Consider the following 72,089-nt stretch of genomic DNA (forward strand, 5'->3'; position numbering starts at 1 on the left):
GAAGATGCTTACATTCTCTTCTTGATGATAGGGGCAGCTGATACCAAAGCTTTTTTTGAACTAGTCCCCTAATTTCTAAGTTTGGGACTCAATCATATGGAAGATGGAATATCGGAGCTTTTGAATGGATTCCTTAATCTTGCCTCCGAAGTTGCTTATTTTATGGATTCTAAATTATGAGCCACAGAAAATAATATTTTTCCAATTTTTTTATTGAGATGTAATTCACATACCATAAAGTTCACCCTTTTAAAATGTACAGTTTAGTGGTTTTTAGTATCTTTACAAAATTGTGCCACCATTATCACTATCTAATTTTGGAATATTTTTATCACCCTGTCAAAAATCCCCAGCCCCATTAGCAGTTTACTTTCAATTCTTTCTTCCCCAGGTCCTGGCAATCACTAATCTACTTTCTGCCCCTATAGATTTGCCTATCCTGGATTCTCCTGCCCTTCCAGGTGAACTAAGTCATACGGATTATTCTGTCTCTCCTATTCTGTCAAGAGTCCTTTCCACTCTTCTAGTGAGTACTATTTCTATATTCAAAGACTTTCTATATTGTATTTCTGTACTGAAAGACATGCTTTCTAGATTTTTTTTTTTTTTTTTTTTTTTTTTTTTTTTTTTTTTTTTTTTTTTTTGAGATGGAGTCTTGCTCTGTCATCCAGGCTGGAGTGCAGTGGCATGATCTCGGCTCACAGCAGCCTCTGCCTCCTGAGTTCCAGCGATTCTCCTGCCTTTGCCTCCCGGGTAGCCAGGATTACAGGGATGCACCACTGTGCCTGACTAAGTTTTGCATTTTTAGTAGAGACAGGGTTTCACCATGTTGGCCAGACTGTCTCAAACTCCTGACCTCAGGTGATCCACCTGTGTCCACCTCCCAAAGTGCTAGGATTACAGGTGTGCCCGGCCAATTTTTTTTCTTTTGAGACAGTCTTACTAATCAATCACCCAGGCTGGAGTGCAGTGGCGTGATCTTGGCTCACTGCAACCTCCGTCTCCTGGGTTCAAGTGATTCTCCCGCTTCGGTCTCCCGAGTAGCTGGAACTGCAGGTGTGTGCCACCCACCACGCCTGGCTTTTTTTTTTTTTTTTTTTTTTTGTATTTTTTGGTAGATATGGGGTTTTACCATGTTGGCCAGTCTGGTCTCAAACTCCTGACCTCGAGGCATTCTCCCACCTTGGCCTCCCAAAGTGCTGGGATTATAGGCATGAGCCACCATGCCTGGCAGCACTTTCCGTATTGGGACTTGGTGAAGTAGCACATTTGTTGGGCACCTACTGCATGCCAGGCATTGTGCTATGTACTGGAAATACGGTCTGTACCACAGGATCATTTAATACTCAACACAACCTTAGAAGTTTTATATGATTACAATCCTTATAGACAAGAAACTTAAGGTCCAGGATTTCCCAGCTGGTAAGTGGAAGAAAAATTATATGAACCCAAGGTTGGATGGCCTTTTCAATCCATACTTTTCCCACCATGGTCACCATCAGGAGCTTTACATGAATATTCCTCATGTATACCCAATTCAGGGCCTAACACTCACTGTGCGTTTGGTCCATGTTTAGTGTTGGTGTTGGTTCTCCTTACACATCCCTATTGCAGATAATTTAAGAGTTAGTAAACATGTTTTCAAAAGTAGAAAAAATGTTTAGCCTCACTAATTATTAGAGAAATGCAAAGTTAAAGAAAAAGGAGGCACTGTCTTATACGTGCTAATAAACATTTTTAAAACGACAATATTCAAGTGTTTGCAATATTCAAGTATTTGGTATAGCCTTACATTTCAGGTGGAAGTGTGAACTTTAACAGTCCTTTGAATGCAATACCAGTTAAAAAAACAAACAAACAAAGTTCAGTCTCCATGACCTGTTGCAGTAATTTAATGTAGGGAACGAAAAAAAAATTATATATATATATATATATATATACACATTAAAAAAAGAAAAAAGGTAGAGGTTTATTTACAAAGATGTTCACAACAATATTATTTCTAATGCCAAACCATGATTCAAATTCCTGAGAGTGGTTTAATAAAGGTAAGGTATGGCAGACGTCTTCAAATGTAACATTAGGGAGCCATCAAAAATGATAATCATAAAAACCTGGAAATTGTTTGAAAAAAATGAAAAGATTAAATGCAGACTTAAAAGCTTTGAATATAACTATTTAACAATTTACATGCACAAAAATGTTGTAAAAATGTAGGACAATATCTGGCTCACAGTAAACAGTAAGTATTGATTGAATGAATGAATGACCAAACAGAAACAGAATAACACCTGCATGGTATGTAATCTCATTGCTAGAAGTTACAAGATTCAAATAACATACTATGATTGAAGTAAGGTATGTTTAATAAGACTAAATGTTACATAGTGACTCAGGAAATGTCAATTGCTGTAAATGATTATTGCCGGTCTAGGAAAAATGTAATATTCTTGGTGATATATACAAGCAAATAATTTATAACAAATAAAACTTTAGAACGTTTAGAGAATGGTTTAATTATCAACAACGATGTAAATAACAATTATCATAGCTTTTAAAAATTTTATCTTATTTTGTTTTGTTTTATCATAGCCTTTTAAAGATGGTATAATAGCATCATTTTATGTACTTGTTTATAATTTAGTATCTAATTCCAAAAATAACATAGGTTAGCTAATAATAATAATGAGTAAAGTTTAAAAACCACTTATTTTGAAGAAAAGAGCCACATAGGAGAAAGAAACAAAGACAAAGGCCATGGTGGGTAAAAAAGAGACAGAGAGAGACAAAGAGAGAGAGAGAGAGAGACAAAGCCAACTGTGCAATCTCTAGAGCTGAGCTGGTTACTTTAACTGGCAGTGGCAGCCAAGTGTAGAGAAGCCCATGATGGGTTGTATAACAGCCCTTACAATTGCTTGGATGATGATAACTGCCTGCCTCTGTGCTGTAAACATTCTATATCTCTTTTGTATCCTCAGAGAAGAGTCGAGTAGCTACGGGGGCTGCCAAACTACCGGAGTTCATATTCTAGCTTCACTGCTTCCTATGCTATTATATTACCTTGGGCAAATTCCTCAACCTCATCTGTAAAATGGAAAAAATAATTGTATCCCCTTCACAGGGTTGTTTTAAAACCCAATGCTTGACACACAATAAGGTACTCAATGTTAGCTATTCTTATTATAATTCTGAGAGATATTATTATTCTTTTCTTACAGAGAAGTAAACTGAGGCTTACAGATATTAGAGGCAAGATTCAAACCCAATCACATTTCAAAGCCTAAATGCTTTCTCCCACATCTCATCAAGTATATTGTTGACAGAAGAGGATGTCCATTTTGATGAGCTATAAAAGAAAAATTCTTCACTCACTATTTTATACATCTAATGAACTGAGAAATTTTTTACAGACTACCTTCTAGCTGCATGCATTTCAAACTGTATTTCTTCTCCATTATACATATACTTTTGGGACCAATTTCCTGTAGGACATTTGTATTGTGGTATAACATCTGGTCTTGTACCTTTGTTTCATGATACTGGGTGAAATTAGCACAGTAATGGGAGGCATAATCCCAAAACCCATTCTTTATACTGGAATGGCTAGCAAAGCAGATAAATATATCCTATTAAATCTAAACTAATATATCCCCCGATTAACTTCTCCTTAATTGGATCTCAAAAATACATCTACTTCAAGGCTAGCTGACACAAGAATTGTGACAAAAGGAAGGTCAGAGTGGAAAGAGACCAGAATGTTAACTGATTGAGATGAAAATTTCTTAATTTTCCAAAATTCTCCAAAGCATATGATAATGTGTACATACTGCCAGGGCCACTCCCAGATACTTGGAATGGGCCTGTACAAGTGAGGGGATCTGGAGCTTAAGGCTCATTAGCTTCATGAAAAATGTGTCTTTGATTGTCACATTCCCAATGTAAAGGTTACTAATGACTTTTCACTTTGTATCTTCTTAATATATAGTCAATGCATAAATCCGATGGCTGTACACAGTGTAAAAGAACATACACACACATAAGAATTACATACAAGGCAAAAAATAAGACGTGTCTGCACTTCAACTAAAAAAGCATTTTCAAGATAATATAATTTTGAGTGGCATAATCTAAAAACATGTTGTTGTGTATATGAAAAGGCATGTACGTATAATCCATATTTCAAAGAAAGTACCTTATTTTCAATGTACTAGAAAGATTATAGCACATTAACTGGCTCTGGTAGGAGGGAAAGTTTATTGATCTTCACAGCTTCTGGTTCTTCTTCTATCCCACATCTTGAAGGTCTGCTCCAGAGCCTCTCCCCACTGTCACCACTGAGGAACGTGTCTCCACATCTCTTCAGGCCCTTCGTCACTGCCATTGCTTGGATGCTTGCCATCCACCTCAGACACTGGAAACAACCACGAAGGCATTCTGCCTTGCTTCACCATTGTACTTTTACCTCCCCAGGGCTATAGCAATCTACAGCTGTACCTTGGCTCCCTTGCTCCTGGCTTCTTTCAGAATAGAAATTAACTCAAGTTGTTAGAGGGGGAAGAACTGCAAATTGTAGCAGAAAAATAGGCTGTCAAATCAAAGGAGAAGGAAGGTGTTCTAATTTTGGCCACTGCAAATACATTAAACCACTTATTGAAGTTTTCTTGGTGCCTTAATATTACATGGCCTCATGGCCTTCACTCCAGGCACCTGAGATTAATCAGCTTTGAAGGACGGTAGACAGTCTCAAACAACAAAACAAGAAATAGGACACCCCAAATCTGGGGCCAGTCACTGTGAGACTAGAACATAACAGACAGCACATCTGAATTTTGTAAGGTCACAGAATAGCTGTTTCTATTCAGGAATTCTTTGGTATCCAAAGAAAGAAGGTTGTGAGAGCCAAGTGGAGGAGGAGGATAAAGTGGATAAAATTCTTTGCTTACATACATTAATTGGTAAGATAGATGAACTCTGGGAGTAAGCTATGTCTACAGTAGTTCTTTGAGGGGAACAGTTATCTCTCTAAAGTTATGGCCTCAGGAATAGAGGAGAGTAGGAAGTTTTGGCTTAGCTATTCGTAACCAAGTGGTAGTTAATTATGGCATTTCTTATACCTTGAATGGGTGTTTTAAAGACTGAATTTTATTTGTACTTAGTTATTCTTAAATGTAAAGTGCCTCTAGCCTTTACTGGAATATTACAGAAAAGGCCTTTATTTATCAACTGTAGGTATTTCATTTTTTAGAGGCCAACAACATGAATATTATTAAAATGAAAATCCTCTGGTTTTAGCCCTCAGATGGATTAGCAGAGGAGCTATTTTCAGTAACTTTTGGCATCTGGCAAGACACCCACACATACTGTCTTCTCTCCAACCCCAACCTAGAGAAAAGATTCAACTAGACTTGCTTATTTGGTTTGATATGTGGATATATAGCCATAGCAAGTCTGGGAGCCTGTGGCCTGCTTGGTTCCTAGGGAAGCAGACCATCAGTTTAGCTCAGTGCCCATCAAGCTTTAGGATGGTGAAACTGTCTTCTGCACTGAAGGACAGTACTTTGCTTTTTTGTACTTCATCATGCCACAGCATGTAAACCACACCCCTACTCATCACGATCAGCTTCTACCCACCCTGTGAAACCAGAACATCTCCTACTCTATGTCAAGCAAACATTTGTTTACAGCAGTTTCAGCAGCATTGATGGAATTAAACATAACACTACTAGTCTCTACCAGCCATATCCAGAGAGGAGCATGGTGGCACTTGTTATGCCCTACAGTGGGAGCTATCCTTCACTGCCAGCTCCCATAGACCTCGGGGTCCAGAAGGAATGTCTAAGATAATGATGGCTGGTGTAGAGCACAATGTACTTCTGTACTTTGGGCTGATTTATTTCTCCTTTCTCTCTCTCTCTTTCTTTTTCTTTCTCTTTTCTTTTCTTTTCTTTCTCTCTTTCTTTCTTTTCTTTTCTTTCTTCCTTTCTTCTTCTTTTTTTGAGATGGGGGTCTCAGTCACCTGGACTAGAGTGCAATCGCATGGATCTCAGCTCATTGCAACCTCTACTTGTGAGGCTCAAGCAATCCTCCCAAGTCAGCCTCCTGAGTACCTGGGACCACAGGCACACACCACCATGCCCAGCTAATTTTTGTATATTTGTGGAGACAAGGTTTTGTCATCTTGCCCAGCTGGTCTTGAACTCCTGGACTCGAGCCATCTTGAGTCTTGGCCTCCCAAAGTGCTGGGATTACAGGCTTGAGCCATCGCAGCTGGCCTTGATTTCTTTAATGATTTGTTCACCTTACAGATGGCTGTTTTTATCTGTTTAAAATCTTCTTGTAGAAGATTAAGTTTGATCCCCAGACCATGAACTAATCTAGCAGAATTTGCTTTTTCTAAATTGGTCTATTTGGCCATGGAGGCAGCAGAAGGAAGGCAGTAGAAAGAAAAGGTGAAGAAATTGGTCTTCCTCCATGTGAAGGGGTCTTGGTCATGGAGCCTGGTATCGGTACCATGGCTTGGACCACCAATTATTATCCTTGGCAGACTCAGGACATCATTTGTTGGTTTCCAGAAAGATCAGATTTGTGAGTTCAGGGAATGAAAATGGTGAATTGGAAAGATCACGATCCATGTAGAAATTGAGATGGTGATGGAAACTTTGAACCAAAAAAATAAAATAGATTTGTTGTGCTCTTTATAATTTATCTTGAAACTTTCTACCAAGTTCTAGTTGTTCCTATTCAAGGGATCTTATTCTTGTGCAGGCTTTAGTTGCTAAGCTATTCTCAGAGTCTCCTAAACACTGGTGTCAGCACCAGTGGGGTGAGACAGCTTCAACTGCTAAAGAGCCATAAAAAGAAAGAATGCAGCTCTTCCTGTATGTCAAACCAAAAAGCAGTGGTGTCCAGAAAATGCAGTGTGTGTGTGTTAGCGGGGGGATCATTTCCAATGAGAGACAAAGATTATTCAAGGATCCAAATTTATTCCCATGTTATTGTCATTTTAGAAGGCATAGCAGAAAGTTGCGTCTAATTTCTATTTTTATTTACTAATACATCTCTTCCTGAAAACACACTGTTTGGTCTGAGTTCTCTGACTTCAGGGTATAGAGACGGCAAATGCAGATTAAATTCATCTGTCAACAGTGCCTGGAGGTGTTCTTGACTTTGGCAGAGCCTTCTTCTCTACCTCCATGCTTGTCCCCATCTTAAACCTAACAAGTTGAGAAGGACACTTAGGCTGATTTGAAAGTTTGCAGTCTTGGATCCTCCTCAGTTTGAGAGGAGGAAGGAAAACTTATATACTAATTGCCTGTATTTTAAATTTTATTTTAATTATCCACTTTTAAAGTCTGGGTGAAAATGTCACTAATCAAAGTAATGGGTTTTTCTGATCACAGTACAATCTTTTGTCCTAGTTTTCCCATTTCTAGGATATTTCTGCTGTACGAATGAAAACCTTTGATTTTCAAATAGGAAACAAGATTCTCCCAGCAGGGCAAGTGCAAGACTGGCTGCTCTGATAAAACAGGAGCCATACTTGAGAGTATGGAGAAAGGAGGACATTTTCTCCAGTAATGTGTGGTCAGAACCATGGGGGAAGGCACACAGGTCCTGTCTGGGACTGGAAAGAACAAAGGCCTTTGAAACAAACTGAGTCTTGGTTTCATTTCTTAAAAGCTGTATAACTTTGGATAAGTTGATTTACTAAACTTTAACATGCATTACAATCCTCAGAGAGCTATCTTCATACACATTTGAGGAATCTACCAAACTTTCTCATTCAGTGCCTTGGGTTGGGCTTAGGAATTTGCATGTCTTCAAAAAATTAGCCAGCCATGGTGGCACACGCTTGTAGTCCCAGCTACTTGGGGGGCTGAGGTGGGAGATCACTTGAGCCCAGGAAGTTGAGGCTGCAGTGAGCTATGATAGTGCCATTGCACTCCAGCCTGGGTGATAGAGTCAGACCCTATCTCAAAAAAGAAAAAAAAAAAAGAGAGAGAGAATTTGCACTTTTAACAAGTTCCCAGAGGCCAGACTTTGAGAACTTAGATTAACCCATCCCAGTCTTTTCACCTATGAACTGATGCTAATGTTACCTACATCACAGGATTGCTGGGACAATAAAACCCAACTTGCATTGAGCACATACCAGCCAGGCTTTATACTAAGCATGTTACAAGCTTCCTATCACTCAATTCTCACAAAACTCTCATGAGGAAGGATTTGCTTTGGAGAGTTTGCTAAGTCAAACAGCTAAGAAACAGTAGAAGCAAAATTTGAACTCAGACAGTCTTGGGACCACAGCCCATGCTCTTAACCATTCCCCTAGGCCATCTTTGAAATTAAATGAGATGATGTGTAAGGTATCTATTATGGTGTCTGGCACATGGGTGCTTAATATTTGAGTGACTTCTGGTAATTTTGAGTTCTTTCTTGAAATGACACAGGGGAAGGGGAAAAAGGGAACTATGTATAAGGTGCTATGCCTGAGTGCCTGAGTTCCAGTGGCTTCTACTTTTTTTTTTTTTTTTTTTGAGACAGAGTCTTGCTCTGTCGCCCAGGCTGAAGTGCGGTGGTGCAATCCCGGCTCACTGCAAGCTCCGCCTTCCAGGTTCATGCCATTCTCCTGCCTCAGCCTCCCTAGTAGCTGGGACTACAGGCACCCACCACCATGCCCGGCTAATTTTTTTATTTTTAGTAGAGATGGGGTTTCACCGTGTTAGCCAGGATGGTCTTGATCTCCTGACCCCATGATCTGCCCACCTTGGCCTCCCAAAGTGCTGGGACTACAGGTGTGAGCCACCATGCCCGGCTTCCAGTGGCTTCTTCTGTTACATGCTGCCAGGCTGCTGCTGGTGGCTTGGCTCCTTGAGCCTCTTTGCTTCCTTTGCTTGTATGTCAGAGAAAAGGGATAGTCCCAGGAGATGCACTTTTCAGGGGTTTCACCACACTGTGGTGTCCCGTGTGATTCATCATGCTTTTGTTTGTTTGTTCGTTTTGAGACAGGGTCTCGCTCTGTCATCTAGGCTAGAGTGCATAGAGTGCAGTGGCACAATTATGGCTCACTGCAGCGTCAACCTCTCCAGCTCAGGTGATCCTCCCACATCAGCCTCCTGAATATCTGGGACTACAGTCATGTGCCACCACGCCCAGCTAATTTTTCTTTTTTTCTTTTTATTTTGTATTTTGTGTAGACATAGGGTTTCACCATGTTGCACAGGCTGGTCTCAAACTCCTGGCCTCAAGAGATCCTCCCACCTCGACCTCCCAAGTGCTAGGATTACGGGCTTGAGCCACCACACCCTGCCTTTATCATGGTTAAAGCCCTTAAATTTCACTCTCTCAGGTTCAGACAAACTCTCAACTCCAAAGCAAGTAAAGTTGTCACACACACAGATTGGCTCAGGTGTGACCGGAGGGAGTGTTATCCAGGGCCAAGCTTTGGCATTCTCAGTAAAACTTGAAACCACTGAAATTCAAACATATTACCTTGAGCCAACTTTGACTCTGGCTGATGTAATAATAACACTTTTAAAATATCACAAGACAGGACACTCAGAACATGAGAAGCTACTGCTTACTTGTTGCATCGTTTTGCCTTTAATGAAGGTCTGTGGGATGACTCTGGGGGGACTGGAAATTGCTTCCAGGAGAGCTGACTCAACTTATCACTAGCTTTTCTAAAAAAGAAGTCAGAGCCTTAGTGTTTAAAGGCTTGTAAGTCTCAGCAAGCCCCAAACCAAACCTCTAGTTTAAAAAAAAAAAAAAATCCCCCTGGTTCAATGCTTTAATAAACATCATTGTTAGCAGAAAAAATGTTGCTATTATGGAAGATATTGTAACTGATAACTTCTCTATTTGGCCATATTTGGAAAATAATGTCTTGAAACTCAAACAAGATCTTCAACTTTGCCTTTCTGATATTTTTTCATTTGCACCTTGAGATATATTAGCCATACAGCTCAAACGAATTCAGTAAAATTTATATTGCAAAAATCTGACACTTTGAAAATTTAGAGTGATTTTTTTTCAAAGTGGGAAATACAGCAAATCCAATTATTTATGGTTGCAACTGGAACTATTCCATTTACTCTGGGCTTAACAATTATTCCCTTGAGAAGGCAATAGGGATTGCCAAAGGATAAGGGGAATGTGATAAGTGGGGATATGATTTTACTTTTGTAACTATGATCATTAAAACCATATACATTCTTATATCTACATCATATATTTTTCCACAAGTTATTACATATTGAAAACTAAGACTTAGGAGAAATGCAGAGTAGAAAACATAATTGACAGAACTGAACATCTTTCATCAAGAAGAATAGTGCATTTTTCTGGCCCTGCAACAAATGGTCTGAGCAAGTTGTTGAACCCCTATTGTAGATTGCATTTTTTTTTCCATTCATGTTCCTTATTTCCAGAATGAGATGTTATGATAATTACTGGGACAAGCTTAGCAAATGAATCTAGAGCTCTGTGGTAGAGGGTGGCACTGGAAGTCAAAGTATGATTCTGTTTTGGAATTTTGACATTCTAAGATCTATCTAACTTCTCTGACTAAAGCTTCCTATACAGACACAAATACCAGATCCTAGTGCCTGTAAAAATTCCATTGCTGGTTACTGCTCTGTAGTCATTAGCTGGAGACCTTTGATGTTTTCTATCTACAAAGTTTCTAATCTTTCTGAGAAATAAATAAAGCATTCATTCTTTTGCCCTTTACATTTAGTGCTTTAATTTTCTAATTCCACCTTCCCCTTCCCCCATCTTTCCCACTTTGCAGATCTCACAGGTGTCTGGTCAGACCCGTCAGGTGGGTCTCTGTTTGCCTGTCATTTGGGAAGCTGACGGTCTTACCTGGGCATGGCTGATTGCACAGAGCAGAACAGGGGTTAGTTTGAATTGCAGGTGTGAGCAATCAGTGTAGATCAGCACTAATCCATCAGCTATTAGAACAGCCAAGCTGCAGCAGACCCAGCAGAGACAGCCAAATGCTGAGTGTGGGTGTGTGTCTGTGTGGGTAGTCAGTGGTTTCCAGTGCTGAGGGATTTTGCATTTGCAGAATGTGGTGTCCATGATACTTCTTCATTGAGGCCTCACGCTGTTCATGCTGTATGAGAAACCATGGTGATGGGAGACAATTAAGAAACTGATCACATCTTCAGGTGTCTTATAACCCAGAAGAAACACAATGATATGTAACACAAGGGGTACGAGCTCAGGCTATAGAATTCTGGGTTCAAATAACCATTCTGTTATTTATCATCTGTTTGATCTTGGGTAAGTTTCTTGTTTTCACTAACTCTCATTTTCTCATCTACAAAATAGAGATAGTACCTATTAATGAATTGTCTCTGGCAAATAGTATGCACTAAGTACATGCTGGTTGTTGTTAATTCTACTATTATTATTAGAAAGAAGTACGTGTTAAGGGATATGAAGTAAGAAGAGGAAGATACTCCTCTCAGTCTGGGAGGCCAAGGAAGATTTCGGGCGGCAGGTGGGATGTGAAGAACTTGAGCCTTGAAGATTCACACACGATCAGAAGGAAGTGGCATAAACAAAGACTGTTCTGGGGCCAGCAAAGAGTTTATTTTGGTTGATTTGACAGTTTGGAGATAAAGGTCTATGGGGCCCAGTTTGTCAAGGACTATGCTCTGTAAGGTTTTTGTCCTTTCAAAACAAATTCTGTGATATGAGAGGCCCAGCATCCATTTATCAAAAGATTCCCTTGCAAATGTTGTCACTGTGAGCCACCTGTCAAGCAAAAAGCCAGGGCACATAAGAAGGCACACTTTGTTCTTTTGTCGGTGAGGTTGAGTGGCTCAATATGCATTCCTCGAAAAGTATATTAGAAGAACTTTCTATGTCTGGGAGCATTTACTTTTGATTAATTTTAATACTGCAAACCTCCAAAATAGGAGGAGGTTGCCCTTGGGATGCTCTAGTGCCTTTAAGCTTCATATCAAAATACGGAACATAGCCTGTGATTTCCACGAAGCTGAAGGCAGCTTAAGGCTGAGATACTCAGAAAGGTGACCTGTTGGCGGAATTGATCACATTGTCAGGTAGATGGAGCAATATATGAAGTAAAAATCATTTGTCATTTATTAGTGGGGAGACTTTGGAGCAAGTCACCTCTTCTTCCTATTACCCAGTGGCTACATCTGTAAAATTAGGGTGTCACACTGATCATCAGTAAAAATCAAATTTTTCTAAGTCTTTTTCTTAGGTAGTAAAAGCCCTTTAAGTCAATCAACCCAATGCAGAATCCCAATATATAAATGAAATAAAAGCAGGGTGGAGAATCCTGCTGAGGCCTCAGAGTACTCTGCCTCTTGCCCTACCCTGAGAGTGGAGCACCACAGAGATGGACACCTGAGCCTCTGTGGGTCTGGTGTCCAAGCTGATGAACTTCAGGATCGCTGAGATTCCTCATATTTCAGACATGCTACAATCCTGTGACAGTGTAAATTACCATGACACAGAGGGCTTGGAGGTTCCAATTTTTCCATTAACTTGATTGAAAAGTTTTAGAAAATAAACTCATCTCCCATGGGCCTCTCTGTATAATATTTATTTATACAATGGTTTTTCCCAGACATATTTCACTTTAATATACTAGAGCTCAAACACCAAGTGCCCTTTGAAGAAGGGCATTGAAATACAACAGATTGCATGTGTGTTGGAGATATTCAGCTAGGAAGCTATCTTTATTAGAAATGATACTGAAGTGTTTGCAGTAAAAGTCTTGTCTGGCATTGGAACAGAGGTGAGGAAACTTAAAGGAATAGGTTCTCTGAGCTGTACAAGAGCCTTCCTCTGGAGCTGGGTGACATTTGTCTATTGATGATCCTCCAAGTGAGAGTAGCTGTGGTCATACTGAAGGGCAAAGGCTCCATTCTTTAGGAATTTGAGGAAATAGGAAAGCAGCTGAAAGATGCTGATATCCTAACCCTTCAAAAGTATCCCTGTCCATTCCTGCTGCCGTCAGAGCAGTTAATACTAAGTTGGAGAAGATAATGCCTTAAAATAAGGGCTTTGCAAGCCTCCTAGTGTTGTTATCCTCCAGCAGCCAACCTTAACTGGAGAAGAAAGTCAAGGCCTTGACTATCACTAATGCTACCAAAACCTTGGACCACACTCTAAGCAGGACGATTATGCACAAACCACAGAATTAATGCATCATAGACTTAGAAATCATATCCTATACCCAGTCACCAACTACTATCTTAGAATATCTGTGGCCAGGTGGCATGCTCCATCTCAGAGAAGCAGGTGTACAGGCCAGAGGATTCCCATGAGCTTCTTGAGCCACTCAAACTTCACCTTAGTGGCTGGGAAGCCCTGGAGCCAGCAAGGGGACGTGGTCGTCTCCTCTGTGACTCATTTACAGTCATGTATTCAATAACTAGGTTTTATCCTGGAAGATTTTATCTTCAGAAAGTCTCAGATTCATCAATAATTCCGTGAGAGTTACACTTGAAATTCTATGCTTATTTCAAATTCTATGCTAATATTGTATTACTATGCTAATATTTCTATGCGTCTAAATCTAAATGCACATTATTATACACTTTTTGAAAGTAAAACAAAGAAACAAGCCCTGACAAACAGAGAGGTCAATGGCAAGTTGAATTTTGTATGGTGACTTTACCAGAAAAGATAGCTAATTATTCCTGCTGTGTAGTTCTAATTCAAACTCTAATACTTTGAAAAGTCCCTTAACCTCTCCAATCCTCAATTTCCTCTTCTGTAACATAGATTTAATAAAACTTACTTTGCAGAGTGGTTGTGAGAAGCAGAATGTATATATTTTTTACCCTCCTAGCATGGTAGTGGCTTATTATAACTAATAACTAGTAACTTTATTATTGTCACTTTTGGTTTCTATTTGCTAATCAATTGATTCTGTTGATTAATTGTGTCTGAACCATGAAGGCATTAAACACAAACTACTTATTTAAACTTTTCTGAAACACTTACCCTGCCAACGACTGGAGATTAGACAAGCTATGTCCATGCCTAGAGCACGTGAGCAATGGTCCATGGTCAACTGTCTAATGATATGTTGACGTTCTGTCAGTGGGAAGTATGAATTCATTATAAACCTTAAAGGAATACTAAATAAGTTACTATAATAGTTTAAGGTACTACTAGTACCTGGTTTAGTCTTTTTGGAGGCAATTCTTACATAGCTCAGTTCAGACCAATTTCTAAAACACACAGGATTAATATTAAATAAACACATTGACTAAGTAATGTTAGGGAAGACACTCCAGACTTGCTAGCTTAGTGCTAATGTGGACAAAGCTTAAATGGCTAATTCTACCTAGAAAGAAAGGTTTGAAGAGCTATCTCCTCTCTATTCTTTTGACTAAGGCTATGCTGTTTTTCTTAGCTTGTGTGAAAAAAAAAATACTCAGAAAAAGATTGCTAGGTATTTCTTTCCTTTGGTGTATTTTTTTTTCAGCCAAAGTATAAGACCTTGCTTAGATGACTAGCAATTAAGGAATTTTTGTGGTTTATTTCCTGATCTAACTGCTTACTTCTGAAGAAAGCAATTCTGACAAGCCTCAGTTAACCCGGATCTTACCAAAACCATAGAGCCAAAAACATTTTTGAAAGATTCAGATAGAAAAGCCAGGCTGGAATTTTAACCATAAAATGCTTCTTAAGGTTCTGTTTCCTAGGTCATGTGGACTTTTTTTCCCCCTTGGATACTGATTTTGTAGAAAATAATATATTTTTCTGTGCATTAACTTTATGTTTTAATAACATTGGAGACCTGCAGCTGAACTAGAAGTAAGGCAAATAGTCAAATCAATGATGATTATTCTTACAATAACACTTTGAATTAATAAAGCCTTTACTTAGAAAGATTTCAACACTATTTTTTTATAAATGTTACCTCTTTTCTCTGTAAGCATTAGTTGAATATGGATTTGAATGTTAAATCTCTTTCAAGAATTGTTATAAGGAAGAAAAGAACTTTTAAAATCCATTTTCTCGGAGAAACTCAAAGATGTCACATTCAGTGTCAAGATGCAGATTTGCATCCTCCTGATTACCGGTAAATGCTGAGTAGTGCTAGCATCAGGGGGGCATGAATCAGCAGCTCAAGTGTGCCCCCAAGGATTAGATATTTTCACATCGCTGTTTGCCATCTGTGGTGTTGACTTCATCTAATGAGGCTTTACTTATTGTTGCAAAATGACTGCCGGCAACAGCTAGGGCTGTTTGCTGCCTGGTTGGCCCAGTAGGTGAGCATGGCCATTTTTGCTCCAGTATTCTTTGCAGCTGTCCTGAGGTTCACTCTGATGGTACTGGCTTAGTTGTGGCTTTGGGAGGCGACGGACTATGTCTGTTGGCCAGGAGAATACAGCCGGGCTCCATATCTGGAGCCCTGAGCATATGGTCCAACAGGCGAGGATACATTCCTCTGGAGTTGCTGACAGGCGGACAAAACCTAGACTGAAACATAGAAATGTCCATGATATTGGTCACCAATTCACAAAGCTATGCTTTGGGAAAATACTGTTGATGGTAAAAGTCCAGTGAGAGTGGAGCGGGTGAGTAGAGACAAGAGGGTGGAGATACTAAGGACTTTTGAGCAGGAATATGACAAAGCAAAACGGCAATTTAGGCATTTAGGAATGGTAATGATAATGACAGTAATATCTTGTGTGACTAGTGCTTAATATTCTCCAAAGCACTTTCACTTACTTGAGAGCTCTGGATCCTTTTTTAAGGTAGAAGGGGCAGGGCATATACCTATTTTGCAGATGAAATAGGGGTCCAGAGAAATTATTTACAGCTAATAAAAGAGCAAGGATGATGATTCAAGCCTCTTAACTTTTTGTATAGTTCTCTTTTAACTATATTATCATGTATAATACAAATTATTATATTAACTACACCAAAGAAGATTACTGATACAGTAATTATTCACAGAATATTTAGTGAATGATTATGATGTACCAGGAATTATGTTAGTTGTTGGGGCTGAAGGACTCTACTAAGAGGTAATACCACATAAGCCAAATTATTGATCATCACCTAAAAAAAAGCACAGAGTGATACAGGATTAATGTAGTCTTGAAAGAGGTGGAGGTCCAGTTAGGAAAGGCTCCTGGAGTAAGAGCATCTCAACTAAAACCTTCAAGACAAGTAGGGGTAAGGCAGATTCACAATAGAAGACTAAGAGTGTAGCAAGAGCAAAGCTTTCCAACAGGAAACAGCATGTACAAGGATCCTGGGGTGAAAGCATGGGATGTAGAAAAACTGCATAAAGTTCAATATGGCTGGAGCACCAAGTGCCACTGGTTGAGTCATAGAGACAAAAGAAGTTGGAAAGATGGGCTGTGGCCACACCATAAAGTGCCTTGAATGCTTTAGTTTCTTACCCTGAGGGAATGAGGGGACATGGAAAATGTTTTACAAAAGTCACTCAGCTTAGAGAATGGAAAATGGGTGAGAATAGGGGGAAGAAATGGGACAAGAAGCCTGTTATGACTGTTTCAGTCGACAAGGAGTGAGGTGTAGTGTCAAAGGAAGGGAAATAAGTATGTATGTGGGTTTATGAGGTGTTAAGGTTGCAAACATACAAAAAATTATTTTACTTCAAAGAAATAAGTAATGTCTATTCAGAACACTTAGTTTTATCTTTTCGTTCAAGGTTCACTTAAAAATTTTTTTTCATTGAATTTTCTTTATTCAGCAAACATTTATTGAAGCAACTACAGCAAGCCAGACATTCTAATACTCCAAGTGCTGGCATTCTTGACATCTAAGTTGTTTAGAATACATTTGCTTCTTTCAGGCATATCGCAAATTGGTCAGTTTCAGCCCTATTACACTTTATTTTGGAATTGTTCTGAATTAATATTATTTAGAGTGTAAGAGAGTTGTGAGATAACTTTTTTTTTGCACATATTCGTAAACTAAAAAACCATTATTTTTCTGATGATATCTTGGAGAAAGTCAAAGACGTGTCTTGAACAAATCACTTTACCACTTGATATAACTGTATAAAAATCACTACAAAAATTACTCGCAATGCATTTTGTGGGGCTTGCTGAAATTTCAAAATTAGGACAATTCTATATCCAACAGATGCAAATGAGAAAAGGTATTTAGCTCCTGCAGGGAATAAAAGGATGTAGGCAAACATGCAGTATTTGTTTACTAATTAATTCAGCTAAATTTTGATGAAGTCTGATGTTTGAAAACAGTCTATTTATTTATGGAATTAAAAGTCCATACGCTCCTCCATTATCAGCAGGCTGGGCACATTCTTCACCCAGGTATCAGCTCCTCTAGTAATCTCTAAGCTGTTGTGGCGCTTTACAACTCTGGCTGATAAAGGCAATTCTAATTTAGTGCACACGTTAATTATCAGTAATATTAAATGAATATATTGGAGCTATTTACATGTGTCATTCATAGTTGCTGCATGCTAAGGAAAATGATTATAATTGTTCTTATTAGTTATCGTATTTCATGCTTCTGCAATGAAATTCTTTTTGGGGGGGGTTGTTTTGGGGAATATCTTAGTGAGGAAAAAGGGCTTATAATATAAAATGTTCACAAGGCACTGAATAGCACTTTTTAATTCATTAGTCATATTTTATTGAAAAATTCCTTTGTGTTATTTGTTTCTGAGCACATGTAAACCAGGTTAAAAAGTAGCAGCCAGTCAATCTTCCTTAGTAATAACTGGCAAAAGAAATTAGAATAGAGAATAAAAAACAGAATACCTCTGAGATTTGAGAAAGTTTAGATTTCTCTTTATTTTTGTACATAGTTCTGTTAGGAGTTGAATATGAAAACACGAAGCATACCCTTTGTTGCCTGAATGTTACCCAACTGGAATCCAACTCAGAGTAACCCCACAGGATAATTTGTTTCCATAGCATCTTTTCCTAAGCTGAAAGCATTTCACTCTACCCCATATTGAATAAAAACTTATATTTCTAATATGTGGATTACCTGTCTGCTGTAGACACCTGATTAATTTTCAAAGTTGATTCGGTATTCTAAACTTTGCTATGACAATAAGAACTGCCAGGTGTTCACTTGAATTGATGTATATAGAATGATGCCTCAGTTATTTAGTGCAGTTGGGGGAATCAAATATTTAAAAAAATGGTTTATTTCCAAGTAGCTGAAGTTCAAATCTTTAAATCGTCTTCCTCCTGAGCACTGTGTATCATCCAAAGCTCAAGTCAACATTGCCTTTTTTGAAAATCCTTCCCTAGTCTCTCTACCAGCCCCAGTTAGAGTTTATGCTCCCTTCCTTTGTACTGCCGCACCATTTTATATTGTAAGCTCCTGTTCTACTCATCTGTCCTCATCAGCCTCCTTCCTTCTCCCTCGACCTACTAAATCACTGAAAGTTGGAACTCTGTCATACATTAATATTTCCAGTGCCTTATGCCACGTCTCATATGCAGTAGATAGATTTTCACCACGTACTAGAAGCTATTTGAAAATAGAACATACATTTTCCTTTAAATAAAGTTTATTTAAAAATAATAATCAAAGTTTGATCACTCGTGTTTATCATTATGGTCCAGAGGTCCACACACCCTCCAAATGTACATCTATTCATCTCACTGCTATTTGTCTCATGGTTGAGCTCCCTAGGGTTTGTGTTCCCTTTAACAAGTTTCTAGAATGAGGTGAGTTCTTGGTGTCAGATCTCTGGAGCTGTTGCAAAATGCTTTGGGATCCTTTGAGCTGACTCTGGACATCAGGGTGTCTGCCCCTCCATTCTTTAATTGACGTTTGACTTTCTTCCATTTCCAATGACCCTCCTCACCTCTTTTCCCTTTAGTTTTGGCAATTGTTGGCTATTAAACCAAGTGCCTTGGTTTTCAGAGCAAACACTATCCTTTTTTTCCCAGGACATAAGCCAACTCATCCCAACACATCTTATGACATCTTTTTAGCTACTGTCGTTACTGAACTCTAGATTTAATCACATTCTGAATGCCTAAACTGAATATTTAATGTGTCCAGAAAGCTGCTTTCTAAAAGGTTGAGGTATTAAAATAATTGATTCCCATTTCAAATGACTCAAAATTTGTTTTGTGTCTAAAAAAAAAACCCTCTAGAAATGTAATTTTAACTTAGCAAGGAAAAACCAGAATATGTACAGGTATTAACATTTATTTCAAGTAATTCTATAAATTTTTTTACTTTAAATTACTTTAGGGTAAGAGTCTTCATCCATTTCCTTTTAATTTTTCCTAGACTCTTACTAGTCTTTTAGTATCACATGACTCTTACTTTAGAACATGCTTCTTTCTTTCTTTCTTTTTTTTCTGAGACGGAGTCTCGCTCTATTGCCCAGGCTGGAGTGCAGTGGTGCAATCTCAGCTCACTGCAAGCTCTACCCCTCAAGTTCACGCCATTCTCCGGCCTCAGCCTCCTGAGTAGCTGGGCGTGGTGCCCGCCACCATGCCCAGCTCATTTTTTGTATTTTTAGTAGAGATGGAGTTTTACCGTGTTAGTCAGGATAGTCTCGATCTCCTGACCTCGTGATCCACCCGCCTCAGCCTCCCAAAGGACATGCTTCTTTCTGAGAGCTAACCTAAATACTTTCTACAGTTATTTTTGTCTCTTTTTTGCTGCACCATTTTCACTGAAGGCACAGATTTTTCACTTACTGACATAGCCCATCCTTTGAAAGAATTGGTGACTACTCTAGAATTTATGTTTTTCCCTTAATTGTTGCTCCTTTCCAAGATGCACATTAGAGCAGCATTTCTCAAAATGTGATCCATTGGCCATCTGCATCAGAAGAAGGCTTACTTGGTATTTACTGTAAAAGTTCTCCAAAACTCCACTCTATGTATTCATTTATTCAGTATTTGGCTTTGTAAAAAATAAAAGTAATACCAATACTAAGGTGAGATTAAGTAAATTTCGATTATGGTTCACTCTGAACTCCTGATTATCCCCCTTGTCTGTTCAAAGCCAGCCTGTTTAATTATTTGTTATAGTGTTAAAAAGGCCCTATAGAGGTCAAGAATCTTTCTCAGTTATGTTTGAGAAATTCTCCTGTGTTTCCAATCCCAGGTTGTATTCTCCTTTCTATCCATCCTCACTCCAGCTGAGTGCATCCAGTCTCATGGCTTTCAATGACATGAATGAGCTGATGGCTTCCAAATTTATAACTCTGGTCCAACCTCTCCCCTGCACTCAGACCCATATATTCAATTACCTATTTGTCACCTCCATTTGAGTGTCTAATGAGCATCTCACACTCCATGGCCAGCAAATCTTAAGATAACTGAAATGTAATTCTTGACTTCCATCCCAACATCTAAAACCCATACTACTTCAAATCTTCCCCATTCCAATGAGGATCATTACGTTTATTTATCTTCTCTGGCCAAAAATCTAAGAGTCATTTCAGATTCCTCTCTTTCTCTCATTTCTTACATCCAGTTCATTGGCAAGTCCTGCTGGTACCACATCCAACATGTATCCTAAATCTGACCAGTCTTCACTCCCTTCGCTACTACCATGCAGCTTCAAGCCACTATCCAGTTGGCTTGAATAGTTCTTGTAATAGCCTTGTCACTGTTCTCATGGCTGTCACTCCTATCCTCTACCCAGCAGCAGAATCAGCTTTTTATAACATTAGTCAGATTGCATTACTCCATTACCCAAAACCCTCTGAGCCCCCAGCCATACTCGGAATAAACCTAAGGTCCCTACCATGATCTACGAAAGGCTTACATGATGCAGCCTGCCTGCTTCCCCTACCTTCTCTCCTACCGCTCTGTCCTTGTTCACTAAGCTCCTGGCATGTTTCTACCTCAACGTCTTTGCATGTGTTGTTTCTTCTGTCTGGAATCCCCTTTCCCCATGTATCATCCTGAATTTTTCTATCACTTCTTTTAAATCTGTGCTCCAATCACCTTATTTGAGAGGACTTTCTCATTTAAACTGCCATCACTCTCCATTTCCTTATTCTGCTTGACTTTTCTCCAAAACATGTACACTCTCTGGCATTATATTACATACTTATTTTGTATATTTACTGTCTATATTATTCCTGTCTGTGTTACTCTACTGGGAGCAGCACTTCTCATGCATTACTGTTTCTTCAGGGCCTGGAACAGTATAAGCGCATAATATCTTTTGAATGTGTGAATTTAATCCATGTCCCTTCTTCATACAATACTTTAGTTAAATTATGGCTTAGAGTTTGAAAGAAAACATTTTGAAATTTTTCTATGGCCTAAAGTGACAATGACATCACTCAACTTTGGGTGGTCATTAAATTAGTCTGTTATTTATTTATTTCTGAGACAGAGTCTTGCTCTGTCACCCAGGCTGGATTGCAATGACATCACTCAGCTTTGGGTGATCATTAAATTAGTCTGTTAATTTTTTTTTTTCCAAGACAGAATCTTGCTCTGCCACCCAGGCTGGAGTGCAGTGGCACGATCTCAGCTCACTGCAACCTCGACCTCTTGGGTTCAAGCAATTCTCCTGCCTCAGCCTCCTGAGTGGCTGAGATTACAGGTGCAAGCCACCATACCCTGCTTTTTTTTTTTTTTTTTTTTTGGTATTTTTAGTAGAGATGGGGTTTCACCATGTTGGCCAGGCTGGTCTCAAACTCCTGACCTCATGACCCACCCACCTTGGTCTCCCAAAGTGCTGGGATTACAGGCATGAGCCACCGAGCCTGGCCTAGTCTGTTAATTTTTACTTTTTTGTTGTTTGAAATTGTGTCCTTAAATCTGATCACACTTATTTTATTACTGAGACCTCTCTTTGTCTTGGCTGAGCATTCCTAGAGCCCCGTAGCTGGGCCCTCTATATCCCCAAATCTAAATTATAGCACTACCATAATTGCTTTTACCATTTGATATCACTGTGCATCTGCGAGTATAAGTAATCACAGAATTTCTTCTGAGACATTTCTTGATTTTGTGTTCTTATTTATAAGTTAGATACACTTTGGACATGTTTAGTTATGTTTTTACTCTCCAAGTGGCAATGAAAATATGTTAAATTGGATATCAGAAATATTAAAAGCTTCTTTTTCTTAGCTTGGCATCATCAACTGTGCTCATGTAGGTAGTTGAAGATATTATGCCCAGAATTTAGTGTATGCATTAAATATGATAGAGTTCACTAAGAAACGTAAAAATAGAACAAAATGCAACACTTTGCTCACAGATTGGAGGTGAGGTGATTGGTATGTTAATTAAAAGTGACCTCAACACTCTTAATATTAACCTCCTGATTTTCTCCAGTGTTTCAGGTGGAAAAAAATTATTCTTCAATATTCGTAAGAATGAGATCGGATAAAGGACACAAATGAAGTCCAGACCAAGTACAAAAACATGAGCTCCTTCTCCTGGCTGCTCAACTAATGCAGACTTAGCCTGAGGATGAGATAACTATCTCAACAGCCATTCCATTGCTCAGACTTCAAATTATAGTAATTATGACAATTTGTGCCAATAGCCACGAGGTGGGATTTTTGATGTGGTTAAAAATAACATCTGTAAAACCCAATAAAAATTACATTTTGCTAATTTTCTGATAAGATACTGTTTTAACTATACTGTGTCTTCTGCCGCTGCCAGTTTTCAATTAGAGCATTCCTTAAAAAAATTTTTTTAACCCATTTTGTCTCCTGGATCCAATTCCATCCTCAGCAATGCATTTGTTTTAATGCTGTTAATTAATTGTTTTGTGTGAATTTTGCCTTTCATACTGATAGTAATCTTCGAGACTTTATTAATGTGCTGATTGCTAAATCTTGATACAAAAGGACCAATAGCACGACTCAGCTTGTTCTTTCTGGCTTAGAAAACAGAGTTCCCATAGCGGCCTGCTCAGCCAAGTCAGTGCAGAAAAGGACAATGATGAAGCGAATAATGCGGCTACTAAAACGGGTTGGGACTGCAGTTCTGTTGGGCTTGGAAATTGCTAGCTCGCTCTAGGGGCATAGCCATTGGTGATATTTCACAAAGAGATCCCCTCAAATGCATTGTAACAGTGCCTCGTGTCTTCCTATGTTATGTTTCCTTACACTCCTTTCCTCTTGATTAATTTTTGATGAAAAAATATATATTTTCCCATTTCTTTATTTCACAGGTGATAAAGTTGAGGTTTGGCAAGCTCAAGTGGCCTACCCAAGTTAGCTCAGAAGGTGGATGAGTACCAAAGGCAGGGCTAGCATAAGGGCCTTTTGATTCTCCTCTCATTGGTCTTCCAATTTAACCATGTGGACTCCAAGCCAGTATATTAGTGTGTGGGTAGCACCAACTGCTGCTTCCTCAGAAATCATTTTCTCATCTTTGCCCTTTGTTTACTTCATCTTCTCTCTAAACAATCAAATAAAGCTCCTTCTTGATCTAGCAGCCTCCTCCAGCCACCACTTCATCCCTTTCCTTTCCTTTTCTTTGCATCTATACTTTATAAAGAATGGACTACTCTTTTTGACTCTTATGTTTTCACATTCACTCAACAACATGGCACCACTAAACTGAGACTAGTTGGTGACAATATTACTCAAGCCAATCTTCTCTCTTCATTTCACACTGCTGATAATGACATACCTGAGACTGGGAAGAAAAAAAGGTTTAATTGGACTTACAGTTCCACATGGCTAGGGAGGCCTCAGAATCATGACAGGAGGCGAAAGGCACCTTTTACATGGTGGCGGCAAGAGAAAATGAGGAAGATGCGAAAGTGGAAACCCCTGATGAAACCATCAGATCTCTTGAGACTTATTCACTACCCCAAGAACAGTATGGAGGAAATCACCCCCTTGATTCAATTTATCTCCCACCAGGTCCCTCCCACAACACGTGAGAATTGTGGGGGTACAATTCAAGATAAGATTTGGATGGGGACACAGAGCCAAACCGTATTCTTTCTTTCTTTCTTTCTTTCTTTCTTTCTTTCTTTCTTTCTCTTTCTTTCTTTCTTTTCTTTCTTCTTTCCTTCCTTCCTTCCTTCCTTCCTTCCTTCCTTCTTCCTCCCTTCCTTCCTTCTTCCTCTCCTTCTTCTCTTCCTTCTTTCTTCTTCTTTCTTTCTTTCTTTCTTTCTTTCTTTCTTTCTTTCTTTCTTGTCTTTCTTTCTTTCTTTTTTTTTTTTTTTTTTTTTTTTGAGACGTAGTCTCTCGCTCTGTCGCCCAGGCTGGAGTGCAGTGGCGCGATCTCGGCTCAGTGCAAGCTCCGCCTCCCGGGTTCACGCCATTCTCCTGCCTCAGCCTCCGGAGTAGCTGGGACTACAGGCGCCCGCCACCGTGCCCGGCTAATTTTTTGTATTTTTAGTATTTTTAGTAGAGACAGGGTTTCACCGTGGTCTCGATATCCTGACCTCGTGATCCACCTGCCTCGGCCTCCCAAAGTGCTGGGATTACAGGCGTGAGCCACCATGCCCCGCCCTTTCTTTCTTCTTTTTGAGACAGAGTCTCGCTCTGTCACCCAGGCTGGAGTGCAGTGGCGCGATCTCGGCTCACTGCAGCTTTGCCTGCCAGGTTCCAGCAATTTCTCCTGCCTCTGCCTTCCAGGTAGCTGGGATTACAGGCACATGCCACTACCCCTGGCTAATTTTTGTATTTTTAGTAGAGGTGGGGTTTCACTATGTTGACCAGGCTAGCCTCGAACTCCTGACCTCAGGCGATCTGCTCACCTCGGCCTCCCAAAGTGCTAGGATTACAGGCGTGAGCCACTGTGCCCAGCCATTATTTCTATCTTCACTGCTCCATTTCTGGCCCTATCTCTCCTCTGGCCATGTGCGTATTGGGCAATATGGGAAATAGGTGTTTCTTCATTTATACATTTACTAATTACTGACGACATTGTAGTCAGCAAAACACACACGATTCCTTCTCTCACTGAGCTTATAGGATCTTTTGGCCTGTTCTGTTTAAGGTGAATGATTAAAGCCCTTCTCACTTCTAATGTCCTCTGTCTCTCCACCTCAAGTATATGTACATAATCCTCTCACCAAAAAAAAAAAAAATTTACTGTAAATAATATAAGTCAATAATTATATCCTTTTACATATATTCACTTCTGAAGCATAACAGCTAAAACAATAGCTTAGTTATTATTAAAATATTAGGTTGGTGCAAAAGTAATTGTGGTTTTTGTCGTACTTTAATGGCAACTACTTTTGCACCAACCTAATAGAAGTCATATTCTCTAGCAGTATTTTTTGCTCCCCAAGTTTGGTGGTTTTTATTGAGAGAGCATTTGTGTGTGTGTGTGTGTGTATGTATATGCACACGTGTCATGGTAAGAGTTTATATGTAATGTTTCATGTGCTAATTCTCTGGTTAGTATTTCTCTGTGAAGACATTTTCTTACTTTGCCATTATTGATGAGTTTCAAACATGCAAGTGTTTGCTTTAGAAAGGAGATTCGCCTTTTCATTCATTTTTTCCACTTGCAACTTAGTCTGTTGCCAATTATGCAAAACATTGATAATACTACATTGCAATATCATCCATTTCCTCAGCAATCTTTTCCAATTAACTCATCAATTCCTTTAGTTATTTAAAATTTTTTTATTGGAAACAGACTAGACATTTATAGTTTATTTTACTTTAAGTAAAAAAAAAATTCCCTTTACAGCGACTCAGTGTATCGTTTTATTTCACTTACGATTTTGCTCCCTCTTCTTAGAGCTTGAAAATTCAGGTATGTCAAGAAATTAGTCATTATTGAATATTTAAATAGCTTGTTAGGAAACCGAGGCTCTATCTGTGCCTAGAACATAAATAAAGATGGCACGAACAGTTCTGGTAATGTTAGGAACCACCACAGAGTTCTAAAGGGTCAATTTCCTATCAGTCATAAATATAGCTGGAAAGAAATAGCCATCTTCAGATTTTATCTTGCTGACCTGCTACACACAGATTTGGTGTCAGGTAGAAAAGTGAATAAAGCCCATGTTTTTCATCATTCAAATCATGCATGGCTCACCTGAAACCTTGCAGGAGCTGAACTGAGTGGGTAGAAGGGGACAATAAAGGACAAGTGGGAAGGGAGTGCTTAGCTACTTAGGATATAAGGACAGAGGGCAGCCAGGCCACGGAGCTGTGAGGGCAAGGGCCACGTCTGTTTTGCTTACTATCATGATCCCATCACCTGCTGAATACTCATCAGTGAGAGTGGTTTCAGGTAAATGTTTTTGCTCTAATTACTATGACTTGCAAAATAAATGGGAAGTGAAAAGGTAAAGGAAAATGTAGTCTATTTATTCAAGGAGTTTGGTTGTTAAGGAAGAAAAGAGATAGGGTGATGGGTAGAGGAACTGTGGAATCAGAAGTTTTTGCTTTTGGTTTTTGGCAGGGGGTCATTTGAGGCAACTTAAATATATTTATAAGAGTAGCAAAGAGGGAGAGGAGAGATTGAAGACAAGAAGATATTGATAGATTGAGAGCCAAGAGGAACAATGTAGGATACACTCACACACACTCTCTGCCACACACACCTTAACAGACATATGGCTTTTTGCCATACAGTATAAGGGTACCAGAGTTTTAAATCTTTTGATCTTTAGAGGAAAGTCTTTCTCTTGCTTTTTTTTTTTTTTGACAGAGTCTTACTCTGTCACCCAGGCTGGAGTGCAGTGGCCCGATCTCAGCTCACTGCAACCTTTGCCTCCTGGGTTCAAGTGATTCTCCTGCCTCAGCCTCCTGAGTATCTGGGACTATAGGCGCATGCCACCATGCCTGGCTAGTTTCTGTATTTTTAGTAGAGATGGGGTTTCACCATGTTGGCCAGGCCGGTCTCGAACTCCTGACCTCAAATGATCTGTCCGCCTCGGCCTCCCAAAGTGCTGGTGTTACAGGCATGAGCCACCATGCCCAGACTCCCTTGCTTTTATTTCTGAAAACTTTCTAGTATAAAATGCCTAGTTCTGGAAAAATGTAAGTAGAAGAACAGAGAATTTCATCAAAGTATGGAAACACTAGTCATACACACGTTTTATATATATATATATATATATGGTATATATGAATTATATATGTTATATAAAATATGATATGTATATTTAAGGAAAGATTAGGGAAGCTAGGAAGGGTCATAAATGAAATAAGATTGACCATGAGCACTATTTGTTTATACATTAAAAATTGTACATAATAAAACATTTTTATAAAGAACTAAACAGTTGCCAAACTCAAATGCTCATTATTTACTCACTCACTGAGTTTGGAAATGACTGTAAGACTTGGGTAGTCTACAATGATAGTTAATTGAGTACGTTAATATCTTTAGTGAAAACTGCATTAGATAATTTTTTTAAATTCTCAGTCTGTTTAATTTTTTGATCTGATAGGTAACAAATGAGTTAACTAATTGCCTTATTGACAGTTATTTTAACTATTACTAACATTGAGCATTTCTCATATGCTTATTGGCTATTTATTATTCTTCTTCTGTGATTGAATTTTAAAATATTCTTTGCCAATTATATTTATTTCCTGTAACAAATTACCACAAACTTGATGACTTAAAACAACAGAAATTTATTCTCTCACAGTTCTGGAAGCCAGAAGTGGAAATCAGTATCACTGAACAGAAATCAAGGTGTCAGTAGGGCCACACTTCCTCTGGAGGTTCCAGGGATGAATCTGTTCCGTGCCTCCTCCATCTCCTTGTGGCTACCAGCATCCGTTGGATTGTAGCCATATGACTCCAGTCTCAAGGCTAGCATCTTCAAACATCTCTCTGCTCCATCTTCACATCAACTTCTTCTCTGTGTATACAAAATCCATTTGCCCTTTTGATATGATCTGAATGTATCCCCCCAAAGTCATGTGTTAGAAACTTAATCCCCAATTTAACAAACGTTGGAAGGTGGAGCCTAAAGGGAGGTGTTTAGGTCATGAGTGTTCCATCCTCATGAATGGATTGATGCTAGTTATAAAAGAGCTTGAGGCTGTAAGTTTGATTTGTTATTCTTTCTTGCCTTCTTGCCCTTCCACTCTCTGCCACGGGCTGGTGCAACAAAAAGGCCCTCACCTGCTGCCAGATCCTCGATCTTGGACTTCTCAGCCTCTAGAACCATAAAAAATAAATTTCTGTATATTATAAATTACCCAGTCTTAAATATTCAGTTGTAGCAACATGGAATGAACTATGACACCCCTTCTTATAATAATACTTGTGAGTATTATTAGGGCCTATCCAGACAATAATCTTCTCATTTCACTCTATTCCCCCAAAATCTACCCAGGAGATCCAGAGTTAAGGACAGCTAGGCCACAGAGCTGTGAGGCTGTCTGTTTTACTTATCATAATCCCATTATATGATTAACTAAAACACACCTTCATAGCCTCTTTGTCCTTTTTTTTTCCTTCTGTCAAATAAAGTAACATTCACAGATTCTAGGGTTTAAGATGTGGATATCTTTTGGTAGGCCATTTTTTAGTCTACCACCCTCATCTTTATACTGCCCTTAAAAAAAATAAATGTTTTATATTGGAATAATTTTAGATTCAGAGAAATGTTTCAAAACTAGCACAGTATTCTCATTTATCTTTCACCTGGTTTCCCTAGGATGATTTTAAAGATGTTTTATTTCTCTAAAACTGTGTTTCAGGATTTTTAGGTGCTAATAAATTTGGGTATAGTGTTTATTTTTAGAATAAAATGTTTTGAAAAAAATTTATGTTGTCCTTTTTAATTAAAATGAGATCCCCATTATCCATCTCCTACTTTTCCAAAACAAAGAGGCAAAAGAGGACCATGATTCTGGCTAAAAAACAAATTAATACTTATAGCAAAGTCACACAATTCCACTTGGACCAACAACTGGAAAACAGCCATGACTGTCAAATGTTAAGAGAGAGTTTTAGTAATATTAATGTGACAATGCCCAAAGTTTCTTTTATACCTTGTCAATAAATTTCCATATAGATTTTGTTTAATTTGCTCAAGAACAGCTTGGCATATTTTAAGATTTTTTTATTAGAAGGAAAAATTGAAAGTAGTAGATTTCAATTTTGCGTGTCACTGTGTATTGAGAAAAAGGGTATAGCCTAATTGTCCCATTCACTAGTCCCATACTATGTCATTAAATAAAACATTGAATATATTGAATTAATTATATACAGTCATGCATCAAATAATGATAGAAATACATTCTGAGAAACGCATCATTAGGCTATTTCGTCATTGTGCAAACATCACAAAGTGTTCTTACGCAAAGATGTACTTATGCATAGCCTGCTGCATATCTAGGCTATGTATGTGGTATATAGCCTATTAGGCTACAAACCTGTACAGCATGTTAGTGTACTGAATATTATAGGCAATTGTAAAACAATGGTAAGTATGTGTGTATCTAAACACAGAAAAGATGCAGTAAAAATATGATATAAAATAAAAAATGGTACACCTGTATAGGGCACTTACCATGAATGGAGCTTGCGGGACAGGAAATTGCTCTGGATGAGTGAGTGAGTGAGTAGTAAGTAAATGTGAAGGCCTAGGACATTACTATACACTATTGTATACTTTATAAAACTACACTTAGGCTACACTAAAGTTGTTTTAAAAGGTCAATAATAAATTTACTTTAGCTTACTGTAACATTTTTACTTTATAAACTTTTTAATTTAAAAAACTTTTCTACTCTTTTAATAATGCTTAGCTTAAAACACATTGTATAACTGTATAAAAATGTTCTTTATATCCTTATCCTATAAGCTTTTAAAATTTAAAATATTTTTATATTTTTATATTTTTTAACTTAATTTTTAAAATTAAAAGCTAAGTCACAAACACACACATTAGCCTAGGCCTACATGGGGTCGGGATCATGGGTATCACTATCTTCCACCTCCACATCTTGTCCCACTGGAAGGTTTTCAGAGGCAATAATATGTATGAAGCTGTTATCTTCCATGATAATAATGTCTTCTTCTGGAATACCTTTTGAATGATTAACTGCAACTGTTTTAAAGTTAACTTTTTAAAATAAGGAGTACACGCTAAAATAATGATTAAAAGTATAGTATAGTAAAGATATAAGCCAGTAGCTTAGTCATTTATTATCATTGTGAAGTGTATATTGAACATTATTTTATGTGCTTTACATTTGTATAACTGGCAGCATAGTAGGTTGTTTACAGCAATATCACTACAAACACATGGATTACGCATTGCACTATGATGTTAAGGCAGCTATAATGTCACTAGGTGATAGGAATTCTCAGCTCTATTATAATCTCGTGGGACCACCGTTTGTTGTCAGTTGTTGATGGTAACACTATGTGGCTCATGACTGTATAATTTATTGAATATTATGGAGTGTGATTTGATCTAAACTCAAAACAATGTCAGTATATCTAGGGGGTTCAGGTAAGCCACTCTAAATTTCACACAATTTCAGGCATTTGGTGGGAGGGGCAAATGATCAGTGGCTACATTTTCACATCCATTTGTATTTGCTTTCTGAGACTTGATGTTTGTCATCAAATACAGATTCGGCAATAGAGATCTGTGGACTGATTTGTTGGGATTAAGGAAACAGAAGGTAAAATTCTATTTAAAGACTCGATTTGGTGATGACACATTTTTAACTTCTTTATGACCAGCCAGGTTAATATCATGAAGAATCAAGCTTACTCTCTTAGCATAGGCAGCAGAACAATCATCTGTTTTCCACTAGGCCATCTGGAGAAAACTGCTGGTTGAATGACACTGTATATGATGTATGAGAGACTAATGAGAAAAGCAAACCTTTTATTAAAGTTTGAGATCTCAGAACTCCTCAAGCCACCACAGTCTTCAAATATTGTTTTCTCAATGGCTTTGGGCCAATTACTTAGCCTCTTTACCTCAGCTTCTCAATTGGAAAAATGGGAACTGTTATAGTGTGATTAATTTATCTCCTAAGGGGGTTGTTTATATTAATTAACTGCTGTTAAGAGCTTTGAAGATGAAAAGTGCTAACTGCTTATGTCATGATTACCCATGGAATAGTGGAATATGATTACCCATGGAATAGTGGAATATGATAACTGCTTCACTAGATAAATTACTAAACCTGATACACACAAACTGTGAAATCAGTGGGAGGGGTTAAGAACCAGGGCAATGAGACAGCTGAGGAACTAACCTCATCAAGGAATATATTAGTTATGCTTTAGCCTTGATTTACACTGTTTAAACTACCTTCTGAAATATATGTTTAAAATTTCATAACGCAGGCATCACATTTTGCTTTGCCAATGCCTATAATGACATTTCTTTCCTGGATATATTTCCTCTATAAACCTAAAGAAATCTGCCTCGACTCATATTCTGAAAAAATTTTATTATTTCAAGTTACTCCTTTTGAGTGTGCTCTCACCCACCCACAGACGACACACAGATTGTTACTGTTGACAGGGTAGAACATTCTGCTTCTTATTTGCATTGTTCGAGAAAACCAAACACATTAGTGGTGCATAAACGGCTATTTCTTTGAGCCAATGGATTTTTTTTTATTATACTTTAAGTTCTGGGATACATGTGCAGAATGTGCAGGTTTGTTACATAGGTATACATGTGCCATGGTGGTTTGCTGCACCCATCAACCTGTCATCTACATTAGGTATTTCTCCTAATGCTATCTCTCCCCTTGCCCCCAACAGGGCCTAGTGTGTAATGTTCCCCTTCCTGTGTCCATATGTTCTCATTGTTCAACTCCCACTTATGAGTGAGAACATCCTGTGTTTGGTTTTCTGTTCCTGTGTTAGTTTGCTGAGGATGATGGTTTCCAGCTTCATCCATGTCCCTGCGAAGAACATGAACTTATTCTTTTTTGTGGCTGCATAGTATTCCATGGTGTATATGTGCCACATTTTCTTTTTTCTTTCTTTTTTAATTAGGAAATAAATTTTGTATTTATTATTTTTTTATTATTATACTTTAAGTTTTAGGGTACATGTGCACAATGTGCAAGTTTGTTACATATGTATCCATGTGCCATGTTGGTGTGCTGCACCCATTAACTCGTCATTTAGCATTAGGTATATCTCCTAATGCTGTCCCTCCCTCCTCCCCCCACCCCACAACAGTCGCCGGAGTGTGATGTTCCCCTTCCTGTGTCCATGTGTTCTCATTGTTCAATTCCCACCTACGAGTGAGAACATGCAGTGTTTGGTTTTTTGTCCTTGTGATAGTTTGCTGAGAATGATGGTTTCCAGTTTCATCCATGTCCCTACAAAGGACATGGACTCATCATTTTTTATGGCTGCATAGTATTCCATGGTGTGTATGTACCACAGTTTCTTAATCCAGTCTATCATTGTTGGACATTTGGGTTGGTTCCAAGTCTTTGCTATTGTGAATAGTGCCGCAATAAACATATGTGTGCATGTGTCTTTATAGCAGCACGATTTATAGTCCTTTGGGTATATACCCAGTAATGGGATGGCTGGGTCAAATGGTATTTCTAGTTCTAGATCCCTGAGGAATCGTCACACTGACTTCCACAATGGTTGAACTAATTTACACTTCCACCAACAGTGTAAAAGTGTTCCTATTTCTCCCCATCCTCTCCAGCACCTGTTGTTTCCTGACTTTTTAATGATCACCATTCTAACTGGTGTGAGATGGTATCTAATTGTGGTTTTGATTTGCATTTCTCTGATGGCCAGTGATGATGAGCTTTTTTTCATATGTTTGTTGGCCACATAAATGTCTTCTATTGAGAAGTGTCTGTTCACATCCTTTGGACATTTTTTGATGGGGTGATTTGTTTTTTTCTTGTAAATTTGTTTAAGTTCCTTATCGATTCTGAATATTAGCAATTTGTCAGATGGATAGATTGCAAACATTTTCTCCCATTCTGTAGGTTGCCTGTTCACTCTGATGACAATTTCTTTTATACTGTGCAGAAGCTCTTTAGTTTAATTAGATTCCATTTGTCAATATTGGATTTTGTTGCCATTGCTTTTGGTGTTTTAGTCACGAAGTCTTTGCCCATGCCTGTGTCCTGAATGGTATTGCCTATGTTTTCTTCTAGGGTTTTTATGGTTTTAGGTCTTACGTTTAAATCTTTAATCCATCTTCAGTTAATTTTTGTATACAGTGTAAGGAAGGGATCCAGTTTCAGTTTTCTGCATATGACTAGCCAGTTTTCCCCATACCATTTATTAAATAGGGAATTCTTTCCCCATTGCTTGTTTTTGTCAGGTTTGTCAAAGATCAGATGGCTGTAGATGTGTGGTATTATTTCTGAGGCCTCTGTTCTGTTCCATTGGTCTATATATCTGTTTTGGTACCAGTACCATGCTGTTTTGGTTACCGTAGCCTTGTAACATAGTTTGAAGTCAGGTAGTGTGATGTCTCCAGCTTTGTTCTTTTTGCTTAGGATTGTCTTGGCTATACGGGCTCTTTTTTCTTTCCATATGAAATTCAAAGTAGTTTTTTTCTAGTTCTGTGAAGAAAGTCAATCATAGCTTGATGGGAACAGCATTGAATCTATATATGACTTCGGGCAGCATGGCCATTTTCATGATATTGGTTCTTCCTATCCATGAGCGTGGAATGTTTTTCCATTTGTTTGTGTCCTCTCTTATTTCCTTGAGCAGTGGTTTGTACTTCTTCTTGAAGAGGTCCTTCACATTTCTTGTAATTTGTATTCCTAGGTATTTTATTCTCTTCGTAGCAATTGTGAATGGGAGTTTGCTCATGATTTAGCTCTCTGTTTGTCTGTTATTGAGGTATAGGAATGTTTGTGATTTTTGCACATTGATTTTGTATCCTGAGACTTTGCTGAAGTTGCTTATCAGCTTCAGGAGTTTTTGGGCTGAGATGATGGGGCTTTCTAAATATACAATCATGTCATCTGCAAGCAGAGATAATTTTACTTCCTCTCTTCCTATTTGAATACTTTTTATTTCTTTCTCTTGCCTGATTGCCCTGGCCAGAACTTCCAATACTATGTTGAATAGGAGTGGTGAGAGAGGGCATCCTTGTCTTCTGCCGGTTTTCAAAGGGTATGTTTCCAGCTTTTACCCATTCAGTATGATGGTGGGCCAATGAATATTTAAGGATGTTAATTTACTTCCTCTAATAGTCTTTAAGAAATTCAAAAAATAAACATGTGGAACAAAGAAATAAAATGTCAAACCTTAAGCTTCAGCTGTCACTGATGAGGACTGTGTTTTGGCATTGACCGTATAATTACCTACCTAGTTATGAGGTCATACTTCTGCATAGTTCATTAGAATTTATCTTTAATTTTATAGCAAACCATAACTGCAAAGCCAACGTGTTTTGGTCAACATTTATTGCATGGGCATTTTTTTTCAAGGGCATATATTAAAGAAAACTAAAGGGACAGAGTCTCTCCAAAGTTCTTTGGATTAAGAGTCTTAATGATACTTTAAAATATTTCATTCAGAGTATCATTTTGGGAACTTTCTCTAGCATTCTAATGATTCACAAATAATAGTAATACCATTTCATTTTGAGACAATTAATAGACTTTAAAATTTTTTCTCAATTTTTCTTTCCTTACTTATGCATATGCCACTTTGTTTTTAAAAAGGATTTAAGGCAGCCTCCTTTATTAGAACATGCCTTCTCTATATTGCAATGTAGTCCTCAAAGCTGAGGAACATATCTGGAGTGGGATATGGGAAAGCACAAATTTAAATTAATTCTCACAGGAATGTTTAATATTCATACTTAAGAGATACCACAGTATAGTGAAAAGCATATCAAATTTTTAGTCAAAAATCTGATTTTCATTCTCTGGCACTTACTTGATGGTGCAATTTTGACAAATCTTTTGACTTCAGTATTCCCACCTACAAGCTGGAAATAATTTTTTCATCATAGACTTACTATAAGGATTAAATGATTAATGTTTATGAAAGAGTGTCTGGCATCTGGTAGGCACTACGCACATTTTATTTATCTTTTTTGGACAGTAAAAATCCCTACAAAAGGGACATTTTATATTTTTATCTAAAAATTGTGCTTGCATCAGTTCTATTTCTGTAAATAGTTCATTCATGAATAATTCCTACAACTATAATATGGTTGTAGCTTTCTCATGTCATAATATTTATATTAAAAGCTAATTTTTTTTTTTTTTTTTTGAGACAGGGTCACCCAGGCTGGAGTGCAGTGGTGCAGTCATGGCTCACTGCAGCCTTGACCTCCTGGGCTCAAGCAATCTTCCAACCTTCTGAGTAGCTGGGACCACAGGTGCACACCACCATGCCTGGCTAATTTTTGTATTTTTTTTGTAGAGACAGAGTCTCACTATGTTGCCCAGGCTGGTCTCGGATTTCTGGGCTGAAGTAATCCTCCTGCCTTGGTATCCCAAAGTACTGAGATTACAGTCATGAGCCAATGCACCCAACCGCTAATTTTCTTTTAAAGAATTGAATTTTAAGGGGAAAAAAAGGCTTGCCCTTGATTATTTTTCAACTGAGAAATCAGTGGTGTGTAGGAGGTATCCTATGCCTTCATTTTAAACACAATCTTTCAGAGTGATGAATGAGGGTATATTTTACGACTTGAGTTGGTTTAACAATTTAAACTTTTACAACCTTTAATTTATGTATCCCCGAATTCTCTATTTTCAGGCTTCAGCTACTACTTCAATGAATAAGGCATCAGTCCCTTAGACAAATGACAAGGAAATCCTCACATAATCTTAAAAAGAGAGAGAAAGGAATGGGGAAGTGCCTAAGCCTAACAGGAATAGTCTTTTTCAGAATCCAAGCCCAAATAAATATTTGAATGAGAATGATATCTTCATATGTGTAGTGGAAAATAGGTCCTTTTCAGGCTTCAGATTTTGGCAGGCTGGCGTGTTGACTTTATCACCTCGGAATCACTGGGGTTTCGGACGCCTTGCCGCAGGCTTCATCATGCGCATGCGCACACCCACTACCTGTTGGGCGCCAAGACCAGGCCGCAGGCCCAGGCCTGTGAGCCGCTTCCAGGAACATAACCTGGCTGTCTTCCGTCTTGGACCCCAGCCTTCAACTTCCCCTCCCTGTTGTTTAATCAGTCTTCATCAAATGTCATTTTAGGCATATCTGCTTAATATCCCTGGAAGTCAGAAGTCTCTGCACAACAGATAGAACCAACGACATCTCTATCCGAAGACAAGTTCTGTCTGCTTTCCTCATTTCAGTTTGATGATAAACTCCATACGTTTGGATTAATTGGGAGGAAAGGCAAGAGGCCAAATAAAAATGTTTGCAAGTTTGGGTTGTAGACCTAAAAAGGTTTTAAAAGGTCTAAAAAGAAGTGTAGACCACAGCAGTCTGGTAAATATAGATCTTTAACGAGTTCAGTTTGTTCACACAGTGCAGTGGGCAGTTTAAAATGCCATTGGGGAGGTACTTTAACAGTCGTAAAGGTGGATATTGCCCAGGTTGCCCTCTTTATTGGCTGACGTCTAAGAGAGGGATGGACTCGAGAGGCCATTTCTAGGGACCGAAGACTCTGCTTGGTACCCAGTGCTCAGGTTCTCACCACCAGTGGTCCCCAACGCCATGACCTGATGAGGCAGATACCCAAATGTTAGCTTGAAGAATGGCATCACACTCTTATAGGAAGTAAGAATGCCAGAAATAATGTATTATCCAAATGAGAGCCATCTGTTGTTTGTAAGTATTTTTAAGTATTTGCAAAGTTTTCAAAAAATAAATAGCTTTGCTTGCTTTTTGAAAGTCACTCCATGAATAAAATGGTTATGTCACATACCTTTTCTTAGTTCACTTCAGGCTTTATCTTTGAGAGATTAAGAATTTTAATTATTATGAGTATTATATTAAAGTAACAAATCATTGTTTATCATTAGCACTTTGATCCCCTTGCCATAAGCTTTGTTCTTTCATCCAGACTTTTGTTTGTTTGTTTCAATAGGTTACTGGGGAGCAGGTGGTGTTTGGTTACACGAATAAGTTCTTTAGTGGTGATTTCTGAGATTTTGGTGCACCCATCACTTGAACAGTGTACACTGCACCCATTGTGTTTTCTTTTATTCCTCCTGCCCACACTCTCCACCACCCAGTCCCCAAAGTCCATTGTATCATTCTTATGCCTTTGCATCCTATAGCTTAGCTCCCACTTATGAATGAGAATATATGATGTTTGATTTACCATTTCTGAGTTACTTCATTTAGAATAATGGTCTCCAGTTCCATCCAGGTTACTGCGAATGCCGTTATTTCGTTCCTTTTAATGGCTGAGTAGTGTTCCATGGTGTGTGTGTGTGTGTGTGTGTGTGTGTGTGTATACATATATATATATTATTTTATTTATCCCCTCGTTGATTGATGGGCATTTGGGCTGGTTCCATATTTTTGCAATTGCAAATTGTGCTGCTGTAAACATGCATGTGCAAGTATCTTTTTCGTATAATGACTTCTTTTCCTCTCAGTAAATACCCAGTAGTGGGATTGCTGGATCAAATGGTGATTCTACTTTTAGTTCCTTAAAGAATATCCACACTGTTTTCCATAGTGCTCGTACTGGTTTACATTCCCTCTGACAGTGTAAAAGTGTTCCCTTTTCACAACATCCACACCGACTTCTATTATTTTTTGACTTTTTGATTATGGCCATTCTTGCAGGAGTAAGGTGGTATCACATTGTGGTTTTGACTTACATTTCCCTGATAATTAGTGATGTTGAACATTTTTTCAAATGTTTATTGGCCATTTGTATATCTTCTTTTGAGAATTGTCCTTAGCCCAGTTTTTGATGGGATTGTGTTTCTTGCTGATTTATTTGAGTTCCTTGTAGATTCTGGATATTAGTCCTTTGTTGGATGTATAGATTCCGAACATTTTCTCCCACTCTGTGGGTTGTCTGTTTACTCTGCTGATTGATTCTTTTGCGGTGCAGAAGCGTTTTTAGTTTAATTAAGTTCCATCTATTTATCTTAGTTCTTGTTGCATTTGCTTTTGGGTTTTTGGTCATGAAGTCTTTGCCTAAGCCAATGTCTAGAAGAGTTTTCCTGATGTTATTTTGTAGAATTTTTATGGTTTTAGGTCTTAGATTTAAGTCCTTGATCCAACTTGAGTTGATTTTTGTATAAGGTGAGAGATGAGGATCCAGTTTCATTCTTCTACATATGGCTTGCCAATTATCCCAGCACCATTTGTTGAATAGGGTGCCCTTTCCCCACTTTATGTTTTTGTTTGCTGTGTCAAAGATCAGTTGTCTTTCAGCCAGACTTTGAAAGAATTGGCAAGGCCCAGGCTTTCAACAGTCATCAAGAAAAGAAATATGATGTTGATACTAGTACTCAGCTTACTCCTCGGAGCAAAGACTGGAATAAATAACCAATTTTAAAATAAGGAAAGTGGTTTGGGCTGGGCTCAGTGGCTCATGCGTGTAATCCCAGCACTTTGGGAGACCGAGGCAGGCAGATCATTTGAGGTCAGGAGTTTGAGACCATCCTGACCTACATGGTGAAACCGCATCTCTACTAAAAATATTTAAAAATTAGCTGGGCATGGTGGTGCATGCTTGTAATCTCAGTTGCTTGGGAGGCTGAGGCAGGAGAATTGCTTGAACCCAGGAGGCAAAGGTTGGAGTGAGCCAAGGTCACACCACTGTACCCCAGCCTGGGAGATAAAGTAAGACTCTGTCTCAAAAAAAAAAAAAAAAAAGAAATAAAGAAAAAGGAAAAAGAAAAGTGGTGTGATTCTTGCGAAGCATTCACCCAAATTTGTAAAGCTAAGGGTCTAATGAAACTGCCAATGACTTTTTGGACAATTTATGAGCTTTTTACAGAGATTGATAGGATTAAACGAGATAATGTTTGTAGAGTGCTGGGCATAGAGTCTGGCACACAAGGAAGCACTAAATTTTAAAAAGCAATTATAATGCTGATAATACTGCTTGTTATAACAAGTTTCCAGAATTTATTGAAATCAAAGAGTGGGAGAAGTGGAAGATCATGTCAACCATTGCTCATGTAGCTCTTCTACAGTGCTCCAGTATGTGATATATGATGTATTTGGGAACTTCTTGGGTTCCTATGGAAACATCTCCCTTTTTAATAGTCAGATTTACTCTGGAGAGACATTCTACAACACTTCTCAAACTGCATTGGCTTGCACCCCTCTGGCATTAACTATATGCCAGTAAGAATAGTCTGGGTTTTATTGACAGAAGGATAAAATTCTGGGGTCTTATCATTTGAGTCCCCAGTCAACTCTGGCCTTAGCTAGCAACTTTCCTCCAGACTTAGGAATACATCCTGGGTTTCCCAGGATATCATCATCAGTTTGTAACTCATTTCATTGCCCTGACTCTATTCTTGACCAACCTGCTATGTAAGAACCATGGCTTCTAGTGGTTGTTCAAGACTTGGCAGGTGAACTGAACTCTAAAATGATGTTTTACAATAGGGCAGATCTTACTCTGGCTGGATCTGAATGCAGCAGCTTCACCTGGGAGGTAGATTGCATGTGGAGGAGGGGAGGCAGGAGTATGCCAGCTCAGTCTGAAACTGGCTTAAGTCCCAAATCACCAATAACTTTTCCAAAATTGAACCCCATTTCAATGACCAACGTCAAGCTGACCTTCAGGACTTGGCATCACAGTCAAAGGGCCAGACCCCCACCAGGAATGGGAATGTCTTCAGGTGCACTTGGCCTGCAAACTCAGTGAGTAGCTGTCCACTTTTGTGGCCTGATATGGTTTGGCTCTATGTCCCCACCCAAATCTCACCTGGAATTGTAATAATCCCCACGTGTCAAGGGCAGGACCAGGTGGAGATAACTGAATCATGAGAACAGTTTCCCCCATGCTGTTGTCGTGATAGTGAGTGAGTTCTCATGAGATCTGATGGTTTTATAAGGGGCTTTCGGCTTTGTTTGACACTCATTGTCTCTCCTGCCATCCTGTGAAGAGGTGCCTTCCACTGTGCTTATAAGTTTCCTAAGGCCCCCCATCCCCAGCCATGTGGAACTGTGAGTCAATTAAACCTCTTTTCTTTATAAATTATCCAGTCTTGGGTATTTCTTCATAGCAGTGTGAGAACAGATTAATACATAACCATTCTGATTTCAAGAAAGCAAATCCTAAAATTTTAGAATTAACGTACAAAGGTCTTACTTTGCCATGAGGATACCAGATGCCACCTAACAGCCTCTTTTCAGAGAACAGAAGCAGAAAGTTATTCTGCATTACTTGTCACTTTCTGTTTTTCTGTCTTTGTGCCCTTGTGGATGATTGGGTTGTAAGTGACATTGTGTGGGGTGGGGGAATAGGGATTTCATAAGCCTACACCAGGTCAAGTGGGGCAATGAAGCTGACCTAGGGGAGACTGAAATCACAGCCTTCCCTACATAGAATTTAGTCTCTTGGTTATGACTGAGGCCGGTTTGAGGGCAACTTTGGAGGGATGGCTCTCCCTCCCCTTTTCTTGAACCTTAATCCTTTTCCTTCCTGCCTCACTTCCCACACTTCTACCATGCTCTTTATATTTCGTTTGTGGCTTTTTAAAAGCCCCCAAAGATATGCATCAGGCTGTTAGTACTGGTTAATCTCAGTGAGGATATTTTCACTTTAAAAGCTCTTTTTACATTTTTGGATAATACTACTTGTTGCTTTAAGCATTTATTACATTTGGAATTAAAAGAAAAAGTTAATCTCCTCTGAGAAACAAGAAAAAACTAAAATAAAAAAGAACAAAAAACAAGTTAATAAATCTATATATTTTTTCCTTTACCGCTCCCCTCCTCCAAGGCTTCTGGCTCAAAACTGATTCTTCCTTCTATCCCTGATCAAAATTTTTATTTCCAAAATGCTGCCTTTTCAGCTAGATAGTGATCAAGCTATTTGGTTAAAGTAATTCCACTAATGTGTGTGTGAGAAGTGTTGTTGGGTGATGTTGACGTTGACGATTATCCAAAGAGTGTCCGGAGGGCATTTGCAGAGCACGTGGGCCTGGGTTGTAATCCCCCTACTGTTGGCTTCATTTAGAACCTTGAGCATGTCACTTCAAATGCCTGTATCTCTGGCTTAATTCTTCATCTAACATGCAAAACTAAGAAAATAATACTACTATGCTTGCTTAACCTAACAAAAATACATATTTTTTTCTTAGTCTGTGATTATCCATTGCATTTTCTCCTAGATCCGGTGGAGATGGTGGTGGTGAGATGCAGGGAGATGGAGAGAAAAATGAAAGCACCACCTTTCTTTACAAAGCCGAAAGCTACATCCCCATTGACCTAGATGTCATCGAGTTTTTTTTCCCCAAAGGTATATGCACCCTCAAGAGTAACTTGCAGTTGATAACCACCAAAACTAAAATACAAACTGCTTTGCTTTGTACACTTTTTAGACTGACATGACCAAAACATGACTTCTTGATTGTCATTTCATTTTTCATAGAGCACCATGATGGAGAATCGGCTTTCCCAAGGACACACATACCTTTGTCACACCAAGCACCACCTTGTCCTCGGACTGTTCTTGTACTGGCTTTGTTTACAAACCAGAATTTTTTTAAATGAGAAAAATCAAATGTTCACTTAAGAAGTGAAATTTGAATAAAATTACAGTTTCAGGCAAAGCCTATATTATTTTTAAAATCGGTGAATAAAGCAAGGGAAATTAAATTATGATCTTTACCTGAAACAGTTCTTCCTCTTTTTTTTTTTTAGTAGTATTCCTATAGTAGGAAAATAATTCATCTGGCTTGATTGTGTTCATTACCACATAGCTGGCATGGTTGTCTCACGCAAGCACCGAGAAGATACAAAGCTAAATCAACAGACCATGATTTGTTGGCTCTACCAAGTATAAACTAGCCACTGGAAAATCAAGTTGAAAACACAGGACAAATCTATGAAAGAAACAAGCCACAGCTTGCAGGAAAGAAAATGTTTGCAGAAAACTCCAGCATTACAGGTTTATCTAAGGTGTGGTCTCCAGTAAGCCTCAGTAATTACCCAGGATACCACAGCTAGTGGCTGAAAAATGTGCTTCACAGACTTAACCCTTTCACCCTACCCCTAGACAATTTCTTAGAGGAAATTGCACTACAGCCAGATTTAGCTTAAACAAGAAGACTTGTTTTTATTGTAATTGAAGTTGTTTGTAAACATTGCTACTACGGTCTACTACAGATATTTCTTGACTGTGAACTTTAGCTTGTTCTTTCTATAATAATATAGGTTTATGAGTGGGTAGGACTTCATTTTATGATGCATCATGGTTGAGAATCTTATACCACTTGGAGGCTTTGTAGTTGAGGGGTAATATGGTTTAGGAAGAAAAAGGAGGTGAAAATTGCATTCTGGTCTTGTCTCTGGCCTGAAGCAAATTTCTTCATAACTTGAATCTCAATTTTCTTATCCTATCCATGGCATTATGTGGTCTCTGAGGAACCTTTTAGCTCTAATTCTCCATTTTTCTATTCTGTGAAAGTGTGACATCAAGAAGCGATTCTTCCTAACTGTATCCACAAAAATACATCTAAGTTATTGATTATCACATCTGGATTCAGAAAAGCCATAATATTTGGAGATTGCTTTGTTTTGCTAAATAATGATAAAACTGAAAAAGCACTTGCTTGGTTTGAATTGTACCCAAGTTAAAAAGAAAAAAAATCTTTACCTACTTTGCTTAACTTGAAAATGACCTGATTTGTCTCACTCTGTGTTTTGGAGTTTTACATCAAATTAACATTTATATTTCCCCTGAGTATATTTCAATGTTTTCTTGCCAAAGGATTTTAGTTTTGCATAAAATTTAGGGTTTTAGGTAGAAGATGCCTGGACCTACACCTGTATTCCTTCTAGAAGCTACTGCTTTACTTTGCTTTTATAATACAAATAGCCCCTTTCCCACAGAAACTGTGCAAATACCTATAGCTAGTGGTCCAACAAATCCTATAGCCAAAAGAAAACTCAGGCATAATCTCATCCAGCCCCTCACATTTTTGATGATCATAGTATTATAATAATTAATAACTATCATTCTTTGGGTACTTCCTGTAAAGCCAGATATTCTGCTGGGCATGTTATGTTCCTTATCGCATTCAGTTCTTAAAACAGCTTTGCAAAGTAGGAGTTATTATTCCCATCCCCGAGCAAGGAAAGTTTAAGTAACTTGCCTCCGAGTCCATATACTTAATAACTGTTGGAACTGAGACTCAAACTCAGGCCTGTAAGATGCTAAAATCCTTTGATTTTAAATTCTAGTGTACAACGACGATATCGAAATCAGAGACATTGTATACGGCCTCAAGTTAGAGAACTTTGCATGCCTTGTTTCTTCTGCACGGAAAACTCTTCTCCTCCCCATTCTCCATTCCATTCTCCAAACTCCTACCAACACCTCCTTTGGAGCAAATGGCCTTTCAGCATTACTTTCTGTCTTAAGAGATGAGGTCAGTCTCCTCACCACAATTTTCTTCTTTCATGGCCTCAGTACTTTTCTTCCACAGTACCTTCCTAGCATTTACAAAATGCAAAAAAAAAGTGAAACTTTTTTGATTATTTGATTAGTATCAACTCCATAAGGACAAGGGTAGTGTCTGACATTTATTTTTCATTGTTGTTAAATTTAAATAAACTTTAAAAAAGAGTAAGTTTACATTCACAGAAAAGCTGAAAAGATAGCACAGGCAATTCCTATATATTCTGCATGCAATTTCCCCTACTGTGAGCATCTTACATTAATTACTATGGTAATTACCTTGCCACAACTAAGGAAGGGACATTGGTACATTACTATTAACTAAACTGTTCTTTCTTCAGATTTCATTAGTTTTTATTTGATGTCCTTTTTTCATTCCAGGATTTCATCCAGGAAACACAGTATATTCAGATGTTGTATCTCCTTAGGCTCATTTGTTCTCAGACTTTTCATAGCTTTTGATGACCTTGACAGTTTCGAGAAATATATCTGTATAAAGTCCAAAAGTTTGTCTGATGTTTTCTTGAAGTTATACTGGAGTTAATGTGTTTTGGGGAGGAAGACTTCAAAAGTAAAATGCCTTTCTCATACATCATATCAAGGGTGCATAATATCAACATTATTTATCACGATATTAACTTGGCTGAAGTAGCGTTTGACAGGTTTCTCCTCTAAGGTTACCCCATTTTTTCCACCCCTTACATGCTGTACTCTTCAGAACTATATTACTAAGCATATCCCATATTCATGGTGTTTTTGTAGGGAAATAAGCTCTACCTTTTTTAAGAGGGTATATCCACAGACATTATTTGGGATTTTTCTACGTTGGAGATCTATCTCCTCTCATTTATCTATTTATTCAACTATCTATTTATATCAATATGAACTCATTGATATTTATTTATACTTTGGGTTATAATCCAAAACTGTCATTTATGTCGTTGCTCAAATTGTTTCATCTTTGACCATTGGAAGCTCTTTCAAATTGGTTCCTATGTGCCATTGATATGCAACCCCCATCCTTTGATCTTTTAAGCAATTCCTTATTATTATTATTATTATTTGTCATTAAAAGATGCTCCTGGCTGGGCATGGTGGCTCACGCCTGTAATCCCAGCACTTTGGGAGGCTGAGGCAGGAGCATTGCTTGAACCCAGGAGTCTGAGACCAGCCTGGGCAACATAGTGAGACTTCATTTCTACAAAAAATAGAAAAATTAGGTGAAAGGATTGCTTGAGCCCAGGAGGTTGAGGCTGCAATGAGCCATGATCGTGCCACTGCATTCCCGCCTGGGCAATGGGAGTGAGACCCTGTCTCAAAAAAAAAAAAAAAAGATTCTCCAGTTCCAGGCTTATCTTGTATATTTCCTGCCCCAGCTTTAGAATCAGTTAATTTTTCAAGAACATCTGATCCTTTTATTGAAAAATGGTATTAGAAATCAACATCGCTAATAGTGTGTCATTACTTCCAGGCTCTCTCAGTGGAGAGAACTGGGAAATGTATTTGTGTGTGTGTGTGTGTGTGTCTATAGCAACCCATGTATATGCACATAACTGTAATTTTTCTCTATCAAACCATCTGCATCTATATAAGCTAAACATGAGTTCACACTGATGTCTCTGAATCTAATCCAGTACCATGTGGTTCACTCTAGACTTCCCTCCTGGCTTATCTGTAACTTTCTATGCCAGCTGGTAGAAATTTGGTTCTTGTCATGCACCATCCATTTGCTCACTTGTTAAATCTTAGTATATATGTACAGCAATTTCATAATTGTTAGCCTATACCCCCGTAAGAAAAGTCACCAACTAGAGTACAGAAAGCACAGTACAGTTTTATTTAGTCTTGCGATTTCCAGTAAAAACACAATTTTTCAAAGTTACTTAGGTCAACACCTTCCCCATGGCCCCCCAGTGACTTATTCACTTTTTAATTAATTAATTTATTTATTTTGAGACAGCGTCTTGCTCTGTCACCCAGGCTGGAGCACAATGGTGAGATCATGGCTTACTGCAGTCCCAACTCATTGACTCAAGTGATCCTCCTACCTCCACCTCCCAGTACCTGGGACTACAGGTGCATGCCATCATGCCCGGCTAGTTTTTTGTATTTTTTGTGGTACAGGGTTTTGCTATGCTGCCCAGGCTTGTTTCAAACCTCTGGGCTCCAGGAATCCACCCACCTCAGCCTCCCAAAGTGCTGGGATTATAGGCATGAGCCGCCATGCCAGGCCACTTATTCACTTTTATTTGTTCCAGAACATAGAACAATATTTGGCATGTAAAAAGCATTTTAAAAATATTGGCTGAATGAGTAAATGACATAAAAAATCATGAAGGGTCTCATATTTTTTCATTTGTTACCTTTTAGTGAAGATGACCTTGACAACTGATATATATTGCAGTCCAACCCCACATTCCCTATATGCCTTCGCTGATCTACTTTTGTTCATAGAACTTATCATCATCTACATATTATCATATTTGGGGCATGTTAGAACAGCAGTGATTATTGCAATAGAGTCTACCATTTATCCATGAATACTTCTTGCTATGAGCTTTAATGAGACATTCAACTGCTGCAATATATTTCATATGTCTAACTCTCACTTAAAAATTATTATGCCAGTATCAAAACATTTCCTGTATCTTATAAATATACACACCTACTCTGTACCAACAAAGATTTTTTAAAAATTTAAAAAATTTTTCACACAAAATCTTATTTAATCCTTCCAAGACCCTGTGAGGTGTGCAGGGTAAATGCCTAAAGATGACAAATTGAGGTCCAGAGGAATAAATAATGTGACTCAAATCACACAATTAATCAGTGATAAAGTTGGGATTCTTCTGTTAACCACTATATCTCCCAGGAGCATGAGCAAAAGGTATCTTGGCAATGGGGATGAGATGGCGCTGATTGAGTTAGACATGTCAATCAGGGCCCTGAGATACCCTTCTACCCCTTCCCCCCACCCCACACACTCACCTAGAATACCTGTTACTAGAACAGAATGAGCATGACTTCATAAAGAATAATTCATGTCTTTAATAAAATTTACCTTCCATCACTGGTAACTATGGCTGTGATAAAGAGAAACAAATCTAAAGATTTTTATGCCTTTTATCCATTACCATTGGAGAATCACTCTAGAGCAACTCAGAAACACACACAATTGGGCCAGCTTTGTTTCTTGGCAAATGGGAGAGTATGAACTGAGCCCAGATGACCACTTTAAGGGGCTGTCATAAGAAAAATTTAAGCAGGAAGGGCATGTGGATGAAGAAAGAAGGAAAACCAAGTGATCTTACTTTTATTTAAAAGTAAAAGTCATCACCTTCCCCTGACCCCCCACTGACTGACTGACTTTTTTTTGAGGCAGGGTCTTGCTGTGTCACAGAGGCTGGAGCCCAGTGGTGAGATCATATGCAAATAAAAGTCTTTTATTTTTAAGGACTGTTTCCTGAGCTGTTATGTTGGTTATTACGTTGGAGAGCAGGGTCAGGGAGTAACTGGTGGAATGATTTGACCAGCAGCATGTATTCAAATATGTGGAATGACAGATTATCTTGCCTTTTGCAAGGCAAGTTTACGTTTGGTATTGTAAAGCACATTAATGCATAAATTGACTTTGTTCAGACTTTCCTTATATAAATACTAAAATGGTATTCGAGTCAGTTCCAATGAGAATATATGGTTCTTAAAAGCTTAAAGTGCAAATTAAAACTATCTTTCCAGCTTCCACAGCACCCCTCAGCCTCTCACCACCACTTATAAGTAAGTTTATAGCTATTTTATGTTAAAACATTTTAACATAAAATTTAACGTAAAGTATTCCCTGGAACATCTAGGCTTGGCCTAGTAGCTACTCTGATCTTGACAAGTCTGTAATCTGACTTTCACAAAAGTCGGTTACCTAGTTTCTTAAGTAGCTTCTTTTAGTTCTCTTCTCTTCAAGATAATTGGAATGGTAATGATTTATCTGCCAAAGAAGGCTGTAGTGGGGTAATATTGAGCACACTCTATGTGTTGCATTTTGGTCTGTATTTACTGCACACATACACTTGGGGATTTTCTGACAGGAGGCTGGAGGGTTGGAGTAGATGGTAAAAAAGGGAAAGGTGGGAGAAAGGATTAAGAATTGGCATTCCTCTCTGAGACTGGAGTATTGGTTAGCTATTACTGTGTAACAAAGTACTCCAAAATGTAGTGGCTTAAAACAACAAACATTTATTATCTCAGTTTCTATAGCCCAGAAATTTAGGCAAAGCTTAGCTGAGTGGTTCGTGAGGTTGTAACCAAAATGTTGGCCAAGGCTGTGGTCATCTGAAAGCTTAACTGGGACTGGAAAATCTGCCTCCAAGATAGTCATGTACATGGCTTACATGTCAGTCCGGGCCACTGGCAGGCAGCCTCATTTCCTTCTATGTGGGCCTTTTCACAAGGCTGCTTGAGTATCCTCATGACACGGCAACTGGCTTTCCCCAGTTGTAAGTGATTCAAGAAGGTGAGGCAAAAGCCTCAGTGCCTTTCATTATGTAGTCTTGGAAGCCATACCTCATCGTATTTGCATACTTTATTGGTGATACATATCAGTATTATTCAGTGTGGGAGGAGACTACACAAGGTTGTGAATACTGGAAGCCTGATTAGCACCACTTAGTTTCTATATTCATAAACTTAAGATAATATTTGCCCAGCCTGTCTCAGTGCTATTGGGAGACTCCCATGACATAGCGGATGTAGAAGCTAGACATGAAAGAGCATAGAAGTCTAATGCGTTATCATTATACATGCCATTTTGAATTTATTATGGAGAAAATACTTGCTGAGCACCTGCCATGTCTCAGGTACTGGGTAACAGTGGTGAACAAGACAGACAAAGTCTTGCCTTTATAGGCCTTACCTTCTAGTAGAAAAAAGAGGCCACAGGCAAGTAAAAGAATAAACAGTAATGATGAAATTGTGTTAGGTTTACATGTAAGAAAGAACAGCATCCTCTAACAGAAAGAAGTTGGGCACTGAGGCTACATAGGGGGAACTATAAAATTCCCCTCTGAGGATTCAATTTCTTAGCCAAGATCTAAAGGATAAGATGGAGACAGCCACATGAGGAGAGCTCAGATATCACTGGAATAGGGCTCATTACCGAACAGATTGTAGAGCTCCTAAATTGAATCCCACAAAACACCAAACTACGTATTTTAAAGGCCCACAGGAGTCCAACTTGCCTGTAATGCAGGTATTAGTCATTGTCTCGAATCCTAGAATTATAAAGGTTGTCCATTGTGCTTCCCATTCAGGGAAAACTGCCTATTGACCTGTCTGTAGAGGGGTGGTACCTAAAAGAAGGAATCTGAAAGATAGTTCACTTAGCAAACATCTGAGTATCAGGATCCACGACTCCCCTCCTAGCCTCACCTCTGCCCCATCACCATGCTGCCAGTCTTACAGTTTGCCAAAAAGTAGATAAACCCCTGGAAGGGCCAGAGGAGAAAACAATTAGTCTTTTCTGCTCCTCTTGCTTCTATTCCAGGTGTTCATGGGGGCCAGCAGAGGATCGGAGGAAAGAGATTAGAAGATGAGAAGTGGAAATAAAGCTCCATGACAGGCTTCCCTGCCATTTATTCAGGACCAAGCCTCTTACCCACATTTTTATATCTCTTAGTTTGAAGAATCTTTCAGAGCTGAAGGGATCATTAGACACAAAGGAAGTTTACCCTAGCAATGTTGGTTTCTGGGTTATTTTCTACTTAATTTTTAAAACCATACTCTTGTTTTAGTTATTTCTTATTTTTGGATCAGAGCAGTAAAGGTAATTCTCAGCCCTACTAAGTAAACATAGACCTGAGTGGAGAGAAATCAGGTAGCCTTAGTTTTGGGAGTGAATACAAGATAAGGCAAAATATGTCATTAGGTCCTGGCTCTGAATCCTTTTGACTGAAGTCTAGCAGGAGTGTCTTTTGCATGAGAAGGTTTTACAAAGAGATCATTGAACCTAGGAGACATTTCCAGATCCCTTGGGGATGTGTACCCCTTCCCTTCACCTCAGAACAAGCCAAATGAGAATACAGTACAACACCCAAGCAGCTGGCAAAAGGCAGGCTTTGGGCCTGCAGAGGCCTTAGAAAGAAAACTAAAAGCCGACAAATCCCCCAAACCACTTTGTTTTAAATATGTTTTTCATGTTAATTTTAGTCATAATAGATGATGAAAATTAAAGAAACACTCTATGGAAAATCGCCATAAAGCCCAACAGAACAAGTCGCTTCTTGGCCAAGAAACATACCTGACAAATTGCTTCAGGATCATGCTGGATGAAGCCTTACTATGGTTATTAGCTATATGACTTAGGGCCGTTTGCTACCTTTGATCTAGCCCACTACCGTCAATGTTACAAAAAAGAAGCCCAGGTCATGGCTACGTAAGACCCCCGAGTTCACATTCAGTTAAAAGCCTGGCAGTCTGGCATCATAGATACAGGCATGGGCATTGATGTTAAGTGGGTCTGAATCTTAGCTTTGCTGCTTCCTATCTTTGGAACTTTGGGCAACTCAAATCTCCCCAAGACTTCTTTCCAATGAGAATGAAAACAGTATATGCTTCCCAGGCATGTTGAAGATTCAATAAGATAATGTTGATAAAACAAATTTCGTAGTAAGTGCTCAATATATATTCGTTATTTTTATTAGCATGTCTTTTTACTCATCTTCCTTCATTTGAAAAGGTCGCTTTTGGCCTATTGGCAAGTGGATTCTACATGTATTATCAATTGCATCTCTATTATTTTTTTCCATAACAATTTTATTGTTTTAACAACAAATCCATCCATCCAGAAACTAGTATTTACTCAAACCTATGTAGGCCATATTTCTGGAATTATACTGCTTTATGTATTTGGACAACCACAACAACACTGTTAATGAATGAATATAGACCAGTGCTGAAGTTGAAGTTATGACTGCCAGTTAGGTGGGATGTGTTTAAGACAATCAGTGTACAATTTTGGGAAATCATTTTAGCCATGTGGCAATCTTCCTACGAACCATTATATTAGTCTAGGGATCCTTTTTAGAGATGTTAGCTGAAGATTTTATTATTCTTTAAAATTCATCTTAGAATATCTGGGAATAGTTGAGCTGATTGGAAAAGGCAGTGGGAACTTTAAGTTCAATGTAAATTATCAATGTGCTTTAGAAAAATTAAAGACCTCTTTAATTCTCTGGTGCTTGATATGAAAAGCATCCAGACTAACACAATAGGTCACACTTAAATGATTCTCTCCTTAAGAATTAAACTGTCTTTGCACCATGCATTGGTGGAAGAAGATAATAAGATGCAGCTCCCCTAACCGAATCTTTCTTAAAGGAACTGACCAGGTAAAAGAATGGAGTTACCATGCATGAAAAAAGAAAAATACAAAAATAATTTGACCTGCGAAAAGAATCAATTTTTCTGTGTACTGGAGCAAGACGCTAACAAGCATGACAGTGAGCCCTTCCAGTATTGAAACACTCTGTAAAGGCTTTGCTTCAGCACGAAAGGCATCTATGGGCCAGATTTCAGCTGCAGGATGATTCAGCCACCTAGATCTGAATTCATAAAGAGTTTTAGATAGGATATGTCTGTAACTACCGGAGGTTGGAATTAGCTACAAGATTGTATGTGTGTGTGTTATGGGTGGGGGTGATTATTAGGATACTGAGGATTTATAGCTCCATAGAGAAACAGAATATTACTTCTATCTGAGATTGCCAGCCACCACAGAACACTTCCCTGTGGCTCAACTCTTCTTAAAAAGAGGACACTTTTGTTAGCATTAACATAGAAAGGGCATAGGACTAAATGGGGTTGATACATTTAATTTCTTCTTAATAAGATGATATTTCACCTGAATAAGGTGGTAGTGGGTAGGGATGGAGTTGGGGAGGGCTCCATTTTTGTAGCGAGATTGCATAAAGCTGTCTGAAAAGCTCTGTCATACTCTCTAGTGAAGAGACCTTTTAAGTTCTTCATAAATTTGAAATTATTTCATTGTAGCAAAATAAGTATAGCTATAAATTTGCATTGACTATGTGTGAACCACTGTTCTTTATATCCATTTTTAAATTTAATGCCCATAACAACGCCCTAAGGCAACGGCAGATATTCTTAATTAACGGATTGGCAAACTAAGGCTCAGAGAGGAAGAAGGCACAATGGTAAGTGGTAAAGTAGGGATTTGAACTCGAGTCCGTCCAATTCCAAGATGCTTTTATGAGGCTTCTAACCACTATGTGATCATCTTGATTCTATATGGTCTTACTTGTCCCATGGTGAAGTGCAGGATTCCCCCAGAGGGACTGGAAACATGCCCTGTGCTGTTTCTCAAGAGAGGGAACTACTTTCATGTTATGGCACTGCTCATTTAAATAGTTCACATGTGTCTGTTTGCTGAGTGTTTTTAAATATTGGTCATAAATATACTTACTAGGACATAGTATAAAATATTCAAAATTGAAACTATCAGACAATACTGAGTGCCTGGTCACCATAATTACAAGAGATATAACACCATGATCCTGCAATTTCTAGGGATTTACATAGCAGCCCAGATGAGAAGGGTGGTTGAGAACATACTGAATATCTATATGAATCTATTTTCTTTTATAAGGAATAAGTATGTAAGTGCCATTTAAAACTGCAGTGTGGGAACAAGTGACTCTAATCTTTAGTCAGTCTCACCTACCCTCTAAGACCTTTTGGTCACTTGTTCCCCTGGCTTCTTCATCAGTGAAATTGACTTAAATGGAACTGTGTAAATGAAATCAGATAATGTGAAAACACTAGCAAAGTAAACAATGTGAACAAAACAGAGAAATTGCTAGAGCCACAAATTGACTGAGGCAACTGCAAAAACTCCAGTGTGCCAACTCTTATATTCAGCTTCTCCGTATCATTACCTATTGGCCATCTGTTCTCTGTTCAAAATTCTCCTCCATTTCCCATCCCCAAATGAAACATCCTGGAAAGTGGGCTCAATCCCATATTCTTCAATCTAGTTAGCTAGCTTCCAGCTAAAAAAAAGTTCATATATTCCTACCAAGGATATTTTTAATCCAACAGGTTCAAATAGACTCCAACTCACCTTGCAAATAAAAAAGGATAAGAAACCTAAGTTTATCTAAAATTTCACATTAATTCTGGGTGAATTACAGAAAGCAGGGACCAAAGTGAATACTATTGAGGTTAAGTACTTGAACACAACCTTTGTTCTGAAAAGTACAGACCATAATGACAAAAGTCTAGACAGTAATAATGACTTCTTACTAAGTCATTTTTGCAACTAAGTATTGCAAAAAAAAAATAAATAACGGTGGGGGAAAGAAAGAAAAGAAGGAAGGGAGGAAGGAGGGAGGGAAAAAGAAAGAAAAGGAAGGAAAAGTGAAAGAAAAGGAAGGAAAAGTAAAAGAAAAAAATGACAACATAATGGGTGCTACGAGCCGTGTACTTTCAGCCAGTTTGTACAAAATATGCAGTGGGTCAGATCCATGTTGGCAGCTAATGATGCATCATAATACCACTCAAACGCCTTTAGAATTTGTGAGCGTTGTGGCAGACTTTTGCAGGGAGAGGGAAATTAACGAAAGTTGTTATTGTAGTTTTTAATAAGTCAGATGTTAGAGACCAGCACAAATCTGTGAAAATAGACTGGATTTTCTTAAAAGCAAATGGTTTTTGTTAGGGGTTTATTTTTCTCATGTCAAAAATATGAAATTACTTCATAAAAGGAAGTGGTAAAATCTGCATCACTCAAAGTCTTGGGGATGTATACACGTGTTCCCACATGTTCAACAGTTATTGAAAGTGTATGATTCTCATTTTATCTGCTAATCCAGTGCTTGGAAGTATTCAACAGGGAGCTTAGACTTCTCCTCAGTTTTGTTTTCTGAGCAATGTCGGTGAACACATGCTATTACAAACTACACTCAAATGTTTATAATTTTAGAACTTACTTTATGATCAAGTGTTTTACATGGCTCATCTATGGTGAGAATAAAGCAACAATTTCTGATTAATATATATAGTCTGGGAAGTTTTCTTTGAAGAGAATTCGGGAACTACATAATGAATGTATACATTTCATCCGTATACACTTTTAAAGTGACTCTGTGATGTATGATAATGAAACAAGCTTTTTAGCTGAAATAGTGGAAAAAGTTCCCAGAATTGAGAGAAGAGCAACCTGGGCCTGAGTTTTTTTTTAGATAACTGGCTCAATTCTGTAATTCTCCTTTTGCTGTAATCTCACACCATCTTAAATTTAGACTTTTGAATGAAAGATGGGGAGGAACATCGTGCAAACTTTCAATGAAGCATAAATGGTCCCAAAGCAAAACTTGATCTTTAAAATTCTATGATACGCTTCAAAAAGTTTAAATGTATTGAAAAATTTTTAATGTTTACAAATGAATAGAATATTAATTACTTCTGACAGATAGCAAGGACAAGATATTAAGTCACTTTTTATTAAGCCACTTGTAACATTACATGTATTTTATATTTCAGTAAGTATAAAATATATTTTTGTATTTCACATATAACATATACATTAAATATAACATATACATTAAAATTATATATACACACAAATACATATATAATTTTTAAGGCAGTATTAAGGAACAGTTTATATCCTCTGAAATTAGTATACAGGCAAGATTTATTTACTTCAAAGGTCACGATCCCTTAGCTTCTAATTTCCTGGGTCTTTACTGACTTCAAAGTTTGCAGTTGTTCCTTAGTTGCTGATTTCCTGGGTCCATAATGCTGTGTGGAGCAACAGATCTTTTAACCTGGGAAGATGGAGAAACCAGTAAGACCAAATTGACCTAGCTCTTATGTTACCCTCCTACTGACTTGGAAAAGGTACATCAAGGTCTGTTGAGAGACATCAATGGTATTAGTAATAGTAAAAAGCACTAATTATGCTTTACATGGATATAGCGCTCAGAATTTCTGTGTGCTTGCATTTGTGTCATCTAATTTCTGAATTCAAGTGGCAGTAGTGTACCTTAAAGTGTCTACAAAGCTGCAGGACTAAAACAAAAAGAAAAAAGTAATATACCCATTGTTTTGAACCAAACCACCATCCAAACTCTGAATTTTGTTTTTCTTCTGGTACTATGAAGCATTGGTGAATGGATTATGCTTTTTCCATATCATTTCTTTAAGAGATAAAATAAAAATGGTCATTTCTGCTTATTTGGGGACTTTGTCATAGAAACACACTATAAAAATAGGCTGTAACCACTTGGGACCAATGTTGCCAAATGCATGTACTGAGCACACTGTTGATTCAGGCTGAAGCATTCACTCAGCTTAGTGATTATCTAGCATTATCTCAGTGGATAATGATTTTAATACTTCATAATACTCATTATGGCATTAGTGGTTTCATATTAATAAGATATTAGTTTTGTTATTCAGGGAATCTAATACATGAAAGTAAAAAAAAAAAATCAACCCTAAAGCCTTTATTACCCAACAGGGTTTTTGTTTGTTTGTTGTTAATATCAAAAGGCCTTTCCTTATTAAAATAATTATTTGAGCTTTCATGATTCTATCTCACTATTCTTAGTGTTAATTTATCTTGTTCCTTGACAATTTGACCCTTGTGAATGCCATACTTTGCATTTGGCTATAGTTGATCCAGGGAAAAATGTTAGATTATCTTATTTTAACTTCTTAGCTTGTTTATGCAAAGCAACTTGATCTCAATGCTTATCTTTCATTCTGTACAGATTAATTATAAAATGTACTGTAGATCAAAAAGCAAAATTTGGGGATAATGTCATTATATTTGGAAGCCAGTGATTTTCGAAGGTTATGAATGAACAGAAAGTCCTTTGGTGTAACATCACTCATCTTGTTCTTACGACGAAGGATGCAAATTGACACAGCAGAGTGCCATGTCAAGGTTTATGAGAGGTCTGGCAATGCAGATGAAGGCTTTTACTGTAAAGACTGGGGAAAATTGCCTGAGGAGAAGTCTTCCTTTAAAACCATAATATTTCCCAAGGAGTTTTAGAATTTTGAATTTAATCCTAAATGAAGAAAATGTAAAATCTTGGAGGAAAAAAATACATACATGCGTATGTATATATATACACACACACACAGAACACATGTAGCTCATAAGACGACAGCTCTCCTAACTAGGTTACAATGTCTAATGCACAATTGTAATTAAAAACAAGACTGATTTATTTATTTAATAAATATCTATTGAGGACTTGCTATGTGTCTGGCACTGGGCTAAAAGCTAAAGGTAGAGATACAATTATGAATGAAATATAATTTTTGCCCCAAGGAGCTATTTATTCAGTGTAGTTCCTTCTCAGATCTCACAAGTATAAACCTTATTTTTCAGTATAAATAATAGCAGCATATTCTAAGTCATCCTCATATACACGACATCATCGTCTTACAGTGAGCACAAAATAAAGAATTTGGATGGCACAAAGTTTGACATAGAAAATAATAGTGTTAACACCTTCAAATGAGGAAGGCACATGAAAAATATACTAGAACTATTCTTTTTCATAAAATTGAGATTTTTTTCGTCATAAAATTCTTTCTTGCAAAATTTTCAGAAATATATTTTTAAATCTATGGTTTAATAAACTAATTTTAGTTATTTTGATACCCCCCCAATTTCTTATTTTAGCCAGTTCTCCCAATAACAATGGAAGAATACATTCAGGGAAATTTGATTCTATTTCAAGTGACTCATGATGAAGTCTAAGGGAACTTACAAAAAGGATTTACTTTTCAATGCATTTTTTGGCAACTGAACCAAAAGCTTTAAAAATGCAGGGTGGTCAGTAAATTCAAAACTATGAGAGTTGAAGGAAATACCACCAACTCAGAAATTATGCTCTTTAATTTCTTGAATTTGGGGAAATACTGATCTTTATGAGACTTCAATGTGTGTAAATGAAAAAACCATTATTGATGGTGGTGATTTTTTACATATTGAAGAATGTTAAAATAGGCTCTTTACATCTTGAGCTTTATGGAAAGTAGTGGCTTAAAATTGAAATTTAGGGGCATGAGGGAATGTGGGATGGTGCTCAGAGTGGTCTGGGAACAAGAACCCGTGTCATGGAAGTTTTAAAACAGAGGTGAGGATTCTAAATATATCCGGTAACTCTTGATAGTATATTAAATGTACTTTGGAGATTGCACTGTAGCACACTAAATAAAGTAAAAGGGTAGGTATTAAATGTTTTGTGTAGCATTTTTGCTGGCTTCCTCAGTCTAGTCACTGAAGACATTATAAAGATCACACCGATTGAAGAGCGTATCAGAGCATTTATGTACCCCAAGGTGAGCCCCAGAATGAATACAATTCACTTCTTTTGCAAGTTTAAAGTTACATATATCAGACGTTGACTTCTGGACCTTTTGCCACTAGACACAAGTGATCTTTGAGATGAACTGATGCTACTCAGTACTTCAAAGAATGCTGGACAGTTCCTGAGAATCCTTGAACAAAGCCAGCCTAGTAACACCAACAAAAGTGCGCCATGTTCTCCAGTGGCTAGTGGACCAAACAACAAAATTTGACAAATCCGTGTGAGTCATCGTGATCACAACTTGGCTTCATTTCTGTTTGTAACTTAGCCTCTAGTTTTAAGTCGATTTTTCCCCCAGATTTTAAGGTGAGCCTGCTGGCAAAGAAGACACGCATACATTTCAGCAGTATTAACTTTTCAGTTATCTCAAAACTCTTACGCATACATACACATACACACACAGCTCCACAATTTCTGTCATGGGAAAGTCTCTCAAAAGTGTTTCTCTTGACATCAAAGTAAACAGCAAGTTTGAAGAATAACACTATTTTGCTACAAATGTGACAAGAACTGCCTTTGCAAATAGTATTGCCTGTTCTCATCTATGGTACATAATACAAAAGTTTTCTGTATATCACAGAATCACATAATGCTTTTTGTTCAAATGCTACATTAGTATCAAATTGCCTGTTTGCCTAAAGTTATCATACCAAATTCTCAAAATTAAGTATGTAAAGATTCATATAGTTTTTTTCTTTTTGGAAGAAGCAAAAACATCCAAAGGAGAAATTTGAATGATACATGCGTGAACGAATATTGTCTTGTTCCTTTGAAGTTACTTTTCAAATAAGTCTTCCATGCTAGGTGTAATAAACAAATGTAAGTGAGCTCTGAGATCTAAAAATTAGGTTGCCCTTTGCTCTTGGAAATCAGTGATGATAATGTGGGAATTATGCCACAGGAAGGTATCATTCCAGTGAACAACCCTGGCTGTCGAATTCTGATCTAGTTGCAACCTGAACTCAATAGCTAGGAAAATAGCAAACCAGTAATTGTGTGAATCCAATCAGGGAACAAAATCGCAGAATACTTCAGCAAGTAAGAAAATGGAGTTGTAAATATCAGCCTTGTTTATTTCCCATTACCACAGCTGGAGGCAAGGAAAGAACATGGTTTAGTATAATACAGTCAGGTAAGAATTATCACATACAATGAGGTTGAAAATTCTAGAGAAATATTAGAAAAGGAAAGCACAGCACCTTCATGAAGCATATTTGGGTGCGGCTACCCTGTCGCATTGCCTCATTTAAAAATCATATCTAGTTTAAAGACAAAATTACTTTGAAGTCTATAACAGTAGCAAACCTGCCCTTTGTTGCCCGGGAGTAACTTCAGAACATCTCTGTGAGCCAATATCATTTTTTAAAGAAGGATCTATTTTTCACACCATATGTTTTGATGATAATTTTTGCAAAACACTCTCATAACCAGACAGTTATTAAACAATGACAGCTGATACTCCATGCATCTTGGAAATAAATTTGGGTAACAACCCATTATCTGTGCACCATTCACAAATGCTGACATGAAGTAGCTTGCATCAGCCAGTATTGGCAGCTCAACTGTGTCTGTAAGGACAGCTGCCAATGAATGCATCCTGTGCAGCTTAAGGCCTTTCTATGTATACACAGGGCCTACACACTTCATTTCTTCAACCTTCCCCAAAAGCCTGTGTCTCTCTGTACCCTTCCTTTTTCTTTTTTTCCTTTTTCCTTTTTTTTTTTTTTAAGAGACAGAGTCTCACCCTGTTGCCTAGGCTGGAGTGCAGAGGTGCAATCTTGGCTCACTGCAACCTCCGCCTCCCAGGTTCAAGCAATTCTCCTGCCTCAGCATCCCGAGTAGCTGGATCTACAGGTGCACGCTTGCACGCTGTTACGCTCCGCGTTTTTTTTTTTTTTTTTTTTGGATTTTAGTAGAGACGGGGTTTCACTGTGCTGCCCAGGCTGGCCTCAAACTCCTGAGCTCAGGCAATCCGCCCACCTTGGCCTCCCAAAGTACCTTTCCTTTTTCTTATTTTCCTTCTGAAATGATCCTCACATTTCCTTTCTGACTTTTACACCACTGACATCTAATACTTCTTATGAAAAAAAGTCTAACTTTCATCTTTCTTATGAATAATGGCAATTAGAAGCCAGTTCAAGATTTCTTTAAATCTTAGTCAGTCAGTCTGACACCAAATGTTAATCTTTTACCACAAATAAAGCAGTAAGAATAGCAATAGGAAGAATAATAAAGATGTCACTAGAACATTTGGTAAAGAGAGTACAAATTCAGCTTATCAAAACCTTAGCAAAAAGTCCCACAGACCTACTTCCTATATACCTGGGCTGCAGACATCATCTATTCATTGTAGTAAAGACCAGAAACTAGAAAGAAGAATGATAGTGTCCAAGGACTAGTTCGTTTATGGTTCGATTACAGTGTTTTTATTCCAGAGGATAGGAATTGGCTCACAAAACTATATAGAAGACAGTAAGTTAAATTCAATGTAAATGAAAAGGAATAGAATAAAACAAAGATGTGGACGTATCAATAACGTAAAACAGAAACCAGTTAGGAAACTTAGTCCTTTTGGGTTGCTATAATAAAGTACCATAGACCGTGTGGTTTATAAATAACGCATTCATTTCTCAGAGCTCTGGAAGTCCGAGGTCAGGGTGCCAGCATGGTTGGGTTCTGGTGAGGGCCCTCTTCCAGGTTACAGACCGCTGACTTCTTGATGTATCCTCAAATGTTTGAAAGGAGGTGTTAGAGCTCTCTGGGGTCTCATTTATAAGGGCACTAATCCCATTCATGATGACTCTACCTTTATGACCTAATTACCTGCCAAAGGTTCCACTTCCTAAGACCATCACATTTTGGGGGGACACATTTAGTCAATAACATTTCACCCCTTGTCCCCTCAAATTTATGTCCTTCTCACAGGCCACACCTTTAACACTTTACTCAGACCTCTCTCTCTGAGAGAGTATCCAAGTTCATCACTCACAATTTCTACTTTCCACAAAACACCTAGGCCACAATTCAGCTAAGTTGTAAGTTCTTTTTTTCTTTCTCTCTCTTTTCTTTCTTTTTTTTTTATTTTTATTTTTTTATTTTTGAGACAGTATCACTCTGTCACCCAGGCTGGAGTGCAGTGGTGCAACCTCAGCTCATTGCAACTTTCGCCTCTAGGTTCAAGCGATTCTCCTGCCTCAGCCTCCCAAGTAGCTGGGACCATAGGCATGCACCACCATACCCAGCTAATTTTTTGTATTTTTTGTAGAGACGGGGTTTTGCCATGTTTGCCAGGCTGATGTTGAACTCCTGGCCTCAAGTGATCCCCCCACCTCAGCCTCCCAAAGTGCTGGGATTACAGGCGTGAACCACAGTGCCCAGCCTTCAGCTAAGTTCTTTGCTGCTTTGTAGCAAGTATCACCTTTCCTCCGGTGTCCAATAACGTGTTCTTCATTTCTGTCTTAGACTTCATATTTTTACTGATAATCTTTTTAAGGAAATCTGAGTTTCTTCTAACAACCACCTCCAAATTCTTGCGTCCTCAACCCATGATCCAGTTCCAAAGCCACTTCTGCATTTTAAAAATATTTGTTATAGCAGTGCCCTACTTCTCAGCACCAAAAATCTGGATTAGTTTGTTATGGCTAACATAACAAAATACTACAGACTGGGTAGCCTTAAACAAAATAAATTTATTTTATCACAATTCTGGAAGCTGAAAATCCAAGTTCGAAGTGTCATCAGGGTTGGACTCCTCTGAGGCCCATCTCTGTGGCTTGTAGATGGCTGCCCTCTTGCTGCCTCGTCACATGGTCTTTTCTCTGCACATGTATGTGTGTCCCTGGCCTCTTTGCACATGTGCTAGTCTCCTTTTATTCTTCTTCTTTTTTTTAAACATTTACCTGTTTAAGAAGGATATTTTAAAGAATACAAATAAACAGTCAGATGAAGAGATACATAGGGTGAGGTGTGGGGGAAGGGGTGTGGAGTGTCCATGCCCTCCCGGGATGCCACCTTCCAGCAACTTCCACACGTTCAGGTATCTGAAAGCTCTCCAAACCTTTGGGTTTTTATAGAAGCTTCACTAATTTCCTCTTCTTCTAAAGAAACCAGTCATATTGGATTAAGGCCCAGTCTCATTTTAACTTAATTACCTCTTAAATTTTTAAAAATTTATTTTTATTTTTATTGATATATCATAGATGTACATATTTTTGAGGTAATGTGATATTTTGATACAATGTGTAATGACTAAATCAGGATAATTAGAATATCCATCACCTCAAACATTTACATTTTTTTTGTATTGGACACATTTGAATTCTTCTCTTCTAGGTACTTTGAGACGTGCAATAAATTATTGTTAACTATAATCACTGTACTGTACTATCAACTGCTAGAATTTATTCCTTCTAACTGTATTTTTTTTTACACATTAACCAATCTTTCTTCATCTCTCCCACAGTCTGCTACCTTCTGCTTTTCCCAGCATCTGGTAACTACTAACTCTCTAACTACCATCATGAGATCCACTTTTTTAGCTACCACATTTGGGTAAGAACATCCAATATTTGTCTTTCTGTGCCTGGCTTATTTCACTGGAACCTCCAGTTCCAACTCCTTCTATGATTCTGCAAATTATAGAATGTTATTCTTTTTGTGGCTGAATAGTACTCTATTGTGTATATATGCCACATTTTCTACATCCATTCATCTGTTAATGGACACACTTATGTTGATTTTATTTCTTGGCTATTGTTAACAGTGCTGTAACAAACATGGGAGTGTAGATATCTCTTCAATATACTGATTTTCTTTCCTTTGGATATATACCCAGCAGTGGTATTGCTGGATCATATGGTAGTTCTATTTGTAGTTTTTTGAGAAATCTCTATGCTGTTTTCCATAATGACCTTACTACTTTACATTTCTATCAACACTGTACAGGTGTTCCCCTTTCTCCACATATTTACCAGCATCTGTTATTTTTTGTCTTTTTTATAAAACTATTCTAACTGGGGTGAGATGATACTTTATTATGGTTTTGACTTGCATTTCTCTGATTATTAGTGATGGTGAGCATTTTTTCATACACCTGTTGGTCATTTGTATGTCTTCTTTTGGGAAGTGTCTATTTAGGTCTTTTGCCTACTTAAAAAAAAACAGATTATTTGTTTTATTGCTATTTAGTTGTTAATATTTCTTAGATATTCTGGTTACTAGTCCCTTGTTGAATGAATAGTTTGCAAACATTTTCTGCCATTCTGTAGGCTTTCTCTTCACTTTATTGTTTCTTTTGCTGTGCAGAAGCTTTTTTAGCTTGATATAATCCCATTTGGCTATTTTTACGTTTGTCGCCTATGCTTTAGAGGTTTTACTGAAAAAATCTTTCCCCAGACCAGTCAATGTTCTATGGCATTTCCTCAATGTTTTCTTCTAGTAGTTTCATAGTTTCAGGTTATACATTTAAATATTTAATCCATTTTGAGTTGATTTTTGTATATGGTGAAAGACAGGGATCTAGTTTCATTCTTTTGCATACGGATATTCAGTTTTCCCAGCACCATTTATTAAAGAGACTGTGCTTTCCACAATGTATGTTCTTGGCACCTCTGTCAAAAACGAGTTGGCCGTAAGTGTGTGGATTTCCTTCTGGGTTCTTTATTCTGTTCCACATGTCTGTTTTTATGCCAGTACCCTGCTGTTTTGGTTACTATTGCTCTGTAGTATAATTTGAAATCAGGTAGTATGATGCCTCCAGCTTTTGTTTTATTGCCCAGGATTGCTGTGGCTATTTGGGGTCTTTTGTGATTCCACACAAGGTTTAAGACTGTTTTTTCTATTTATGTGGAGAATGTCATTGGTATTTTAATAGGGATTGCATTGAATATGTAGATTGCTTTGGGTAGTATAGGCATTTTAACAATATTATTCTTCCAATCCATGAGCATGGGATATTTTTTCCCTTTTTTTTTTGATGTCCAACTCAACTTCTTCATCAGTGTTTTGTAGTTTTCCTTGTAGATATTTTTTTACTCCTTTAGTTAAATTTATTCCTAGGTATTTTAATTTTTTATAGCTAATATAGATGGGATCGTTTTCTTGATTTCTTTTTCAGATTAATCACTTTAGTGCATAGAAACACTACTGATTTTTGTATGTTGATTTTGTATCCTACAACTTTACTAAATTTGTTTATCAGTCTCAAAAGTTTTTTGTGCAGTCTATAGATTTTTCTAAAGATAAGATCACGCCACCTGTTTGGATGCCCTTTCTTTCTTTTTCTTGCCTATTTGCTCTGGCTGGGACTTCCAGTACTGCGGTAAAAGTGACAAAAGTGAGCATCCTTTTCTTCTTCCAGGTCTTAGAGAAAAGGCTTTCAGTTTTCACCCATTCCATATAATATTGGCTGTAGGCTTGTCACGTATGACCTTTATCATGTTGAGGTAAGTTCCTTCTATAACCAATTTGTTAGTTTTTCTGATGAAGAGATGTTTAATTTCATTGAATGCTTTTTCAGCATCTATTGAAATTATCATATGGTTTTGTTCTTGATTCTGTTGATACGCTGTATCACGTTTATTGATTTGTGTACGTTGAATCATCCTTGCACCCCTGTAGTGAATCCCACTTGATTATAGTGAATGATCTTTTTAATGTGTTGTTGAATAAGCTCAATTACATCTTAATGGCCCTATCTTTAAATACAGTCACATTCTGAGGTACTAAGCATTAGGGCTTCAAAATGAATTTTAGGGGAGCACAATTCATCCCATAACATGGGAGTTGAGGGAAAAATTGGCCTGAGTTTCTCAACACTAAAATGAATAGGGAAAGCTGATCAATTGCACAATTCATGTGTGGGTAAATAAAAAACAGAACAACTCCTGAGGAGAGAACAATGCTCCCTGATTTTAACACTTGACAGTCTTGTGAACAAATGATATGTCTACCTCAGTAGACAGAAGATGGGAGCAACCTGGGGTAATATCACTAGGAGTATTTGTTTGCAGCAAACACTCTAAAAATCACTGTGGTGCCTGGGTGTGTTCAGGGAAATTCGAGTCAGGGGAAAAAGGAATTTTAACTAGATGCAGATGTGCTAATGTTCAGCTAATACCCTCTAAGAAGACATAAGGGTTAGAGACCTAGGAAGGAAATGGATTTCAACAAGAGGGGATCTCTCTGTGGGAGTAGAACCTCTATATCACGTAGGTGACTGCTGGGGAGAGAGGCAACATTTTAAAGACTGGGGATTTTCAAGAGTGGAGAACCTTGGAGGTGCTGATTGTGACCAAATGTTCAGCTCAGAGGGCCAAGTAAGACACCCAATTGGGGGATTTTTGCTGATGGAGTTTGGGGCCACAATTGAGATGGCAGTTCAGGAGACTGGAGGACTAGCAAGTGTGGCCTGAAGCTGAGACAAAAGTCTTTTAGAGAAGTAATGAAAAAGTATCCTTTTTTCTAGGAAAATGAGTGTGTGTGTGTGTGTGTGTGTGAGAGAGAGAGAGAGAGAGAGAGACATAGAGAGAGAGATAGGAATGGGCAGAGAAAGAGAGACTGACTAGCTGAATCTGGAATCATCCTTCAAATAACAGAGTCCAGAATATTAGATGGCAGGAGAATAAGAGATTGATTAATACTTCAATTTGGAATTTCTAAATAAAACCGCAGAAACTGTAATAACAATACTTTGCGTTTGGCAGTTTCAAGCGTGTAGAATGCTTGTTAGTTCATCTGAGCCTTGCCAAAGTTTTTTGAGGTCTGCTGGGCAAAGCTGTATTCTCTTTAATTCAGACCTGAGACTGAGACTCAAAGGAATTAACTGACTTGCTCAAGATTATGAAATTGATGGTAGGATGGGCCTCCACACAGACTAGGTTTTCCAAGGCCACAGCCATCATTCTCTTGAATAGACTATTGGCCATATTGTGACTTGTATCACAGCAGTATGCTGGAGAGAGCATGCTTTTGGTGTGGCTTTGGGAAGATCACCAGCTCTTTTACCATCTCTTCCCTCCATCTCCCCCAACCCCCATACCTTCTACTCATACATACATTTTGAGGCAGGATGGCTGCAGAAAATAACCCAAAGTGAGTGGCAGTTGGAAGATAGCTGGAAAGCAACTGTCTGAGGGGGCCTTGCTTCATCAAAATGACCACACTGGAAAATAAATAAAATTAATCAAATTATATTTTTGAGGACAGGCAAAAGTAAGTAAGGAAAAACTGATTCAACTGTCTAACAATAAAGTGAAAATGAATAGCATCAGCGATCTTTTAAATCCAGTGTTCTGTTTTCAAATGAAGCTTTTCTGTTAGGGCCCAAGGCCCAGCCATCATGACAAAAGTCCAATGTCAAACAATGAAGAGCAGTACTAAAAGTACAAGGTCTTTAAAAAAATTGTTAGAACTTTTTAATTTAAACCTACAATCGTAATTATCTTGTGCCTTTGGAGAAGAAAAAAAGGCAAACTTTTAAACTATTACTTAATTTAATCAAGACTCAGATAAAGTTATTCCCATTTAAAAGATATGTAGAGATAAGGAATAGTTCAATCATCCAGAACGTCGGGCATGGAGCATAGATTAGATTAATTTTATGGAATTAGCTCTAGGTCCTGCTAATCCTCTTACAGGGTTGGACTTTATATAATCAATGGAGATTTGACAAACCAAGAATGAAATCAGATATCTGGATGAGGAATGCACCATCTTCATTTCACCCATTCTGGTTCACATGAATGAAAATTACTACACTAATTATAAACAGAACTCCCATGGCACTAAAAAAATTGGGAATGTTCCCCGTCTCTACTAAAAATACAGAAAATTAGCCAGGCATGGTGGCGGGCGCCTGTCGTCCCAGCTACTCTGAGAGGCTGAGGCAGGAGAATAGCGTGAACCCGGGAGGTGGAGCTTGCAGTGAGCCGAGATCGCGCCACTGCACTCCAGCCTGGGCGACAGAGCGAGAATCTGCCTCAAAAACAAAAACAAAAACAGAAACAAAAAATTGAGAATGTCTGTGCTTCATCTCTATTACAGCCATATTTCTCCTCACATTCTGCTACAAAATCATGGTGGGTTAACGTAGTGAGTTAGGGAGCGCGCGAGACCATGTCCTACCTGGTTTTAGGAATGTTTCACTTCTATAAGATTTTCTGGCCTGGTTTACCACATACTGTCCCCAAAGGAGACAGATGGCTCACTCAAACAGGGAAATTAAGGAGAGTGTAATGAAGGGAGTATTCACAAAGGTATGGACAGAGTGTAAGGAGATCAACCAGGGATGGTGAAGAATTTGGGCGCTAGCAACAGCAGGGAGCTCTTACCACTCAGCCTGAAGGAGCAAGCGAAGGAAGCAACCCCAGGACTCCAGAGAGACTTGTGGCTACAACTGCAGCCTGTACACACAATCCAGGCACCTTGGCAATAGGAAACATTCCACTTCTATACCTAATGCATACATCTTTAATATATGCATGAAAGTTAAATGCGTAAAATCCAAACAACAGACTTAAATGTTATGAAGATCTCCTTTCTCAAAGAGCTAAAAAATAAATGTGTACATAAACTTCAGTGGTGTAATTTCTAGCATTGCACATATAGTTTGAATTTTGTTCATTTCCTTCACAGTTGAGCGTCTTAACTCAAGTATTCAATTGAAGCCAAAACTCTCTCTGACGTGCTGAATGATTTACTTTTTATCTCTTTGACGTGCCTAATGATTTCCATCTTTTTTTGATTGTGCTTATGAAATCTATACATCTTATCACTAGCATCAGCACATTCACTTTTCTATTTTCAGATATCTGAATGAAATTGTAAGTGCAAAATATTTTGAACATTCAAATAATTGAATAAATTCTGCTATGCAAAGATGTCAATGCAGGGGAAATTCAATTCTTGCTCAGTGGGTTCCATTACCACATTGAAATACTCATTCATTGCCTGAATTATGAAAGTCCAGATTAAGTATATATGGTCAATGTATATTGATAGAAGGTAGCAATTGTACAAATATCAAACATGACAAAACTTGGGAATTACTATATTTGTTTCTCAGCTTCACAGTAGATTAGAAATAAGAAGTAGCAGCTGGCACTCTGACATTACAGGCTGAAAGAGAGATGCTACAAAAATCAAACACTGGCCAGGTGCAGTGGCTCATGCTCATAATCCTAGCATTCTGGGAAGCCGAGGCAGGTGGATTGCTTTAGCCCAGGAGTTCAAGACCAGCCTGGGCAACACAGTGAGACCCCATCTCTAACAAATAATACAGACAAAATTAGCCAGGGTGGTTATACCTTTGGTCTCAGCTACTTGGGGGGCTGAAGTGGGAGGATCGCCTGAGTCTGGGAGGTCAAGGATGCAGTGAGCCATGATCACGCCACTGCACTCCAGCCTGGGTGATAGAGTGAAACCCTGTATCAAACACACACACGCACACACACATGAAAAATCATATCAATCTAGGATTATTTTATAGAGAATATTTCCTTACAGACCTGGGGAGAGCACTAGTAATTAGTTTATAAGAATAATTCTGTTATAGCAAAGCAATTTATTTGTTTTTCTGTTTAAAATGCAGATAAATGTTCAAAGCATTTTAGAAAGATCTCTGTTAAAGAAATAAGATTGGTCACCTAAAATGGTTAATTCTCCTTCTAAAGGAAATTCATGTAGGCAGCAGAAGAAAGAGAAAGATAAGAAGCAATTTCTAGAACTGCTAATCATACTTTCTGCATAGATACTTCTTTCTAATAAATTGGCTTCCTATACCTCAACTGTCCCAAAGATAGAGGAAAGTCCAGGAAGAAGACGTTGATTTGGGCCACTTATGCAGGATAGTGAGGGTTAATTCCACCTATCTTTTCCCTACTCACCTTCCAGTGATGCGGGAAGGAGCCTTGGTAAGATCATTTACATCATAGAGGTCAGCAAAGGCTATGAATCAGCACCCCCAACCTTCGAGCTAGTTAAAAACTTACCAGCACATCCCTGATTGGGGCTCCTGTTTCTTTTCCTGATCTTAGCTCCCCTGGTGATTCTTTTAAACAAACTTTTTAATTATAGGAAATTTCAAATACATATACAAAAGTAGGCAGAGTAGGGTAATAAACTCCCAGTATCCATCACCCAGTTTTAATAATTATTAATTCATAAACAATATTATTTCATTTCAACCACACTCACTTCTCTCTTCCCCAGGTTATTTCAAAACATACCCCAGACATTATACCATTTCGTCTGTAAACATTTCTAAAAGATAAAGACCTTTACAAAACTCTAACTACATGCCGTTATCACTCAAAAAATGACGATACATTTTAATATGTTCAAATATCCATTCAGTGTTTAACTTCCCAAATGTCTCATAAAATTTTAAAAAATAGTTTCATATTTAATCAGAAACTTAAAATAATGCACACACATTGTAATTGATGTATCTTTCAAGTTTCTTTTAGTCTACAGGTTCCCTCTGTATTTTTTTTAACCTCCTTTGTATTTCTTTGTTGAGGAAACCAGGTTGTTTGTCCTGTAGAATTTCCCTACATTCCAGCACTCAGGATTTTGCCAACTGTATCCACTGCGTTCTTCTGTCATTTGTATTTGCTATAAATTGGTAGTTGGATCTAGAGGCTTGAAACAATTCAGTTTCGATTTTTATAGTAAGGATACTTCAGAGACAGTGGTGTATTATTCTGTCAGGGAGCACATACTGTCCGATTACCTGCCCTTCTGTCACCTTAAAAGGAATTGACACACATTGCTTATATTTGTTAGTTAACTAGAGATTGCAAAAAGAATATTCCAATTGTCTTATTCCTTCTTCATTTCTTAGCTGAAATATCTCCATATATTGAGAGAAACCCTCTTTTAGTTCATAAGGAGTACAGTTTGTTTAGGAAAGTCAGGATTCTACCAAATACTTGATTCTTCCCAATACTTTGGAAAGTGAATAAGCCACTACCCTTCCCATTTCCTTGTTCAGATCAGAGGTACAACATCCTTATTTTGTTCCTACTGTCCCTTAAAAACTTTTTTTAGCCATATAAGTGTTTCCTTTTTGTTTATTATTCTCCAAAACACTTAACAACAGTCTTTGTTAGAAGAACATACTTAATTTAGAGGTGTATAAGATGGCATGTAAAAAAGAATTGCTGTAAATACCCCAAAGTTAAATCGTTTATCTAAAACTTATGAGAATCAGTTAGTTAGGAAAGAGTACCAAAACTCACATGAGAATGGAGAGAAGTTCTGAATTGATTTGACGTGTGTGTGGTTATCACTATATTAAATAACAAATTTTAAATATAATAAGAAACTAATACTTCAACTTAAATAACTACAAATATTCATTATTGGTAGAAATCTGTAAATACAATTCAATATTGGCAGAAAACCTGAAGGCATTTTTGTTTGAACTGGCATTCTAATTTCTAGTTAGGCTTTAGAAACACCTCATCTTTTTAAGAAGGAACAATTGTTCTTGCTCCAATTTCTTCAAAAATTCCTTTGTACCAGATATTGACCTCTTACCAGGTATTGACCAGCTTGATTACTTGAAACAGTTGTTCTGAATGCTAATTCTCTTTAAACCCATGGCCAGGAAGCAGTGTCCTTGAATTTGAAATTCATGGGTAGCTTACACTAAACATCAACTTCAATTTCAAAGCTTGATAATATTCCTATTACCTTGTAAACTTGTTTTTGAAGGAAAAGATATACTTCACGGTAGAGGTAATTTAATTAATATCATAAATATTCAGCAAATAGTAAAGAGGTTATTTTTGCTGTTGGTCATATCACAATTCATCTTTCTAGTGTTTCTGTGTGTACTTATGTGTATGTGTGTGCCTTTTTCTAAAACAAGTTTTCTCTCCTTAATCTCAGCAATCTGCTTATTTTAAGGAATTGTAACTTGTGCAGACCTTTTAGGTTTACTGAGACCAGATACCATTTATATAAACCTTTTAAAGATCCACAATTCTCAGGTGAATAAGTCTTATGTGCTAAAAGGAGAGAGATTTGAGCTTTGTAAAGTCATTTTTTGACACAGGATAAATGCTCGAGCAATATTTATTGATTGAATACAATTTAAAATCTGATCGATTTCTTGATATAACATTTGGAGCAACTGTGGCTGCAGAAGTGTCATAATAGACATTTGGTTTTCAAGCAAACAATTCTCTCTTCTCTTCCTCTCTCCACCAACTCCTACCCACCCTCTCTTCTTCCCTATTCTGCCAATCTCAATTTTATCTTTCTTTCTTAATAAAAGATCCACACTTAAAAGAAAAAACCAACAACTAAATGTGATTTCAGTCCTTTCCCACCCCTCCTGTCAGCTTGGCATTTTGTTAAATGTTACTACTTTTCACTTTCAAAAAGATTTAGCCAACAGCATTCAATCTACTTTCTACCAGGTAAAACTTGCCCACCCCCTAACCTTTAGGTCATTTCAATCATGTTATTTCTCCCATAAAGCTAGAAGTAATGGAGTAGACAGGAAGTGAAAGTAGAAGTTATATAGCTCTTTCTTTTGTTTGCTTGTCTCTAACTACCTTAAACTACTTCCTTCTCATCTTTATAACAATAGGACAAAATGGTTCTAAGTGGTCCCAAAGCCAGCCAGACTTCTGTAACCTATTATTATGACCTTTCTCTCACCAGTAATTGTTCAACAATTTGTGCCTAAAGAAGCCTTATGGCCCCCGATGCCTGCATAAGATATGGTGAAACTTGCTTGAGGGCTAGCTCTGGCGATTATCACATACCAAGATCTTACAGGTCACCCAAATGCAAGAGGCTTAAAATACTTTAAAATATTTGAATAGTGAAGTGATGAACATGTTGTTAGAATGATCCTTTAATTTCATTTTAATGAGGATCCACTCATGGCCTCCTGTTCTCAGCTTTGCGTTTATTATGAGGATGTCTTTTTGGTAAGAAAGCCAACTAAGAGGTTTTACGTATGCTTGGTGGAAATGAGAAACATCCATTCAAAAAACAAACAGAAGAAGAATCAGAAGAAAAGAAGTGAAAGAAGAGAAGGAGAAGGTGGAGGAGGAAACACTGACAAGGAAACCCATATTGGTGTTCATCAGTTGCTTGTAAATGACAAGCCGTTAATTGCCTGTGCATGGGGATAGTGGGGGGCCAAGCACCAGTGAGCCGGAGATGGAGCAGTTATATAAAAGAGACATTAACAGGAAAATCATTTCTTCTTTATGTTCTCTGTGTATATTGTTTTCTTCCCACATACCCCTTTTGCCATTGCCTTCTCTCATAGTCAGAATTTTTAATAATCATTATGCCTTCAGGTAGCTTTATGCAGCCAGTGGACATTCAATAAATATTAATTAATGACTGCGATGTATCATGCATTATGGACTGTTGTATTTTTCTTGGATCACAACGCATTAGCTTAATTTAAGTCTTAGAGACCTTATAGAAAAGTACATTAGTAATGACAGCAAGCCTGTAAAGTGTTGCTTTTGGTTTCATGGTGTTGAACACTTAGGAAATTTCTCATATACTAGTGAAAACACTCAAAAAGCATTTGTTGTGGGTAGTTAAGAAGCAGATGGGTGATTAGCATGGATATCCTTCAAGTTTCACTTCTAGGGAAATTTGAGATTATTCTTTAGTTTGATACAAAGTACTATGCCTCCATTTACCATTTCCCTATGCTTTGCGAGCTCTTTTTTGCTTTTGTTTTGTTTTTTTAGTTTTTCAGAGGCAGGGTCTTGCTCTGTCACCCCGGCTAGAGCATCATCATAGCTCACTGCAGCTTCGAACTCCTGGACTCAAGGAATCCTCCCACGTTGGCCTCCCGAAGGACTGGGATTACAGGTGTGAGCCACTGTGCTCAGCCCCTTTGCAAGCTCTTCTTAATTCATTTTAATTGTGTCTGTTGCTTATGGTTATCTGCCCCCCTCCCCCACCCCTCTCCATAACTCAGTCAGTGAAAAAGGTAAAAGAAGTCAGAAATTTTTCTTTGAGTCGCTAGAGCTCTATCCACCAGTGACTGCTAAAGTGGGCTCTGTGTACCCCAGGGATATTCACAGTGATCAAGTAGTGGTTCTTTCATTTTTAGTTTAACTTTATTCTTTATAGCTATCTTTCGTGTGTATTTTTTTTTTTTTTTTTTTTTTTGAGACGGGGTCTCGCTCTGTCACCCAGGCTGGAGTGCAGTGGCGCAATCTCGGCTCACTGCAAGCTCCGCCTCCCGGGTTCACGCCATTCTCCTGCCTCAGCCTCTCT

Source organism: Nomascus leucogenys, chromosome 11 (assembly GCF_006542625.1).
Source record: "Nomascus leucogenys isolate Asia chromosome 11, Asia_NLE_v1, whole genome shotgun sequence".
In the NCBI taxonomy this organism is placed as follows: Eukaryota; Metazoa; Chordata; class Mammalia; order Primates; family Hylobatidae; genus Nomascus; species Nomascus leucogenys.